The 66,904-nt window shown below is 37.3% G+C and overlaps 6 protein-coding genes and 1 long non-coding RNA gene across 10 annotated transcripts in view; 4 read left to right on the top strand and 3 right to left on the bottom strand.

Moving 5' to 3' along the window:
- LOC109054024 (protein FAM163B-like) overlaps positions 1-3,288 on the top strand; it is a 3,303-nt gene extending 15 nt beyond the window's left edge. Inside the window, exons 1-3 of the mRNA XM_042723417.1 lie at positions 1-252; positions 2,306-2,421; positions 2,513-3,288. The exon at positions 1-252 is cut by the window's left edge and continues 15 nt beyond it. Of these exons, the coding sequence (XP_042579351.1) occupies positions 2,329-2,421; positions 2,513-2,965 (546 nt within the window). The 5' untranslated portion in view covers positions 1-252; positions 2,306-2,328 and the 3' untranslated portion in view covers positions 2,966-3,288. The remainder of the gene's footprint in view (positions 253-2,305; positions 2,422-2,512) is intronic.
- A 3,577-nt stretch (positions 3,289-6,865) lies between these two features.
- On the bottom strand, positions 6,866-36,738 carry LOC109054039 (ADAMTS-like protein 2). The gene is made up of 22 exons (XM_042724726.1): positions 36,600-36,738; positions 36,263-36,410; positions 22,269-22,770; positions 20,117-20,121; positions 19,322-19,466; positions 18,959-19,101; positions 17,943-18,018; positions 17,588-17,690; positions 17,359-17,504; positions 17,144-17,267; positions 16,985-17,065; positions 16,366-16,541; positions 15,661-15,952; positions 13,901-14,243; positions 12,694-12,794; positions 12,448-12,574; positions 11,189-11,402; positions 10,526-10,681; positions 9,545-9,715; positions 9,289-9,465; positions 8,931-9,075; positions 6,866-7,777 (listed from the first exon to the last, which is right to left on the bottom strand). Exons 3-22 carry the CDS (start codon positions 22,578-22,580, stop codon positions 7,656-7,658), a joined length of 3,159 nt encoding a protein of 1,052 aa, XP_042580660.1. The 5' UTR covers positions 22,581-22,770; positions 36,263-36,410; positions 36,600-36,738; the 3' UTR covers positions 6,866-7,655.
- On the top strand, positions 26,296-30,929 carry LOC109054023 (protein myomaker-like). Of its 3 annotated transcripts, none has more exons than XR_006154884.1 (6): positions 26,296-27,201; positions 28,163-28,277; positions 28,497-28,645; positions 28,821-28,937; positions 29,058-29,282; positions 30,194-30,929. XR_006154884.1 is itself a non-coding variant. In XM_019071341.2 (6 exons), the coding sequence occupies exons 1-5, from the start codon at positions 27,067-27,069 to the stop codon at positions 29,202-29,204; spliced, it is 663 nt and encodes a 220-aa protein (XP_018926886.1). In that variant the 5' UTR covers positions 26,299-27,066; the 3' UTR covers positions 29,205-29,235; positions 30,194-30,929. The 3 variants fall into 3 exon arrangements, 2 of the variants coding, with proteins under 2 accessions (XP_018926886.1, XP_018926885.2); XM_019071341.2 differs by having other exon boundaries at positions 26,299-27,201; positions 29,058-29,235; XM_019071340.2 differs by having other exon boundaries at positions 26,301-27,201; positions 29,058-29,198.
- Positions 36,739-37,456: 718 nt separating the features above from the next.
- LOC122137372 lies at positions 37,457-38,080 on the bottom strand. Its single transcript, XR_006154803.1, has 3 exons — positions 37,850-38,080; positions 37,645-37,763; positions 37,457-37,569 (listed from the first exon to the last, which is right to left on the bottom strand). It is a non-coding gene; the product is annotated as an uncharacterized LOC122137372 (long non-coding RNA).
- A 2,308-nt stretch (positions 38,081-40,388) lies between these two features.
- LOC109062877 (solute carrier family 2, facilitated glucose transporter member 8-like) lies at positions 40,389-46,144 on the top strand. Its single transcript, XM_042724725.1, has 10 exons — positions 40,389-40,705; positions 41,025-41,187; positions 41,397-41,603; positions 42,432-42,531; positions 43,108-43,319; positions 43,523-43,672; positions 43,759-43,867; positions 44,240-44,413; positions 44,931-45,076; positions 45,163-46,144. Exons 1-10 carry the CDS (start codon positions 40,620-40,622, stop codon positions 45,307-45,309), a joined length of 1,494 nt encoding a protein of 497 aa, XP_042580659.1. The 5' UTR covers positions 40,389-40,619; the 3' UTR covers positions 45,310-46,144.
- Positions 46,145-49,565: 3,421 nt separating this feature from the next.
- The window catches only part of LOC109062915 (prostaglandin-H2 D-isomerase-like), a 21,474-nt gene continuing 4,135 nt past the window's right edge, over positions 49,566-66,904 (top strand). Inside the window, exons 1-7 of one of the 2 annotated variants that reach the window (XM_019079984.2) lie at positions 49,566-49,759; positions 50,555-50,694; positions 50,842-50,918; positions 51,366-51,476; positions 51,558-51,659; positions 52,324-52,348; positions 58,096-58,594. In XM_019079984.2, coding sequence (XP_018935529.1) covers positions 49,658-49,759; positions 50,555-50,694; positions 50,842-50,918; positions 51,366-51,476; positions 51,558-51,659; positions 52,324-52,348; positions 58,096-58,180 — 642 coding nt within the window. In that variant the 5' untranslated portion in view covers positions 49,566-49,657 and the 3' untranslated portion in view covers positions 58,181-58,594. Of the gene's footprint in view, positions 49,760-50,554; positions 50,695-50,841; positions 50,919-51,365; positions 51,477-51,557; positions 51,660-52,323; positions 52,349-58,095; positions 58,595-66,904 lie in introns of those variants that run through there. The other variant, XM_042724723.1, reaches the window with a different exon arrangement.
- The window catches only part of LOC122137475 (notch-regulated ankyrin repeat-containing protein B), a 1,949-nt gene continuing 753 nt past the window's right edge, over positions 65,709-66,904 (bottom strand). Inside the window, exon 2 of the mRNA XM_042724724.1 lies at positions 65,709-66,904. This exon is cut by the window's right edge and continues 505 nt beyond it. Coding sequence (XP_042580658.1) covers positions 66,824-66,904 — 81 coding nt within the window. The 3' untranslated portion in view covers positions 65,709-66,823.

The following is a 66,904-nucleotide window of genomic DNA, read 5'->3' as shown; positions in this document are numbered from 1 at the left end:
TACGTGTCTCCAGCGGATGCTCTTCTCCTCACAGCTCTCTCTCTCAGTGCTCATCAAGTTCAGCTCTCATCATAGCCTATCCGTTCACTGATCTTTTTGTCTGATCTATTTATTATAGGAATTTCATTCAGCTGGAGATGTGACTTCGTGAAAGTGATTTTGTGGGTAGTTTGTGGTTACGTTCGCCGGATGCGTTGGACACGTGCGCTGTGTTTGTAGATACCATAATGTGAATACAACACTTCATCTGAGGTAATGCAGTTTAATCTGTATTATTATTATTATTATTATTATTATTATTATTATTATTACAAAAACTTGGTAATTATTATATTCATTATTTTGTTATTGTGGGTCGCTTGTTTGAATATCGTCACAGAGAACTGTATTGATCAGAAAATTCCTTAGCCATTAATTTACAAGATGGTATTTAATACTTTAAAAACGTATAAATTATAAATTAAATGAACTGAATAAGAAGACTAAAATATTGTCAGTTATTTATAGCAGACCAGATTTAATCTGTTAATCTGTGTTTTTTTTTTTTTTTTTTTTTTTTTTTTTTTTTACGCAAGTCTGTAATATTGTTATTTTTATATACAATATTGTTAAAGTAGGCTACATCATACATTTTGTGTTGTTGGTATGAAGTGATGATGACCCTTAGATTTGGTTATATAAAGCTTTCCAAGTGATTTGATTTGTGCAAATGGGTGACTTATGTGGGCTTGAATGAGTCTCTGGCCTGAGGTAAGACCAAATACTGTCTTATTGTGAGGCCCTTTCTGATTCACTTGCGTCTTCATTAGCATTTCACATAGACAGAGACAGCATTATTTGTAACAGTAAACAACAATGACTACTGACACTGATTTGTGGATAATTATGACTGAATAACCTGAGCTTTATGAACTGTTACATGCTGCCATTCCTTCAGCATCGACATCCTGTTGAAATTGTGCTATTTTTGGAAAATCATTTAATGCATCATTGATCAGTTTATTATTCCGCTGCTGTGGCATATGCTTGAATACAGTTCTATAATTACTAAAAATCATGATCAAAGAGCATGAAATAGGCATCAGATGTACATATTATTTCAACAATAGATGGGATGAGTGGTACTAGACCAATATACTGCTGATATTTGACCAGAGATTTGGGAGATTATACTTTTCTTTGTTTAAATACTATTCGTGTATATACATAAATAACTATATATGCTAGACACACATACAGTTCAAAAGTTTGAAGTATGTACAGTTTCTTGTTTTTAAAATAAGTCTATTATGTTCATCAAAGATGCACATATTTGATCAAAAATACAGCAAAAACAGAAATACTGTGAAAATATCACAATTTTAAATAACTTTTTTCATGGTTCTTTAATGTAATTTATCCCTGTGATGGTATGGTTTCGATGTTGTTTTGGAATATGTTGATTTGGTGGAGGGGAAAGGAAAAAATTATATATATTTATATATATATATATATATATATATATATATATATATATATATATATTAGTGCTGTCAAACAATTAATCCCATCCAAAATAAAAGTTTTTCTTTACATAATACATGTATGTGTATTGTGTACTGTGTATATTTATTATTTATATGTAAATACATACACATTCAGTTAATATTTTTTAAATATTTACCTGTATTTACTTGTATATATTTATGTTCTTATAATTCATATTATATATAAATATACTGAACATATGAACATAACAAATTTTTCTTAAATACATACATGCATATGTTTGTATTTATACACAATAAATATACACATTATAAACACATATATTATTTAAACAAAAACATTTTTTGGATGTGTTTAATAGCGGTTAATCGTTTGACCGCACTAATATATATAATATATATATATATACAGTATATTTGTTATTAATGTTAAAGACAGCTGTGCTGCTTAATATTTTTGTTGAATATGTCACATTTTTTCAGGTTTTTTTGTTGAATAGAAAGTTCAAAAGAACAGCACTTATTTAAAATAGAAATCTTTTGTAACAATATAAATGTCTTTACCATCACCTTTGACCAATTTAATGTATCCTTGCTAAATAAAAGTATTAATTTCTTAAATAAACTCATACTGACTCCAAACTTTTGAATGGTCATGAAAAAAAGCCATATGAGTGGACCACTAATCCTGAGTCCTATATAAACATTTCACTGTATATACAGTATGTCAGTCTCTGTGATATACTAGGCAATATTTCTGCATCATAAATATTCATTTTCATGGTATCTCCATTTTTTTGTCTTTATGGCTTGCTCAGTTTGTTGATGGAGAGGATTTCGAATGACAGCCGGCACAGTGGTCATCACAGGTGGAATTCTGGCGGCCGTCATCTTGCTAACTATTGTCACAGTTCTGTGTTACTGTAGGCTGCAGGTAGATCTGCTCTTCTGCTATAGTCTCATAAGTAACTTCCTCTTCTCTGTTTACTCACATATTGAGTGTGACGTCTCACTCTGCTCATTAGTATTACTGCTGTAAAAGAGACGAGTCGGAGGAGGGGGAGGAGGAGGCTGACGTTTCCAAGGCATCTCCAAATCCACTGCGCCAACTGAGTCCACCTGAGAGTCCGTTGAGTCTCCAACATTTCCCTGAATACACGTCCTCCAATCAGCTTCTAATGACTGCAGAGCCTTTTGAGACCAACGGACCGGTCAGTTATCCTCAATACATCCCGCGGGCACCCTACAGGCCACCCCGCTCGTATACTTTCTGCCCATCCTGCTCGGGGTATCTGCCGCTCTGCATGAGCCCACAGGAGGGGCTGCGTAACGGAGGGGGCAGGATCAGCTACAGGACTCTGCAGCAGGAGGAATTAGACCTGCCAATGGAGACGCCCAGCTTCCACAAACTCAACCTCATCCGCTCTGTCACCATGCAGGAAGTGCTGACGCATCACAGCATCAGCACCGATGTGTAGCACCTCATATTCACCTTATTTATCATTGATATAGATTATTAATGTCTTTAATGCTGTTGTTTTCATTTTTATATCTCCCATTTTCATTTTAAAGTTTTAGTAATTTGTCATTCTTAGTTTTTGTCTAATTGTTTATTAAGAGAACTTTTAATAAAAGAGAAACTTTCTGTTCTCTTACTATCACTATCGCTTCTTATCCCAGCTTTTACTACTTTGAACGATGACTGAAACCTTGTGTAACAGGGACTTCTCCTATTTTTTGCCGTCTTATGGTAAATCGCTTGTTGTATTCCTCAATTGTAAGTCCCTTTGGATAAAAGTGTCTGCCAAATGAATAAATGTAAATGTATTATTTTTATTTCATTTTACTTTTATTTAAGTACGTCAAGTTAAACTAAATCAAAATGAGAACTTTTGTCTTGGCAATTAGCTGAAATTTGTTTATATACAGGTCCTTCTCAAAAAATTAGCATATTGTGAAAAAGTTCATTATTTTCCATAATGTAATGATAAAAATTAAACTTTCATATATTTTAGATTCATTGCACACCAACTGAAATATTTCAGGTCTTTTATTGTTTTAATACTGATGATTTTGGCATACAGCTCATGAAAACCCAAAATTCCTATCTCAAAAAATCATGAAAAGGTTCTCTAAACAAGCTATTAACCTAATCATCTGAATCAACTAATTAACTCTAAACACCTGCAAAAGATTCCTGAGGCTTTTAAAAAACTCCCAGCCTGGTTCATTACTCAAAACCGCAATCATGGGTAAGATTGCCGACCTGACTGCTGTCCAGAAGGCCATCATTGACACCCTCAAGCGAGAGGGTAAGACACAGAAAGAAATTTCTGAACGAATAGGCTGTTCCCAGAGTGCTTTATCAAGGCACCTCAGTGGGAAGTCTGTGGGAAGGAAAAAGTGTGGCAAAAAAACGCTGCACAACGAGAAGAGGTGACCGGACCCTGAGGAAGATTGTGGAGAAGGACCGATTCCAGACCTGGGGGACCTGCGGAAGCAGTGGACTGAGTCTGGAGTAGAAACATCCAGAGCCACCGTGCACAGGCGTGTGCTTTTGAACCAGAAACAGTGGCAGAAGCGCCTGACCTGGGCTACAGAGAAGCAGCACTGGACTGTTGCTCAGTGGTCCAAAGTACTTTTTTTCGGATTAAAGCAAATTTTGCATGTCATTCGGAAATCAAGGTGCCAGAGTCTGGAGGAAGACTGGGGGGAGAAGGAAATGCCAAAATGCCTGAAGTCCAGTGTCAAGTACCCACAGTCAGTGATGGTCTGGGGTGCCATGTCAGCTGCTGGTGTTGGTCCACTGTGTTTTATCAAGGGCAGGGTCAATGCAGCTAGCTATCAGGAGATTTTGGAGCACTTCATGCTTCCATCTGCTGAAAAGCTTTATGGAGATGAAGATTTTGTTTTTCAGCACAACCTGGCACCTGCTCACAGTGCCAAAACCACTGGTAAATGGTTTACTGACCATGGTATTACTGTGCTCAATTGGCCTGCCAACTCTCCTGACCTGAACCCCATAGAGAATCTGTGGGATATTGTGAAGAGAAAGTTGAGAGACGCAAGACCCAACACTCTGGATGAGCTTAAGGCCGCTATCGAAGCATCCTGGGCCTCCATAACACCTCAGCAGTGCCACAGGCTGATTGCCTCCATGCCACGCCGCATTGAAGCAGTCATTTCTGCAAAAGGATTCCCGACCAAGTATTGAGTGCATAACTGAACATAATTATTTGAAGGTTGACTTTTTTTGTATAAAAAACACTTTTCTTTATTGGTCGGATGAAATATGCTAATTTTTTGAGATAGGAATTTTGGGTTTTCATGAGCTGTATGCCAAAATCATCAGTATTAAAACAATAAAAGACCTGAAATATTTCAGTTGGTGTGCAATGAATCTAAGATATATGAAAGTTTAATTTTTATCATTACATTATGGAAAATAATGAACTTTTTCACAATATGCTAATTTTTTGAGAAGGACCTGTATATATATATATATCTTATATATATAACTATAAGAACGCTATCATGCACTGTATCTTTTAACCCAAAAACATTAAAAAATGCAATCTATAATTAAAAATGCAAATGAAACACCTGTCAAAAATCAATAAGGAAAATTCCTTCATATTATTTCTATTTATACAAACTTTTCTGACAGTGTGATAAAAATATTTGCTTTATTATATATATATATATATATATATATATATATATATATATATATATATATACATATATATAAAATATTTAAAAATGAAACTTTCCAGTTCTCATGCCCTTGAAAAGCTCTATTAGTTATATAAAATTTTGATATTTCACATTCTTTTGTCTATCACATATATTTACTTCTGTAGTGAAATAGACGGTGAAAAGATATATTTGGTATGATGAAATGGTGTGGATGTATATTTAATTTGTGAAATGATAATACCACCTGCAGTCATAGTTTCACATGTAGGATTGTGAAGTTGTGTGTCTGTTTGTGTAATCTATTTAACTGAACGTTTTTAGAATTCTCTGCATTCTCATCTTTTTGTGTAGTGCCACTCAGTTTGCATTGATTTTGATCAAAAATAACCCTGAAGTCACCAGAATAATCTGTTATTGTCTTTTATCTTGCTTTATTTGTTGATAAATGCAATATTTGTTAATGTGTGTGAGGATTTAATGACTGAGTTTCAAGCTCTTACAATGTGATAAATGAACATATTTAACGGCACATGCTGTTTGCTGGCCAGCAGGTGGCATCATTTCTTGTGCAGAAAAAAAGGATAATTGGTCAATTAAAAACATGAGAAAAGTGTGTCTCTGTGTTATGTATGATGGCAATTATGCAAATGAACTCCCTAAAACTGATGAAAGGGGTCATATGATGCGATTTCAAGTTTACAATGCCTGACTCACAGCCTGTAAGTATGTTTTCATATTTAAAGGATTTGCCACTGATGATTCAAACGCTAGTTTTAAGCAGTGTAGAGCAGTGCTTGTTGTTTGTCGTTTCTCCGATCACAAATGCAGACATGGTTTACATGGTGTGATGCAACGTGTAAAACAACAGTATAAGTCAATTTATCAGTAATTATGTCCCCACTGATGCAACAAATACCTTGTTTGTAATGGGTTTTATTGGTTTTGTCTCGTTGTGCTGGGACACAGCATCACATTATGGTAAGGGATATAACATTTCTGTCACATGCTTGAGGCATTCAGCCAATCACAACGCACTGAATAGCTGGCCAATCAGAAAGGCGGGGCATATAGAGGAGCAACAATAATGTACAGTATGTGGAAAATAATGTGTTTTTGAACCTTAAACTGCATAAACACATTGCATTACACAAAATAAACAAAATAATGTTCTTTTTTTAGCAACGTCATATGACCCCTTTAAATGTTTTATAATCTTAATCATATTAAATAAATGTAATTTACACTGGGGTAATTATAATTACCTAAAACATAAAAAAATCAGTAACACTTTACTAAAAGTCTTAATAATATGTAACAATAATATGTATAATGCATAATAAAGGTATTCATAATATACGTTGTAAACTATTATAACTTTTCATAAATAATTGTAACCAAAGTTAAAATTTATTAAAATTCATAATAGACTGTCTAAACATATTAATATCAACATGTAAAAATAATAATAAAATTACCAAGAACACACAACAAAATTACAAAATATTAACCTACAATTAAGGTGAAAACAGAAACTATAAATCTAAAATATCAACAAAACCGTATATCAGTAATACTAAAATAACACTGACTTACACCTTCTTAATTTAAATTATATTATATTAAAACTTGTGCTAGAAATATCCAACCAAACAACACAAATCACAGCATTTCATTGGAGTATAATATTTATTATTTATAATATACTGAGAGGTACACAAAAGTTTTTCTACAAGAACATCAAATGACTTACATTTGATTGCCTTTTGTACTTGAGGTAAGGTAGTACAATACATTAGGTTTAATGTGTCTTGGTGAAACAATACATGAATCAGATACATTTTCAACTATAGCACGTTCAAGTGTCAGGACTCGCTTAATGACAAGGATAAAATGACTCGGGTATGTCAAGCTCTGCTAAATCCATTGTCAATCAAAAATCAAATGAATAAAATACAAAAATTAATGAATCGGATGCATACAGAATGAGATAACCCAATAAAACTACTGCTGTGACCAATAAATTAACATAAGCCTAGGTCTAGCAATAGTTAAACCAGATAAAGTAAACAGTAGAGCGTAAGAGCCAGCAGTGGCTTGAGGCTTAGCCTGTGTTTGGATGTACAGTACTAAATCAGCCATCTTCAGCCAGAGGTAACATTCAGTATCGACCTCTGCCACTGCCAGATAATAAATGTCCAATAAAACCTGACGAATAATAAATACTTTTAAGACATGCAATATAATCCTCTGAGCAATAATCAAATAATTTAATATTTCCTTACTGTATCCCACAATCACAGGACATTGTCATGAAGCAAGTATCATTTTTGTAATGCTGACAGTAATTAAGTTTTATGGAGCTAGCTTAAGATATAAACGAATACTGATTCAAACTTCCCTTGCTGCAATCCTTGAACAAGCACATTGCAGATGACATGATCAGATGAAAACTTGAGCGGTGGAGACTAGCTAGGAAGCTCGAAGATTACGGCAAGAATGGCAACAGGCCTTGCTGTAATACCAGTGACTGCACAGATTCACCTTCAGAGCCAGCGAGCAGTTGGTAGTGGGACGATCCTGGCAGTTTTCATCTGGAGAAGCAATAAAGGAGTTCAAATTCATGGTTTTTATGATTTCTCTGGATGTTTGGCTACTATAATGTGTAAAATTACAGTCAGAGGGCAACGCTTTAATGTGCATGTTTCATATTTAAGGAATAGTTAACCCAAAAACGAACATTCTGCCATCATTTATCACATTCATGTTGTTCCAAGCATGTATAAAATCATAAATATAATGAATGCAAATACAAGGACTAAAAAAGGCACATTGATTACATGACAGCAATTGCGGTGTCATGTGACCAAAAAATTGAAAAGAAGTAAAGCTATAGAACAGTGGTTCTCAACCACATTCCTGGAGGACCACCGTCACTGCACATTTTGTATGTCTCCTTTGTCTGACACACCCATTTCAAGTCTGTGAGTCTCTACTAATGAGCAGGTGACATGAATCAGGTGTGTTTGATTAAGGAGACATGCAAAATGTGCAGTGATGGGGGTCCTCCAGGAATGTGGTTGAGAACCACTGCTATAGAATATCCAACACCATTCAAAAGTTTGGGATCAAAATAAATTCTCTTATCCTCTAAAGGCTGTATTTATTTGATTAAATATACAGTAAAAACAGTAATATTGTGAAATTATTACAATTTAAAAATCATAAAATATATTTTATTTCTGTAATGGCAAATCTGAATTTTCAGCAGTCATTACTCCAGTCTTCAATGTCACATGATTTTTCAGAAATTATTGTTATATACAGATTTATTATCAATGTTGGAAACAGGAGTGCTGTAATATTTTTATTTATTTATTTATTTTTGGACCTGTGATTCTTTTTTCAAGAATCTCTCAAGAATAAAAAGTTAAAAAGAACAGCATTTATTCAAAATAGCATTTTTTTTATGATACAGGTCTATGCGATCACCTTTTTTTAACTAATTTATTACATCCTTGCTAAATAACAGTATTAAAAAAGTACTGACTCCATGGTAGTTGGTAGTGAACAGTAGTGTATATTGTTACAAAAGATTTCTATTTTGAATAAATTATGTTCTTTTGAACTTTTTATTGTATATATGAGATTACATATAATTATATACTGTATATGAGAGTGGGAAAACAATGGCTTAATAATGACTGAAAATAATTGTATTTTTCAAGTGAACTCTTTAAGGCACACCTGGAGGTTCAGTGGGGCAAGGCTGGAGTGCACAGGTCTGCTTGTTAACAGGTTTGGTTAAAGGGTCGCATCCACGAACAAGCTCTCTTCCCTGATAACACTTCACATCTCTCATTCGCACACCGACACCACAAGTCTTGGTGCACTGAGAAACAGATGAGTACAAGCAAGGACAAAGAACAGTCAGGTACACTTGAACTTGGGAACCTTCACTGGACAGAGAGCCTCAAGTAGTTGTATCTTAAAACCTAGTAAACTCACTTAGCTTACTGTAAATGCCTACATGGGCTGAAGTCTGACAGACATAAATGCTGGCTATTTGTGGCATCATAAACTGAATACATGTTTAATGTTTCACCTCAGACCATGGCGTTGTGTACCACTTGAAGCAAGGCCTCTCAAAGCAGGTGTCCTCATCTACTGGTCGCTTGCTGCTGTCACATTCCTCTTCCTCGTTGATCTGGACCTTCCCACCCGTGATGCCGACACAAAGTACAGTCCTTCTCTTCACACCGCGTCCACATGTTGTGTTGCACTGGGAGGCAGAAGGCAAAGATTACTGGAGAATTACTGACACATGATTCATTTTCCAAACATATAAGTGTCATCTTCACCCTCTCCCAGTCTTGGGCCAGCCAGTGTGGAGGGCATTCGTTGTCTCCGCAGGGATGAATGGCCAGAGGTTTGTTCTCAGGTGAGCACTGAGACTCAGGTACCACACGGCCCTCTGGTGTTTTGCAGTACACATGCCGCACTGTTTTTCCATGCCCACAGATGCCTGAACACTGAGTAGAAAAGAAAGAAGAACATTTTTAAAATTTGAAACATTAAATGTCTTGCTTCTGATCTTACTATGACAGTCACTATACAAAATAATGCTTTATATCATGTCCTAACCAGCTGCAACAATACATATTAATTTGTCTGTCTACACTGAAATTTATAGCTTAATGTTATGCAATCACTCCTAATAAGAATCACATTTGATATTAACGGGTTAATTCACCCACTAATTAAAATTCTGTCATAATAATTTAGTTCCAAACATATAACTTTCTTTCCTCAGCAAAACACACACAAAAAGATATTTTGAGAGATTCCCATACAATGGAAGTCAGTGGGCTTCAATGTTATTTACATTCTTTAAGTAAACTTCTTTTGTGTTCTGCAGAAAAAGTCATTCAAAATGTTCATTTTTGGGTGGACAATGCCTTTAAGTTATGCGGAGCATGATTTTGAGCCAATGAGATTCCACTGTACTTTGTTGACCTGAGATAAAATAAACATTAACTGAAATAAAACATAAAAAACTAAATAAACTAAAACTAATAAGTAAAAGTTAAGAAATACTAAATAAACTAATAACAAATAACAAAATTGCTTAATCTGTAGCTAAAATCAAAGTGAAAAAAAAAGTATAAATAAAATCTTGTTTAAAATATTAACAAAACTATAATAGTATAGACAGTATTATTATCACTTTGAATGTATCTTGTTGCTTTATTGCATTGTGCTTGATTGAAACCCAATTTAAAGATTTTTAAACCGTCAGACATAATGTGTGCTTTCAAAACTTGACAGTGTTCCCGTCTCACCGGTCCCCACTCAGACGCTGTCCACTGGCGCTCACATGGAGGGCCGGTGCAGTTTTTGGTAGACGCTGGGCGAGTTGCCTCATCACATGCATGGGTTTCATCTGAGCATCTGACCTCTCTCGTAACCAGAGCCCTGCAACCACATTTAGCTGGACACTGCACAACAAACAAAACAAGGTTCTCCTCAGTATGTTAGTTTGTTAACATTGACATGGTCCAAAAATATCAGTTTTTTAATTAACAAATGCACAAGAAACACACTCCACTGATGCACTGATGACTCCGGAGGGAAAGCATTTTATAATAATAAATAATTAAGCATTCTGTATTAAAAACATTTTCTTAATCAGTATTTTTTGTCTTCTAGTAAAAACTTGCAAAGCAAAATTTTGTAATATATTAAGACTTGTTTTCAGACAATATGTTAATGATTTGTTAATGCTTCAATTGCCATTGCAAAAAATTGCCATTGCGGTAAGGACCTAATTCAACATATATCTCTGAAAACTATTCTTGTACCACACAGTTTTGCTACTCATATAAATTGAACATGAAAATGGATTTTTACTGGACAAGACAAAAACACTGATTAAAACTTTATTTATTTGCTTGCAGTGTATGGAGGTTATAATGAAGGCTTATCTAAACGAGCTCTTAACCTACCTCTGACCACTCAGCTACCTCCCACTGAGGGCCACAAGTGGGGCTCTTACAGGCCCGGCGCTCTGGGGGGCGCTCTAGCTGTGCCTCTATACAGAGGTCACTGTAAACAGAGCTGTCTAGGCCGGGAGCCAGCATCTTCCAGCAACGCACAAGACGAAACTGGAAACCTTCTCCACATGTCCGAGAACACTCACTCCAGCTGCTTGCCTCCCATCTACACATAAAGACCACAGTAAGAGTTTTGTGTCAAGTACCAGTTTTCATGGGACATAATAAAATGATTGGAATGACATGAGAGTGACTAAATGATGACATAATTTTCATTTTTTGTTTGGTTTGCTTTACCTTTCTTGTCTTTTCTACTAAGCCCCACACTGTGAAATTGTGGATACGTATTAGGAATTCTTTCCACATCTCAATAATTTGCTCCCTTATTTTATCCCCTATTTTAAGTTGTCCCCTGGTTTTAGTTAAATTGTGGCTATGATTTAGCTAAATTAAAATGAGGGAATAAATAAGTACAATATGGCCAAGATAAAATAAGGGAACACATTAATAAAAGGATTGATATGATGTACTCACCCTTATGTCATTCTAAAACCATAACACTTTTGGTTAATCCTCAAAGCACAAATGGAAATATTCATAATAAAACCTGAGAGGATTCTGTTCCTCTTTTAAAAGTCCAGGTTACCAAAACTTAAAAGATCCAAAAAGGCCATAAAAGCATACAAAAATAATCCATACATATACACTATGTATGAACGCATGCATGAAGTGTGTCATATATGGTAAATCACATGATAGAGCAAACCTCATTGGTTCTCACACATCACACACACACACACACACACACACACACACATTTGTGCTTCTGTGTTAATCTTATGTGATGTGCTCTATGTACAGTATGTCTGTCGATCATTGATTAGATGTAAATAAAAGCATGAACTGGATCTGTTCATCATATAAAGTGATAATATCTCTTCACTCCAATTAAACTACTCAGTTTTTATGGATTCGTTTTACAATGCCTTTATGACCTTCTAGGTTTTTCTTACCTTGACTTTCAATGGAGGGAGAGAAACTTCTCAGGTTTCATTAGAAATACCTTAATTTGTTTTCTTAAGCTTAACCAAATTCTTATGGGTTTGGAATATGACATGAGTAAATGATGACAGGGTTTTCATTTCTGAGTGCTATTCTGCGTGGCTCCACACTTTTTCTCTGCATTTCTGTGACAGTAGCAGCACACACACCTGGGTTGGCATTCTCTGCCAATGCAGAAATCATGGACTGGCTCTGGTCGAGTCAAAGCATCACAATAAACATCATCCACTTCAATGCCGTCATACCGCACACACATTGCAAGTGATTTCGACACACCTATTTGAGAAAAAAGCATTGTATACACATAAACCCCCACATAAACAAACATGGTTATGAGGAATGTTTATGTGTGGATGTTTGCAAGCACGGAGACTAAGTTCCAATGCATCGATTACCTATCGAGCAGGTCATACTGCAGGGCTCCTGTGAGGACAACTTCCAGCGGTACATGTCAGCAGCGCTCAGTTTGTTCTTCTGAAGGAGCCTTTGGTTATTCCTGCAGAAAAGAAAATAGAGCATCTTAGACTAGACCACAGTATAGCCACATGCACTGTGTTTTAGGCAGACGGTTCACGTTTGCTGATGTCGAGACACAAACTGACACTCCAGTCATAAAACCACTAACATTTTTACCATTCCTGGTCACACTCATTGCCTTAATGTCAAAGCTGGAAAACAGACAGAAACTAGACAGAAGCCAATAAAATTTGTTCCTCGTGATAAATTCCTGGGATTTATCTGATGCGACAAGCGTAGTCTGTACCCGAGTGATCTATGGGACTTTTTTTTCCACAAATAACAAAACATCTTGAATTATGTTTCTCAGACAGTCCGTCTTCCTAACATTCAGGCCTTCTCTTCTTCTCCCCACCTGGAATCTTTCTCTTCTCCTTCGGATACGACTAAGGGCATTTCATGAGATGTTCTTTATGATCTCTGGCAGAGGGGCTGGTAATGCAGTGTTTGGACGTGGTGGAGGGAACCCAGCATGAATTATAAATATGATGGAATGCAATCCCGCCAGTCTCTGCTTGGCCGTCTCCCCTCGGCGCTCTTTGAATGTCTCAGAGAACGTTAACAAAAAAACCAAGCCAGAGCTTGAGTCTGCAGCACATTCCTTTCTCCCACGAGCAGGGCTGTCCCACCCGAGCCCGTCCAGCATGACTTTGGCATGCCAGGGTGGAGGGCTAAGACCTACTCCTAGCATTCGAAACCGCCAAAAGAGTCAACTGATAAAAGACAGCCACTGGTTCATTGGCATGATCTTGAGGTTTCTAGTATCATGCTCAACCAGAGCTACTAATGAGCTGACTAAAGACTTGAAAATGTGATTTAGCTGTTGTTAGCTTTGCATAATGTAGAGTTGGAAGAGTAACTTTTAAATTATGCCATCACTTAACAAACCAGCATGCTGGCTTTTCTGACTTCAAGTTAGAATTGGACTTTTGATGACTCATCCTGCACTACACAGAATTTTATCCAATCAGATGCCCTCTATAATGAGAAGGCCCCTCCCAACAAAACACCACTGACCAGAAAGTAGCAAATCAATTTCTTACAAACTCCAAACTTTTGAACGGAAATGTACATGATCATGTTTACCTGGTGCGATTGCGTAAAATGGTTGTAACAGTTCTGTTTAGGAGCAGGAAGTCCCCCGTGTCATTTCGCTGTTGCCCGAGGGTGAACTCAAGCAGTGAGCCATTAAGACCCGCTTGCTCAAGACTGCTGTAGTCTAACTCCAGTGGGCCTTCAGGGGTCAAGCCATCTCTACGAGTAAGAAGCTGATTGGTTGAGATGTTAGCAAGAACACCGTTTGAGCCAATCCGTTCTCCCAGCAGCACTCTCCAGATGAGGTTTTCAGAGTTTACCATGTCCTCTGCAGGTCTGCTGTTTGGTACTACGCCAGGGGCTCCTACTCCACTGGGCCAGCTGCAGTTCCCCTCTTTTAAAACAAAGGTTTGACTCATTAAAGAAAAGATAGATTCACTTTTCATTAAAGATTAAATTCATTTTGCTTGAGGGCTGTACCTGTTAATGTACATCTGAAATAGATCCCAACAACTTGGTCAGTCCCAAGCAAACACGAATAGCCATAATTCTCTGACTTCCGTGGAGGGAAAATGTCAGGCCTCTCTGAATTTTTCATCATTTCTAGCTAATCTTTTCTGTGGCTGATGCATTATAAAGGACTCTATAGGGCCAGTAGAAAGAGGCCTTTTAACTCACTAATGATTGCCCAGTGAACCAAGTACTCTCTCTGTCTTGTCTGTTCCCCACTTACTTCAGATACTGCAAAAGCATATGGTGGCAAAAATATTGGGTCATTTTAAAGTAGTTTTTTTTAAATAAAAAGGTTTATTTTTTAAGAAATCAGCATATCAGAATCAGCAAATCAGCATATTAAAATGATTTCTGAAGGATCAGGTGACCCTAAAGGGTTACACTTTACTTGAAGGGGTGTGCATAAGACTGACATGACACCTTCATAATAATGACATGACATATGGTTTATGCATGTTTATGACAACTGTCATTAAGTTTCATACACTCAGTTATATAATTTTTAATGCAAAGATGACATTGTTTGAGATGTCTTTGTTATGGACTAGGGTTAGGGGTAAGGGTAGGGTTAGGGTTAGGTCAAATAATGTCATCTTTGCATTAAAAATTACATAACTGAGCGAATGACACTTAATGACAGTTGTCATAAACATGCATAAAACTTCCTTCATATTCATGAAATGTGTCATGTCATGATTATGAAGGTGTCATGTCAGTCTTATGCACACCCCTTCAAGTAATGTGTTACCCACTGAAGAATGGAGTAATGACTGTTCAAAATTTAGCTTTGCCGTCACAGGAATAAAGAAACAGTTATTTTAAATTGTTATAACTGAAACAAATTGTGATTTTTCAGTATTTATTGTTTGTACTGTATTTTTGATTAAATAAATGCAACCAATTGGTAAGGCTATAAGAGAGTTATTTTAAAAACATTAAAATCTCACAAACTTCAAATAATATAACTATGTCATAATATCATTAGGTTTTGAATCAGATGATAAAAGATAAAATGTTTAGTAAAATCTGAAACATTTTAAGATAAAAAAGAAAACATTTGTAGAAAAAATGAATACACACATACAAAATAAAAAAAACATATTCCAAGGGTCTCACTCTAACTTTTCACTTTTTTTTTTTTTTTTTTTTTTTGCCTTAAGATTCTAAATAAGTGAATGTGTCCACAAATAGACATAAAAGCATTTAACCTAAAACCTATAATGCCAATAAATGAATTAATTGAGCTACATTTTTGGTAGAAATGTATAGACAAATACAGAACAGATTAAGATATTCACCTGCATACTGGACTTGTGTGTTAGCATCCTGCTGACAGTCAATGTTAGCCGTCTCATACACTTCATTGGTTTCCTGGCCAGGCTTTTGTCCTTCCACAGCTCGTGGCCCGGTGCTTGTCTTATCATACACACTCTCATTAAGGTGTAAAACACTCCCAATCTCCACAGACACCAGACTGGATCCTCCTTGGGGGCCCGTGTAAATGGGGGGCTGGGAGACAGAAGCCATAGAGTCCCTCATCACTGTGTACTCATAGGTGATATAAGGATTTTGGCCATTTTGGTTCCAGACCTTTGAGGCAAGACAGAGACATGTCCAGCAATTAAGAGGAATTTCTGAGAAATATGTTATGATAATATCTCATTTTACACTTGCAGGAAACAAACATTCTAGACTGCTCTTTCCCAGAGTTAATATTTATGCTGCACAAAATCATGACGATACAAGGGCACTGAGGTTGAAAGATGTCCAGAATACAATATTTCCGTTTCTGAAATACTGCGTCATCGCACATTTGTCCCATAAACCCAGAGCGAAGTGAAATAATTGAGTCATTCCTCCTGGGACAATGCTTCAGAATATTACCATTTATGCAGAGTGAACCATTAGACCTTTGGCCTGCACTAAGTGAAAGCCATGGTTAGCCAGCCAGTGAGATTACCCATGAGCCCTTGGCGGCGAAGAGAGGACCACGGCTACAGTACCAGAACATTGATGGGCTGATCGATGGGCCCTTTTGCCACGATGTACTCGATCCCCGTCTCATACACATCAGTAGGCCGCCGGTATTTGAAAATGGTCCCTGCTGCATGGAAGTTCTGAGGGGTGTCCACTTTATATGCTCCATTGAAGAAAAAGTTCCCTGCTTGGTCAGTCACAGCTGGAAAATAACAAGGTGAGATATATTGATGGGAAGATTGGACAATTTTATTGACTCTTGACTCTTGAGCAAAATGAACTAATCTTTATTCAAGTCATTTCATTCATTTTAGCAGAGTTAAAATTTTAAATATTCAAATTGTCATTTTGTAATTCTATTAAGCTTTAATTTATTTTTATTTCAGTTTGGTACTTCAACCTAAAAGTTTTTTCATTTAAGTATTTTTTTAGTTCACGTTTTTAAATACTAATGTTTATATTTTATTTTATTTCAGCCTTTTAGTCAACAATAACACTGATTACTAGGGCAGTTATTGTGTGTTTCACTATACAGATTTGTCTCCCTTGTCATGGAAAAAGCTTGATATTGCAGATGAAGTATAAGTATCGTCATACTCGTCTTACACACAGCTGAACGTGCAAGCCATTCAAAGGTTTGCTCACCCAGGATATCTGCAGACTTCTTCCTCTCTATAATCTGGATGTCCCATGATCCTTCTGGGATTTGAGTTATGAAAGAATAGCCCGAAGAAAGAGTTCACTTAATTTGCACAGAACCATTGAATATGAATGCCATTCAACCAAACACTGAACTCACATTACCTAGACTAGAAGCCCCGCGGCGAAAGTTCCCAGTAATGCGACTGCAGCTGCTCCCATCTCCCTGACACACGCCACACTTATCCAGAGTGTTGGGGGAGAAGAGGACACCATCACATCCAATGGGCTGCAAAGGTACACATCAGCTTATAAGTTAAGATCACATGCCTGAGAAAAGAAATATAAGGATAAATCTTACAGCAATATGAGCCACTTACTTCACATCTCCCATTGACACACACACCCCTGTAGTTGCTGTACTTGCAAGATGTTCCATCACGTGCAGGTACCATCAACTGTCTTTGACCATCAGAGGTGGTGCAGTGCAAGTCACATGGATTACTGGAGATATGAACGTAGTCATCTACAGGAATATAAACAGTGTTCATTGTTTTAATGTAAATTATACCTTCACAGCACAGCTTCATTAAATAAAACAGTTAATACCAGGATAGAGAGGTTTCCAGTGGTAATTTTTTCCATTGTAAACCTGAGAGTTGAATGACCAGCACTGCTCTTCTCTGAAGCTCCGTCCTGTAGAAGGACATTCCTGTAATTCACAGAAAGAGAGTCAATTGAATGCAACTGAATCTTGCTTTACAGTCTATTTGGTTGCAACAGACATTAAAACTGGCTTTAAAAAAAAGCAAATTATGCATGAATTAATGGTAAGCCTCAGGTGGAAGTGGAACATGGGGCTCGCTGTCAAGTCAGGCATCTGGGATGTATTTCTCTTAGACAGACTAAATGCACTGGGAATGTGTGTGAGAGAGGAAAGGAAAGACGGATACTGTGAGCTGACCTTTGCATTGCAGAGATGATACTTCTTTGCATTGCCTGTGCAAGTCATGTTGTCTTTACCGGTTGTTGTTTTCTTTCTTTGAAAGAAATTGTTTTAGTTTAGTAGCAGTTGGATACAACAGGACATTTATTACACTCACAAGTTTTTCCCAGTGCTTAATAAAAAAAATAAAAAAATGACATGATTTAAGATTAAGGATTAGAAATGGTTCAAGGAAGAATACTAAAACCAAAAACTTATTTTTTCTTTCAGAATTTATTAGAAAAGTGGAATGAAAACATTGCATTTGAGCAGGCTAATTTATGGATGCCCCAAAAAAATCATGCTGGGATAAATCATAATTATGACATAAAAAGTTGAAATTCTGAGATAATAAGTCAAAATTGAAACAAAAAGTTGGATACAAGTAGGACATAAGTAACATTTTTGTCACAATTATTGCTTAGTATATCACAATTATGATTTACTATGTCATAAATTTGACATTTTACATCATAATTATGATTTAGTATGTCCTAATGTCTTTTTATCCTATAATTTAAACTTTTTATAATTAGGAAGTTTTATCTTATTATTATGACTTACAGTAGTATGTCAGAATTTCTACTTTTACACAGTTATCTGACTTTTTAATCACATAATTATGTTCTTGTACATTATGTCACAAAAACGACTCGTTTCATGTTCTAATAATTATGACACTTTTATCTCATAATTGATTTAGTATGTCATAAACAAGTTTTTTCTTATCATTATGACTTAGTATGTCTTATATGAAAACCTTTTTATGTTATAGTTATGATTTACTATATCATAACTTTTTTCTTATGTGGTGGAACTTGGTTGCAAGCTGACTATTTTCTATATTTTGCAGGTAGGGTGGTGTCAGGGAAACCTCGCACAAACATTCTTTGTATAGAATTTATCTTGCAGAAAATCTGACCAACATTATAAACAGTAACAGACTGTTTTTATAACAGCTTTATAAAATGATGTTTAGTGTGACAGCCGCTGACCTTTGCTGTAGACAGTGTCTTTCCTGTGACATGACGCCTCCTCCACAGGTGCGAGTGCAGGCGGTCCATTTTGTCCATTCTCCCCACCAGTATGTGATCACCTCCAGCCCGTCCTCTAGACTGTTAGAGGCAACAACCTCTTCCTTTGGTAAATACATTTTAGAGTACATTTAGAAAATTACCATAGGAGATCAACATCTATGCTAAGAGCAAGCTATAACATTTCTTATATTTTTAATCTTTGAAATGGAGTATTATAATATACACGGCAAAAAAAATTTTTTCTTGTTTTTAACATAAATCTAGTGAGACTTTGGTTTTGATTTATTACAAAAAAAAAAAACTTGTGAGAATATTACAAACCTGTCCTCTACTTGAGAGATTGCCCAGAGACAGAGCCAGCGTTACAAGACCAAGCAGCACCAGACTGCTCTCCACATACTGGGCCCTTGACCAGATCCTCATCCTGCAGGGAATGAATATTTGGAATAAAGAAACGGAATAATCTCTCGAAAGGTTTAATTAGTTTTTTTACGGATCTGAGCACAAAGGAGCTTCAGTTCAAGTCTGCTATATCTTCTAAGGATATCTTTGAATGGATGACAGTGAGTGTAGACTATTCCATAGAACACTCTTAAAAATAAAGGTTCCAAAAAGTGATGCCATAGAAGAGCCAGTTTTGGTTTTCCAAAGAACCTTTCAGTGTTTTCACAGTTCTTAAAAGAACATTTTAATAACCTAAAGAACCTTTTCCGACTGTAAAGAACCTTTTGTGGAATGAAAAGATTCCATGGATGGTAAAGCAACATTTTTGGATCTCTAAAGAACTTTTAAGTGAACAGTTCTTAAAAGAACCTTAGAACCTTTTTCTGCTAAAAAGAACCTTGTTTTTTTGCACTGAAAATACACTTGGCTTAAAAATTTTAGGGGCACTTGCACTCTCAGTTTGCATGGGCTTGATAGTTTTGTTGGCAGGAACACATGAAATACAGTGAAAGAAAGTATGAGATTCTCTAGCTTGTATTCAAGTGACCAGTGATGCAACAGCTTACACACACATAGCTGCATTCAGATATAAGGCAACACCACCATAAAAAAAAATCACCAAATCACACAAAGTTCTCCAGTTCTCCTCCATCTCATGTCTCCTCATCGGACTGCACCTTCAATTAGGTAGCCTCCTTAAAGTAAGCAAACGGATCGTCTCACTCTGTTTGCAGTCTGGCTTTTCCTGGCACTAAATATTGGTGACAGGTGTCTTAAACTACCCACTGGAGCACCTGGAGTTCATTATCCACCCCAGACACAGCTGGAGCAGCGCCAGCTCGCCAAACACTCGTCTCCCACAGACCACGCAGCAAGGCTGCGACGGCCGAGACAGACCTTCCTCTTCTGAGCTTCCCAGGCTACAAGAGAGAGTAAACACAGGCTAACCCCCTTCCCCCTCCCCTGGGGCCTCCGCTCAAGGGAAGAGGGGTGTTTTTCTTTCCCTGGCAGCAGACAGACAGCAGGGCCATTCCCCATTTGGGGGGGCAAGCCCTGTCTATGAGCTGGAAGCAGACTCATCTTTCTCTTTCTCTGGAAGAGCTTCTGGTCAAAGGGACTAGACGTAAGGATTCCTCAGTTCTCAGCAGACTTCTCATGTCTCAAAATCACTGTTGCAGCTTTCTATCAAACAGGTGAAGGGTACAAACCCACAGCAGGAGGACAGTTAAGACGGGGTCAAGCGTGCAAGTGTTGAGAGACCAGCAACAAGTCTCATGACACAGATTTATACAGATGAAACTGAAACATAGAGAGCAGCTAAAAACATCAAAATTGCATTTATCTCAAAAAGATTTCAATCTATGGATTTGATCCTTTACCTATATATCCATTTTTGTGACTCACTTTTTAATGTGTAAAAAATCATTTCCTGTGAGTGTGATAGACTTCTGATTTATTAGTTTTTACTATAGGTGAATTAGAAGAATAAGAGTAAACTGAATCCATTTTTACTCAGAAACTGAAATTGCATCAAGTGCATAATGAACTAAAATAACCAGAAGTAGCTGACACCAGAAGCCTTAGTTGCTCTCTGGATTACACGCCTGTCTGGAATACTTGATTCTGATTGGTTAATCGCAGCAATTAGAAGTCAGATATTTCCTAATATTCACATCATCCATGGCAATAGTGTATATTATTCCACTGGCTGTAGTCTCACACTACAGACTCACTCTTTATGGTTTCATACAAATGCAGATGGTTTCATCTTTTGTCTCAGTTGTCAACTCCAGTGAAAATGACTTTGAAAGACTCCAGTGTTTATATGACTGTAATATTTTTAGAGTGTTCGTCTTGTTGCTAGGCAGATTGTTTTGTACGTTATAATGAACAATCATTTTTTGAAGTTTTTGGAGACTATATGACAAATGATAAAATAATTTTGACAGTTTATGATCATGGATCTATTTATTTGCTGAACAGCCAAGTACAGTCATGATCACAAAGCAAGAAGTAGTTGAAATAGAATTTTGTCCTGGAGCTCCTTACTTTATAGTGGCTCTATCTTCCTCATCTAGTTGCTTGGCTCCTGTCTACACATAAGCTGCTCACTGATTTCTTGTGGTTCTCCTCATCAATTTATCATTCATGATGATTTATTTATGTAAGTAGCTATTTTCACAATTAATATCAGATTAATTTACCTCTTGACACATTGTCAAAACCACACATTAATTTTTTAGGGGTTTTTCAATTGGACATTTCAAAAAATGACTTAATACTAATAGAACTAAATATATTATCTTACATTGACTTCTCAATAGCAAACACCATGACCTCACTGCAAAAGCCCCATTTCCGTGTATTTATTACAGAATTTATCATTAAAAAAGCGTACCAAGAACATTGTCTACTTTGGACTTAAAGTAAGTCTCAGCTGTTCTCTGCAGCTGGACCCAAAGAGAAAAAAATACAGTGCCACAGTACTATCACATGATTTTTTATTTATTTATTTTTTTCTCTGGATGACCATTACTGTCACTTTATTTTCTCTTTCATCCAGTTCTTTGCATCAGCAGAGCAGTTAACACTGTTTGTTTGAGTTTGTGGAACAAGTGTCTAGTCTGCTTGGCTTCCCATGCTCTTTCCCAAAACATTTAGCACGATTCAGCAAAATGGACACACACACACACACACACACACACACACACACACACACACACACACACACACACACACACACACACACACACACAGTCACACAGTAAATATTTGCTCTTACCTGCAGTCCAGGGTCAGTGTTGGAGCTGAGTGCTGCTTGGACAGTGTGGGTGGTGCTGGTGGTGGTTTCTAATGGTGTGTTCTGAGGATGTGCCTTGTAAAGAGGGTAAGGTGTGCTCCTGCACCCTCCTCTCCCCCTTCCTCTCCTCCTCCCTCCTGCTTTCTTTCCTTTAGTCCAGCAGGAAGAGAGTGGCAGCGTTTGGGAACGCCTACATGAAAACACTTTCCCGGCTGGTGCCAAGCTCATGGGCTGCCGCTGCTGTGTGGTGGAGCGGAGCCACACTACCACAGACTCAGCCAAGCTGCTGTCTACTGGTCTCCGCTTGCAGACAAGGAGGACGTTGCCGTTTCCCATAGAGAAGCCCCCACCGTACCCCTCCTCATCACATCAGTCCATTCACCCTCCACACACACAGATCATCCTCTCCTGTGTTTCCCGCTTGCAGTAAGTCTGTTTTATCTTGCATGTTCCTCTGCTGTTTAGAGACCCATCGGTACCACAGGCCACAGTGTAAGAGCACTTCATGGGACTCCTGATAACAATCCTAATGACAGCAATGAGTAAAACAAAGACAGAGATTAGTGGCACTAAAAAGAAAATTAAATGTTGACCATTCAACCAATAAGAAACAAAGAAATCAACAAATTAAAAACTTACACTAGAAAAGGAGGGTGTATGTATATATGTGTGTGTATACATATATATATATATATATATATATATATATATATAGATATATATATATAAAATCGCCTCCAAAATAAACATTTTTGTTTACAAAGTATATGTTTATATACACATGCATGTTTATATTTAAGAAAAATATGTTTATATATCAAATATATTTATATATAATATATGTAAATATTTTCAAAATATATGCTGTATGTGTGTGTATTTATATATACATAATAAATATACACAGTACACACACATATATTATTAAACAAAAACTTTTATTTTGGATGTGATTAATCACAACTAATCGTTTGAAAGCACTAATTTACTGTATATTGGCATGCTGTGGTTACCTACAGCACTTGTATATTATCTTCTCAAAAAAAAACTATCTTGTTTTATGTGATTATTTTGCAAAACCAAACAGAAATACTGATTAAGAAAGTGATGTTTTGCAATGTAATAAAAGACTCACACGAGTGGGACGAAGACACCTATGGATGGAGAAAAAGGTTTGGGCAGCACAGGCAGATAGCTGTATGTGTCGTGTACATTTATAGACCACATGTTCTCTTCGTTGCCTGTCTGTCTGCTCTGTACATTAGGGACGCTTCGCTACACTTAAAGCTCAATCAAACACTCCTCTCAACCATAGATTTGTATGGTGATAGACATACTTCAGGAGATTTGCACAGTCTGGAAGTCTGGAGGAATGGTCGCTTTTTAAAAGCCTAAAATTACAAGGCACAAAACAGAGAGAAATCCTTCAGTACTTCTAAGGTGAATAGCTGTGTAGGGAAAATGCATATTGGTTGTTATAAACAGACAAGAAAAAAAAGAGTTTTTTCTTCAGTCTGAGCAAGGGAATGAAAAACACTCATTGTGGGTCAGAGGGAAAAAAAGTTGGGAATGAATAGACAAAAATCATTTATTGCTCTCTAACTAGCTGTCTAATTCACCACACATGAATGCATTCACTACACTCATAGTCCAAACAAATGTTCTTCTCACACGACAGGCATGTTATTAGAGCCTAATTCTGCAGGGTCTGTTTTGGAACAATGAATCAGCTCTGCTATGCAAACTGATTGTAAGCTAAGCAGATATGGGAAATAAACAGACTTGCATTTTAAAGCCAAACGATCACTACTTTCTAGCAGTTGGTTCTTGCTATTAAGGATAATGTTTTGGTCATGCTCCTGGTCTGTTTTTGAATTATTCACCAATGGTTATTCCAAAGAAATAATAGTAATAATTATAATCTTTAATCAAAACTAAAGAAACTTGCAAAACATGCCTTTTCTCTGAAACTGTTGTTGTCCCTTAGGCCACACAGATTATTTGGTTAATGTTAACCAAAAGTCAAATGCACTTAGCTATTTAGGCATTGTTTTCGGTCTGGCTCCATTCTGGTATGGAATTTCAAACACATTTTGCGCAAATGTTTTGTAGTTGCAAAGTATTGTTTTCAAAGAAAAAGGGCTAAATAACCTAATGTCATCCATGGCAATATCTCATTGCATCATTAAAAAGTTTGTGCTTTGTACAAAGCATTTTTTTTTTAGTTTATTCATTTTTATTTATTTATTTATTCATTCTTGTCAACTGATCATATATCATGTTGTTCCCTAACAGTTGAGCGTTGTACATATAAGCAGATGCTAATAAAGTCACTGATAAAGAAAAAAAAACTACCTCAGTTTAAATCATGTGAACCAAAATATCTATGGATGTCACTGCCTGAAATACAATTTTTGGAAGGTGAAACCTTTATTATAAATGAAGGAAAATGACACAGTACACTCTTAAAATTAAAGGTGCTTCATGATGCCATGGAAGAATTATAAAATAACTTTTAAGAACCTTCATTATCTGAAGAACCTTTCTGTTTCACAAAAGGTTCTTTGTGTCCAGAGAAAGTTTTTCAGATTATAAAATGGTAAGAAAGAGATGGTTCTTTAAAGAAACTTTGACTGAATGATTCTTTGTGGAACCAAAAATGGTTCTTCTATAGCATCGCTTGAAGAAACTTTCGAAGCACCTTTATTTTTTAGAGTGTATAACAGGTTTAAACAGAAAGTACAGATACAAAGAAATAATCTGTATTTGCTTTTTCTCATTTTCAAGGGAAAAAAAAACATGATATTTTAATTTCACATAAATAGGTAAAAGTACATTTTTCATTACATTTATGAGTTATTTTGGGACTATGTTTAAAATGGACAATGCTGCAGAAAACTGTAAACGTCTGGAAGAAACTGTTGAGAAAGTAAACTGCTGATCAGTAAAAGAAAAGCTTCCTTTATTGTTTTCCAGAAAGTGAATAATGATAATTTTCTCAGGCTCTCATTTCAGTCAGTTGATAAAGATAATATACAGATTTTTAAGTCAACAGTGAATCCATTCTAAAATTCATATGCCTTAGACCAGAGATTCTGGGATTCAGATGGCTGTATTAATATAACGATCCAGCAAATGAGTTTGTGCCAGAATGTCACTAAAAAGCCTACAACTCTGGAACCTAAAAAATGGGTTGCATACCAAAAAAAAAAAAGTTAAGAAAACATGCATTTAATAAACTTTATGACTGTGAACTAACTTGACTAAGGCCGATTTCAGTAGCTGTGCCACACAAGAATGTGGCCACAGTGAGATGGACGATTGAAAGCAGGGATGTTGCACTTTCAGCACATGACCCCAAATGTGACTCCTCATTCCTTAGCCATTCTAGGACAGTGACTGGTCAAGAAAGTGGACTCGTCTCTAAGTATCTGAGGTTTGCAATCTTTCTGTAATCTCACGTTACAGTCATTTATAGAATGTTGGGCGTGAGGAACACTCAGCACACTGCACCCTTTGTGTTCCTCTCGCAGGTGCAACAGCTGAGAGAAGAACAGCTGTGATTGACCGGCCACAAAGTCCATAGCAAGACTCTCCCTCATGCTCAAAATAACAAAATAAGGACTTTCCTAGCTGTTGTGGACTGTGTGAAGTCTTAATTAGCAAGTCGTTAAAGCCACATCAAAAAAGCCACAGGATACTGAAATAAGACAATGGACGTGTCTTTGCGTTATGTAGGTTAAATCGTCCCATTGCAATGCAAGAACACCAGCATTTACAGTTCATCTTGCTGTCATTTAAAGTGCTAAATTTCAAAAACAATAGTTTAAATTGGAGAAACACTAAGTCACATCTGTTTCCTTTTTTCATTTGGATTGGACGTGTCATTGACATCTGTTTTTATTTCTTTTCTGCCATTTACTCTGAATTAAATGGAGGCTTATGCACAAGTTTCTGTAGACTAAATACGGACATTTCAGATGCATAAAATAAGAGATTTAAAAGATATAAAATACATATTTTGACCACATGAAATATGACCAGTACAAAGTGAGAATTTGTTCTTGGGTTCCCTTCACTCGTTTAATAGGCTCCTGGTCTATCAGTACATCTGGTATGGGTCTACGCAAGACTCACTGGTCTCTAACACAACATCTCAAGCCTACACCTCACCTTAACCATTCGCATTTTTCTACCCTCAGAACCACATTCACGTCAAACACAGATTTGCAATGACGCATACAGGTGCTTTCGCGAGGCCAATGTCAATAACCCAAAAGAGACAGTTGTTTCTATAGCCACTGCTGAGGATCGATTCACCCATGAGAAACTCAGTGTCTGAGACTCAACACATCGCAGCCCAGACTGACCAGTATAAGAAAAATACATTTCAAAGAATTCTCTGTACGCCCAAGGGCACCCAAGGACTTTTTTTTTTTTTTTTTTTTTTTTTTTTGTGGAAACACTTTGACTCAGCATTAATTGACTCCATAGATTGTGAAGTTCACCATGAATGGCTTCACTTTTGTCCCGCTGCTGCTGTTCTACAATCCCAAACATGTGTGACAGAAGCGTGCCATGTGATTGCAGGCCTCTCCCAGTCCTCACGCAGACAGCTGCTGTCCTGATGACAGTGCACATACAGACCCCTCTGAGCCATTTAAACTTTAAAGATCCTCCAGAGGAGGTTGTGAGTGTATGAGAGTCGCCCCTTCAGTCTTTCTTTCGGTCGCTTCAAGACCTGGCGGTTTGAAACAAGCAGACAGTCTCTTAAGTCCTTCCAAGTTTTCCAGAAATCCTGAGGGCTTATATTTGAGTCACAATGGGAGCGTTTATCGCCAAGATGTTGCTGCCCACCATCAGCAGTTTGGTGTTCCTGCCTGCAGCCAGTGTTGCCACCAAGAGGGGTTTCCACATGGAGGCCATGGTCTATTTCTTCACAATGTTCTTTGTAGCGGTAAGAGAATAGAGGCTTTTTATAAATGTTACAGACATGTGGAGAAATATACAATACTACGCTCTTCATCTTTACAGCTTGTGTGTCTCTTATTAGTATTGATATACTTGTGTCTAAGGGGCCATTTACACAGAAAATGGTCTTGCCTTTAAAAAACAGAATATAGTAAAAATGGAACAAAGACAGGGTCTAGAGACATGTTTTTAAAAGTAGAACTTCTTTTAACCTGAAGTGCCTCTTTACAATTGTCCAACTGAGTTTACATAGGGGAAAAAAGCTACATAGACATACTAGGTGTGATATTTTAATTTTAACTGAAGTAAAATCTGGGATTGGTTAATTGATTGATTGATAATATGCAATATACTATGGTATATAATACTTTCTTGGGCCATTCACAATAAACATTATTGTGTTAAAAAAGCAGCAAGACAGCGAAATGGTCAAAAATTTGCAAATTTAAATTTAAAAAAGGCACAAAAAAAAAACAACTAAATATGATAGGTAAGATGTTTTAATTTCAATTAAAGCAAAAGTGTCTCTAAGTGTATCTATTCACTTATTTTATATATTTTTTATATAATATTTTATATTACATTTAATCCTAGATATATATGCTGCTCATGTACGAGACTCTAAAAAAGCTATGAGACGTGGCACAATTGTCAAAGATGCATAGGAACATGATAAACATTTTGTGTGAACTGGTCCTAAATTCTCAACTCATTAGAAAACAACTAATGAAAAAAAAAACGTTTACAAACTCAGGCTACTGTAATTTGTTCAGTCTGAAAGCATTACTGAAGGCAAAAAGGTCTTCTTCATAAATTTTTCCAGACAAGAACGCGGAAAGTTTCATCTAATCTATCTTAGAGCCTTTTAAATTTACATTTATGTTCTCAGCCGGAAACTTTCTATCATGGTGACTTAGCAGTCATGTGTTTTCTCCATTTGTGCTCAGATTTACCATGCATGTGATGGTCCAGGCTTGTCCATTCTCTGTTTCATGAAGTATGAGATCCTGGAGTACTTCAGCGTGTATGGCACAGCTATCTCCATGTGGGTCACGCTACTAGGTGAGCAAATACCAATAGCATCTCTGTATCCTCATGGCGAGCAAATCTCAATCATGTTCTGTGAAAGTATGACATAGATATGCACTCCCACACAGGTCAAACAGCCAAGCAAAGTGATTTAAAATAGGCTACTATTTTTCGTGAGCAGTGTGACAAGTGTTTATAACTTGCATTCCACTGTGTCATGTAAAGAATATGTGTCCATTTGCTCTTATCTAGCACTGGGAGATTTTGATGAACCCAAGAGGTCTTCGCTCACCATGTTTGGGGTGTTAACATCAGCTGTGAGAATCTACCAGGACCGCTTAGGCTACGGCATCTACTCCGGCCCCATTGGAACAGCTGTCTTTATGATAACAGTCAAATGGGTGAGTTTGAGAGACATCAGATGCTGTTTTTACGGTGCGTTTAAGAGCAGCGCTCCAAATTAACTTGACGAGGAACTGTATTTTGCTCATATTGACAACATGGAAACTCAAACTTTTATTATCTACCACAAATGCATTCACAAGGTTTTACAATATTGTTTTTGCTTTGCTCCAGTTACAAAAAATGAAGGAAAAAAAAGGCCTTTATCCAGACAAAAGTGTTTACACTCAACAAGTGGGGCCAGGGTTCTGCTTCGGTGCTCTTGCTTTGATGCTTCGCTTCTATTTCGAGGTAAAAATATAAATGTGCAGCTCTTAAACGGCTACTACAACTGGAGGAACACATTACACAGTTTGTCAGAAAAGCATGTTTGCATAACTGCGGTAATGACTTGCTCATTTACTCCTGCAGGAGTGGGACTACGCTTATGTCCACAGTTTCTACCATGTGTCACTGGCTGTGTCCTTCATTCTGCTGCTCCCCAAGAAGAACCGTTATGCCGGGACGGGACGTAACGCAGCCAAACTCAAATGCTACACCCTCTGTTGCTGTGTATGATGCATCTTTTTATCTGAGCGAAGCTGTAGAGGTGATCCTCACCCTGAAAGCCACTTTAAGATGACAAACAGTCTCATAGTGAGCATTTAAAGGGATTGTTCACCCAAAATAAGAATTGTCATTATTCTCTGTCATGTCATCCCAAACCTGTACGACTTTGTTCTTCTGTGGAACAAAAAAGGTGACTTTTTTTAGTGTGGAGCTGATTGCTCTTTTTCATGTGAATGAAGCAAGTGGGGACTGGATCTATCAAGCTTGAAAAATTATATAAAACCCCTATATAAAGCAATCCATACAACTCATAAACCTTTTGGAGAAACAGACCATAATAAGTTGTTTTTTCGCTAAAAGTCTTCATACTCATCCTAGCTCTCCTTGGCCTGTTGTCAAGAACTCATAAGAGAAGCTGCAATATCTGAATGTCAGAAAAATTATTTTGAGTCAGATCTTTTCAGTGAATCACTTGATTCAGTTCACAAGACTGAATGATTCAGCCAGGAATTGTACTTGGCTTTCAATGATTAGTTTATAGCAGTTATCAGTTCAATGGAAAGGATTCACTTATAGCAGTTATCAATTCTCCAGAACTCATCTGGTCTGTTTTAGATTATTATAGGAATTTTGTAATATTATTAATGTTATAATCTCCTTCACTTACACTTTTTCATACAACTTCAGAAGATTTGGAATATAGTGTTTGAGTCGTATGGGCCACTTTTATGGTACTTTAATAGTTTTGCAATACTTAATACTTTATAATAGACTTTTTAGTTAAGTATCAGCTTAAAAGTCTCAGTCCTCATTTATTGCAATTACACTAAGCTACCAGTACGTTTTTTCTTCAGCAGAAGAAAAGAAAGTCAAACAGGTTTGGAACAACATGAGGGTGATTAAATGATGACAGAATTGTCATTTTTGGGTGAATTATACCCTTAACTTTCCAGAGATTGTCCATCATGTTAATCACACTCCTTCTCTCAACTTCACAGCCTCAGATGAAGGAAAAAGCACGGACTATCTGGACTACTCCTCAAAAACCCTGGATGCGGACCTGTGGTCCTGGCCTGCCATTAAACAAATCCCAGCCACGCACCATGTAATGCAAGAAACTGTGTCTGTTAACAGCACTCTGAAAGTGACAACAGTTATACGACCTCCCAGCAGGCCAAAAATGCCTTGGACAACTTATTTGCAAGGATAGCATAATGCCCGATTGACGTCAAAATCACTAAAAAGGTAGTGAAACATGCATTTAAAGACACATGGCAAGATAAGGATTGTGACAGCGAAGAATCTCTGTCACAGGAGAGTTCATCTGAAAAGAAAAGAGAAATAACCAAGACTGGATTTGACTCATCAAACCCAGCTGGAAAGTTTATGAGTCACAAAAAAACAGCAGACGCATTATCTATCCAAAATGAATAAACTGTCTTTCAAAGGTTCCTCAGTAGGGACCACTTGTCTATGTCCGTTTAAGAGACGGTAAAAGAGGCCATTTAATTCTTTATATTCGTCTGTTTGTGCCAGACAGGTCAGACATCATCTGGGTACAACTAAACTCTACACTAAACCTATAAAGAAGCAAACAAACAGTTCGTTATAGCTGAGGATTGAGGGAGGATACATTTTTTAGTTTTTATGTAAATAAATATATTTATTTATTACACTGTTTAGTTTTATGTATCAGTTGTCGTTTTTCATTTTGAAATAAAATAGTTTTTCAGGATTTATTGTAGTATTTATTTTGAACACACTGTGTTTGTGTACATTCAAGGAAAATTAACTGTTATATTACGATGTTGAAGAAAGAAAAATCTTGGGGTTTTTTTCAAACTTCACTGAATTTCAGACTTCAGTCCATTTAAGTCAGTCCATCTGCACACTCCTAACACTCTCCAAAAATTACAAACACACGTGGCATGTTTTAGACCAGGGGTTCCCAAACTTTTAAACCCGCGACCCCCATGATAAATGCGCTGCTGCCCCCCCCCCACCCCCCCCCCCCCCCCCCAACAACCCCTTTTTTTGGAGCCTCCAAACACCTTTAACTTTAGCAAACAGCGGGATACGTTGTGTTGCTGCGCGTGATGTACGTACGTAACTTGATTGTGATTGACGCTGACGTAATCTCGTAATGTCTGGGACAAAATTACAAATTGAATATGCATATATGTATATATATATATATATATATATATATATATATATATATATATATATATATATATATATATATATATTATAGGCCTATTTTTTTATTTGTATCAGACTTTTCTGCAAACACCATTTAACAAGTATTGAATTTACCCTTTCACACGTAAATTTAAAATATTCTGGCTGACCCCCCAGCGTGAGTTTTTCAAGGCGATCGTTATTTAGATGTGCCACTTTATGGTTTCCATGGTGACGCGTCATTGCTTGTCACGTGACACACCGCAGAAACAACAGAGCTGAATGAATGATGATCTGCTTTTATGTCATTTTTCCTTTTTTATTCAAAATATTCACAAATGTGTTAGATATGGCATGAAATAGCTGATATTCCGATTTTCAAATATATGCAAGTGGAAGTGTTTTGTTGTTTAAACACCTTTATAACGATCGCGTTAGTTGAGCTGTATGCGCGACGGCATCTTAGTTTGTGCCGCAGACGCAGTTCAGAGAATCGGATCTGTTGGATTTACAACACGTGAATTCATCCACTTCTCCCGAAATACATAAAAGTAAGTGGATGGTGAACTGGGAGAATAATAGAGTAAACTTTAAAGTTACTTACACAATGTGTATCTGATATGCATAAAACGTGTCTAATTATAATGGAAAGGATTATTATTGCCTCTTCCTTTGACATCAGTGTGTATTTTACAAACTCATAAATGTATTGTTTTTTTTTAGTACTTATATGTCTGAAACCTAAAATAAACATTATGTGGTTGAAAACACTGAAAAGTTGTGATGACAGCTCTGAGCGCGCCTGTCTCTGGCTCAGCGCCAGCCAACGTGCGAGAGCACATTTGAATTTCACGTCATGCACTGACCGGTGTGATCGTACACTCCAGGGACCAGCCTAGACTGATCACACCGGTGTGATCGTACGTGCGAAAGGCTTAAATTAATTGCAACAAAAATATATAGCGCCTATATATTTTTTCCACTTTTTTTATAGAAATCATCTCGCGACCCCTGCGCCGGGGTCCCACGACCCCCCGGGGGGTCGCGACCCCCACTTTGGGAACCACTGTTTTAGACAAAACAGTCTCCCAGCAAACGTGAATGAAATTTTGGTCTGCAAAGACTTCTTTGACTAGAGGCCAGGCCGCCAGCTCCTGTGCCCAGAGAAAGGTGTTTTTGTCTGGGGGGGAAGCTGGCAACTCGTGACTCTCCTGGCTGTCTGTCCTAATCTGCTAAAAAGTGTAACCTTACGCTTTTATTACACCAGTGTGAAGCACTTTTGGGCGTCTTTGACCACTGTCTGTTTAAAACCACTTTGTTTGTGGTCTCCCCCCACACACACACACACACACACTGTCTGAGGAAACTCCACCAAGCCCCACCACCGTGAGGTTCATTCGAAAGCAAACGTACCTAGACTGCTGGCTGGCAGCATGAAAACCCGTCTGCCACAGCCCTCTTCCACTTCTCAGCCTCTTTTTTGTTTTTGATGTAATTTATATAAAACAAGAAGATCAACTTCCTTCTTCCTCAGACATGTTCTTTGGTGTCAAATGTCAAACTTAGTGCACTTCTTAAAAACTAGAACCTTCCTGTACTTGCCATTATGGACATATAGATGAAGTGAATAAAAAGCTAATGATAATTATATGTTAATTCCTAAATGAGCTTCATGCTAAAAATATGAATATATGCACTGAAACAAATATGATACTCTTGACAAACATAGTCTATTTTGTTCACACACACACACACACACACACACATTTATTTCCAGCAAACCCAATAATGTGACAAAGCACATACGCAAGCATGCAAACACGTCTTAGTCATCAAGACATCACAATATATGTTCATGCAATATTGATAGGTTCAAATGTTTCATTGTTTAGAGAAAGAATGAAACCTACACTACTGAAGCACAAAGGTTTCATAAAACTAACATCATGAAAATGAGTTGTATACACATCAGACCTGCCCTCTGGAGGCATGAGGCCTCGCAGTGCCCTGGAGACAAACATGAGCTCATCTGCTTTATGCATACAAATGATGACAAATAAACAAAACACCATGTGACAATCCTAAACTTGTATTGTTGCATGTAACAGCATGTAAACTTCTTCAAGAAAAAACTACCTCTGTTCTAAAACACCCGCCTGATTTTTTAAGTCAACCCAAACATCTTAAATAGCTGGTTTTAGATATGCTTGATAAGAGTTGAAAATGAATAACTGTCTTAACCACCTTCAACCTAGGTTAAGTTTGACATGAAATACTAGCATACTGTTTAATGCACAATTTATACAAAAATTTTCAAAAGCATACTGATTCAAATACTTATTGTTTTAAAAAAAAAAGCATGTGAAACGGTATGCATTATGCTATGATGTATATTTCAAAGTTGCTTGTGTAGTGCAGTCAACATCATCTAGTCTAATTTTGTGTAAAAATGTCTAAATCTAGGCAGTAAAAGGAATGGTTCACCCAAAAACAAAAATGTACTCACCATCAGGCCATGATGGATTTGTTTCTTACAAACATGCAGCTTTTTGCTTCACAAGACATTAATTTAAGGACGAGTTGTGTGAATTACTTTGGACTGTCATTCTGACGGCACCCATTCACTGCAGAGGATCCACTGCTGAGCAAGTGATGAAGAGCTTAATTTCTTTAAGTCTGTTCAGATGAAGAAACAAACTCAACTACATCTTTGTTGGCCAGAGGTCGAGTACATTTTCAGCAAATGTAAATTTTGGGGTTCTTTTAAGAAGGACAAGTTATTGTGGGTAACAACACTTCTGGTTCATGTGTCACACTGGAAATGTCAGGTCAAGTCAGACATTTCCAATGTGTTTTGGGACACAAAACGCCACACCATGTGTTCTGGTTGTACACTAAACTGAAATGTAGGCTGAAATACAGTACATGACTTTTGTACATTTATGTATTTTTTATTTTTTTCCCCTTGATTTACAGTTAAAGCTGTCAGTAGACAAAAACTCCATTAAACAGTTTTAAAAGCTGTGAGCTGGCAAAAATGAAATGGATCTAGGACTTTTATACACTGCGTGCCATTGTCAAGACTGTAAGTCTATCCCTCACAGCCTCATTTTAATCCGTGTTAAAATCAATAAGGCGTCTAAAATGATTAAGATCTAATGTGATGATAATAACTGAGTGTTACTTCAAATCGTCAACAAAGATAAGCTGTAAGTCAAGTGAAGATTATAAATCACCACACAGCTGAGCGAATGCCTTCTTCGCAGTCTACATAACCGTAGACTGGACTGAATGGTCAGTTACAGAAATTAAAGGCTTTATTTCATGTATGTTTTCTTTTTGCACAAGGACAATAAATGTCAGAAAATGACGTCTGATTGTTCCATTGTTGCAATGCCAAAAAATCTCAGGCTGTCTCCTCTAGGGGCTGAAAACATGTGTTTCACTATTAGCAAGGGAGTGTAAACGTCTGTGATAAAAGTCTGGGATCAGCTGCCAGTGGTGTTTTTATACTGTTCTCTTTTCTCGCTCACTTTCTCAGCTGTTTCCCCAGCTGCTGAGGACCTCTGAGCAGCAACAGCTGCTATGAACAAAACAACTCCCACAGCATTAAAGCAAGGAATTGACTCAATCAAATATAATGCCAAAACCATCTCTAACCTTCAAAGAAATATAATCCATAATTCATATATTCATCTCATTTCAAAACTTTATGCAAAACTCTTTTTTTTTAAATTTGAATTTTTTTTTATGTTCAGTCTCCCATGTTTGAACTCCAGTGTTCTTCAAAATGTCTTTGTTTGTTTTTCCACAGAAGAAAGAAAGCCATACAGGTTCAGAAAGTGACTAAATGATGACAAAATGTTCCTGTTTGAAATATCCCTTTAAGTCTAAAACCCAAAGTATTAAGGGAATTACAGATTAACCAGTCACCAGAATCGCTGAGACTAATTCATACCAGTGAGCCTTCAACAACTGAGCCCAAAGCCGCCACACATACGGCCATTCCCGAGTGCTAGGCTCTTCACATACGGGGTGGAGAAGGGCCAGACGGGGCCCATCATAGTGCAGGGGCTGCCTCTGCTGCAGGGCTCTTTTCACAGCTTGATTCAACTGACACCATAAACAGAAGAGATTCATGTCACAAGTTAAAAGATTTAGCCTTTCCGAGAAAACACACACATTTAACTGGGAATGAAATCATAAAAAATGAAAGAAATATAACTGGAGCAAATAATTTGTTATTTATTCCACACATTTTTACATTGGACTGAAAGTTGTTGTTTGAAAAATTAGTTTTGAATGTAATATAAACAAGGTAAGTTTATATGGAAAATATTTTTTGCCCATTTTTAAACCAAATTTGAACTTCAGTAGAGAATAATCCCGCACTTTCAAGAAGTGAAGCCATTTCAAACTGTGCTAAGTTTATTTAAAAAATTTTTTTTCTGTAGTACTAAATTAGCACTTTTAAATAATTTCTTCCGGATGAGGTAATAGCTTTTCTAAGAAGACTGGAAAAATGGGGCTTTGCCTTTACGGTTAAAGATTAAAATATACAACAGTCATTTCAAATATTAATAATTTGTATTATCAGTTTTAAACTGCTAAACACTACCTTGGGAAATAAAAACAAAAATATATTACTGATTCCAAAAATTTCAATGATCATGTCTCATGTCTTCAATGACTTTGGCGTGCATATGATATGCACGTGTTTGGCATGCATATAATATCACACACACCCCAAATAGAAAAAGAAACTCATGGTTTTTATATGCACTTTCATGAGATGGGGTTGTAATGTGGCTCTCTATCACTGTATTGGTCAGTATTTAAAACACCAATAGCAAACAATTTTATGTGTAGATCTGGCACATGTCTACCTGTTGTTTTCTCTTGACTAGCTTGCATTGCACCTCTCTTGAAGTGATGCATGGCTTCATCATCTGCTCTGAACCATCGTCAGCCTGTAACTTCTGTGAGGATGTTTGTGACTGACTCTCCTCCTTGGCAAGGGCCATCCTGCCAATCCTAGCAGAAGGAATGGAGCTCTTAAAACTTAAAATGAACTACATATAAAATCAGCTCTTAAAGCTGATTCCTAGCAATAAACCTACATTCACACAATCTAGCATAAAACCTTCTGAAGATAAGAGAACCCAGGCATCTCTTCAATCAAACTAAACCACAGTGAGTTTATTCATCCGCATGCTCACAAACCTTGACACGTTGGAGACTGCTAGTTTGAAAGCCTGAATCTTTGCTGTCAGCTGGGTTTTGACTGAGTGTGCAGTGGCACAGGACATAATATCTGTCAAGGAGCATCCTGGGAGCAGACTTGACAGCAAAGGCAACACCTAAAATGAGATTTAGGAATGATAAACTGCATTTAAAGATGGCCTTTTTTCCATCTAAAACAACTAAATAAAGTTTTATACACTTGCTATTCTTAAAGTCATTATTTTAATCATTAATCATTTTCTGATTACACTTTTTTGTAATTATAATATTTATAAATGGGTCTGTACATAACAATTTATAGCCATTTTTCCTCACATGGTGGGTTTTTGGCATCATAAACAAGTTTTAAAACCTTAATCTTGGACATTTTATCCATATTTGATTAGGAGCATTTACCATAGTTTGGAAATGTAACACAGAGAGACTTGCCTGATCATTGGTGGGCTCCAAGATAAGGACTCTGATGGCATCCATCCTGGCCTCCTCCATTTTGGCCACTTTGCTATAAGCTTTGGCTCGATTCTCATAGTAATTAACTTCACCAGGGTTGTACCTTATAGCAACAGAAAACTTGTCTGCTGCTTCCTGGTAGTTCCTGGAACAAAACACATTTCTAAAATAATATCAAGAGGCACAAGGTAAAGAAATATGTTTAAAACTTCATACTTAACCACATAGTTTAAACCTACTTTTCTTCAGATTTTCTCTGTATAATTTTGAGTGATGTGAAAAAACCAAGCCATTTAAGAATTTCGAATTCAATGAACTCTGATTATTTTTCAGAGAAATATCACCATCTTTATGCCACTTTTAGCCCAACACACATTCACCTCTTTATTTCTCAGTCCACACCTCCTCTGTTGATGAACAGCTCACTTGCGTCTCTCTGTTTCTCTATGGTCTTGTTCAGCAGCATGATGGCTTCACTGTACAGATTCCAGGAGAAGCACTGAATGGCAAAATCATTGTATGTTTGTATGGTGTTTATTTTCCCCAGTGCATCTGAAAGCTCTCCCTTCAATACCTTATCAACAGATGCCTGATGGGAATCATCCGCTGCTTCCTTCAGCCTCTTCAGCAGTGCCTGTGCCTCTGGACAGCACGGTTTCAGCCTGACCTCAAGTCAAGATAGCACAAAGTCATCTGAGGAGACACGCAGCCCTCTTACCTGTTTATTACAGTCACTTGTAAGGAAATGTTTTTCTGAAGGCTGTGAATGATGGTCTGACCTGATTGAGCTGGTGGTGAAGGCGAGCTCTTAGAGTGAAGAGGTCTGCTGACTGGCCGTCCGTCTCCAGCCAATTATTGACCAACCGAAGACAGTCAGAGTAACAGCCAAGAGCGGACAGACATGCCAAACTATGAATATACAAAAATTATGGAAAATTATGATCTCATGGTATTCACGGTAGCCCAAAACTTTTTTTGGACACTTTTTAACACTTAGGCCTACGTCACACTTAAAAATGCCTGTATTGTATTGCATTGGATCCAAAATATTAAACCAAGTGTCATGAGCAACATAACTAAATGACTAACTGCACTTTTCTAGCCAATATCTTTTAACAGTTTAAGACTGTTGAGGGTTATTTTTACCCTGTTTAGACATTTACGCAGTTTACTGCAACCTGACTTTTCAGCCTTTTTCAGATTTGTGTCATAGTTATCCACAAACATTTTAATCATGATCTGAATATATGATATTGTTAATCACCCGGCGCTAATTTGGACTATTTATAGAATGTGCTTGGGTGTCTAAATATGTTTTTTGTTAATTTTTAATAATATATATATATATATGTGTGTGTGTGTGTGTGTGTGTGTGTGTGTGTGTGTGTGTGTGTGTGTGTGTGTGTGTGTGTGTGTGTGTGTGTGTATTTCAATAATGTAGTTCTTTAATTAAATTCTTAAATTATTTTTCATGAAAAGTGTGAGTGATACTGAGCTATATTTGAAATTATATTTCTTAAAAAAATAAATGCTACTTTAAACATACACATTTTAAAATGTGGCTTGATTGTCCAAATCCATTTTGAGTTAGCTTTTATTCTGTAATAACTTCGGAGTTATGTCAATAATATGTTGCCTTAAATTCAATCCTGCACATACAATGGAAATAAAAATAAAAAAAGAGAGCAAGTAGCGCCACCCAGTGGTATTTTATGCATGATGTTAGTTTAGCTAGTGGTTCAGACACATGTAGACTTCAAATCTCTTTGAAGGGCACTTAAATATCTGGTACAGTCTGCACTGACCTTCTGATGGGATATGGCTGAAAGGAGGGTTAGAGTTCTGCAGCTTTTGTGAAAGACTCTAGAGCCTCCAGAAACTTCCCTAAATCAAAACAACACTGGCCCTATAAGGTCAGTTAGAATTTACACAAATATGTGGTCATTAACAATAAATAACAGCAGAGGACCATATGTGATAAATTCATGCACATTTTATTGCAGAGAAAATTGTGCATTTAAACTATGCAAATAAATACTAATAAAATGGCCATTAGGTAAAGATCAAAAGGGCAAAAATAAAGAAAAAACAACAACAGTCAATAATTCTAATGACATTTTGTCTGCAAACTTACTGTTTTATAAATGTATTAATGAATGGATACATTTCAAAACACAAACAGCAAAGGCGACACATAGACTGTAATTTTAAAGCTCATAATCTGATTTCTGTCATCTGTGAATAAATGAATTGTACCTGCAGGTGATAGATGAAGGCAAGTTGTTGAGGGTAGGCCTCAGTTTGGGGATCAAGGCAGGCGTGTTTGTCATCTAGTGCTGCAGATTGGAAGTCACACAGCTGAAGATATGCTTCTGCTCGCTGGACACAAAACTCAGTCTGCAGGTGGGGAGAATATAAAATCAGATTAATATTTAGAGCCAAATAATAATGGAGTACATATACAATCCATAGCCTGACCTTAAACTGACCTCCACCTGATGCGGCTGGAGTAGAATGGCCTTTGAGAAACATGACACAGCCTTGTCAAAGTGAGACTGTGACATGGCACCAGCACCTGCTTCATAACTAGACACATGTGCACATGTGTAAATATGCTTCTCAGTTAGACTCTGTAGTATTGTTTATTAAACATCTGTTCACTTACTGTTTCTCCTTCTTTTCTTTTATCATGCGCTCCCAATATCCAGTTTCTTTTTCTGGAAAATTTGAAATACAGATTTTTGTATAAATAAATTAATATATTGGAATACATATTATTTCCTAGTTCTGCTCGCTTGAATGACATGACTAGAAATGATTCTTACTCCTAGGAACACATGGACATTTTCAACTGCATGAAAATGTACTAAACTATTTCATCTAATCTCTGTATGACTCTCTCTCTCTCTCTCTCTCTCTCTCTCTCTCTCTCTCTCTCTCTCTCTCTCTCTCTCTCTCTCTCTCTCACTCACTCACACACACACACACACGTTGCACACATGTAATATACAGACCTCGGCACAGCAAACAGGTGGATTCATATTGACAACAGAGTTGCATAAGTACAAGTTTAAGTTTATAAAAACACTTAAAGAAAATTATTTCCCACAACCAAAACAAATCAACAAACAATGCAGACCCTGAAACTAAAAGCACTTTTGAAAACATTTAGTAACTTTTTAGAGCAAAGTAACAATTTTATAAAATGATTTTAAAAACACAGTGTTAGATAAAATGTTTTTTAAAAATAGGCAATACATATTTTGTGTGCATTCTTGTACGCAAGCACAAAGAAATAATAACGGACTTTTAGTTTGAAATCGCAACGATTGGTCAGCAGGTGTGTGTGTTACTGTCAGCTGACAACACCGGTTAAGTGTATGAAGCGATTTTCCTCGGGATGCTGAAAAACAAATCCTGTGATACTTCGCTGGCTGAACTTGTGTATGTTTTGTCAGTTGTAATGTATGACATAACTGCACAGTTTGTCGGTGGCGCTTATCTGTGAAGTGCTTGATAATTTGATCACCGTTTGCGAGAGGAGACACTATGGATGATTGTGAGGAGACCAGACCACTGCTGGTCAACGATGAGCACACAGACGAGGACAGATCAGAGCAGGACTCCTATCTGGAGTGAGTCTGACTTTATGCTCACTTTTATGCAACTTATAATGTATTTACATGCTCCTCCATGGTGCTTCAAAGAACATTGTGTATATCCACAAAAAAAAAAAAAAAAAACTATGGGACTAACGTTATTTGTTAGTTGTGTAATCACATATTATTGGCACTGAAAATGTTATTCACTCCGTGATTTGTTTAAAGTCAACGAAGAATGAGTTGACAATGACTTAACATACAGTACAGTGTTCCTGTACTCATGGAAACCTGTTAAACAAGAATGGTAACCATATCCATAGCTGATCTGTGTGTAACTACTTTTGCTCGACAGTAAAGTTAAGAATGGGAAGCTGTACATTGCTACATTCGCAGCAGTTCTGGGACCCCTGAGTTTTGGGTTTGTCCTGGGTTACAGCTCTCCTGCCATACCTGAACTCAGCAAAATCCAAGACCCAAGACTGCAGCTCAGCACAGAGGAAGCTTCCTGGTTTGGGGTATGTGAACGCTTTGAATCCTGTTTTTGTTTTGTTTTTTTCTTCAGGAAAATGCTTAGAATTTTTAGTTCCTCAGAACTTACAATGTCATCAGTGTCTGAGTTGGAGGATTTTTAAATACCAAAATCCAAATCTAGTTGTCTGTGTATAAAAAGTTTAGCAAAGATGCTGATGTCAAAGGAACAACATTATGATTTTCTGTCTTGTAGTCCGTGGTGACCATTGGTGCAGCTCTTGGGGGTCTCCTTGGAGGATGGATTGTCGAGAAGATTGGACGAAAATTGAGCCTTATGTTTTGTGCATTACCCTTCATCTGTGGGTTTACCATCATTATCGCTGCTCAGAACCACTGGATGTTATATGTGGGCAGAGTGCTCACTGGTCTGGCCAGTGGAGTGACTTCTCTTGTTGTACCTGTAAGTATTACCAGTGTATTGCCGGAAGTAAAAATCCCATTCTTTTTCTCTATAAGGGGAATTGATTTTTAACAATAAATTCTAAACCTTTAGACCTTCTGTGAGCAGTGAGATTGTATTTGCTTTTGTTGAAACCATCAGTCTGCATTATTTGATTTTTTTTATTTTTTTTTATTCAGCAAAATTCCTGGTAAAAACACGATTCTGCAAAGAAATCTCCAACAGTCAGAATCATGGGCTCTTTAGCATCCACCTGCTTGCATGAAGCACAGCAGATGACATAACAGTGACAGTCTCCTTATGCTCCTAAACTCCTGAAATATTTGTGTGTGTGTGTGTGTGTGTGTGTGTGTGTGTGTGTGTGTGTGTGTGTGTGTGTGTATATTGCAATAAGCTTAAAATATATTGTTTCTATATATATATTCAACACCTTTAAATGAATGAGTTTTATATTTTTCCATAATTTAATTGGGTTATGTCATACGCAGTGCTTTGCAGTAATGTAGTTTGTCATCTCATTACAGTCGTTAATTTTACAGTCTTGTATCTTTTGACCAATTTTCTAAATTTATTTTGCTTCAAATCTAATTTTGTCATTGTTATTCACTTCATAGTTGGTTGGTTTGGTTCCTTTCATGACTTATAATCTTTCTACAAAGTTTTTAAATATCCTGTGGGGGAAAAAAATGGGAAAAATGCTCTCAGAAACTATTGTTGTTATTGTAGAACTGCAGACCGCAGTTAACAATTGAAATCATATGAACCGTTTTTTATCAAATGTAATTCAATAGAACGTTATCCATTTGACTTTGTTCTCCATTTTTGCAGCTCTACATCTCTGAAACGGCTCATGAGCGTGTTAGGGGAACCATGGGCTCTTGCGTGCAACTTATGGTTGTGATAGGCATTATGGGAGCCTATATAACAGGTATTAGCCCTCATTTTAAACTTGTGACTGAATTGTGACACAAGTTATGACACTTTAGTGCCTTTGAGAATAAATAGAGCTGTTCTGCTCTCAGTTAGCTTTATAAGATGTTTGTTAATGTTTAATCAGAGGACACATTTCAACCTTTAATTACAGTGAGATCTCACACGTACTGTATACTGTCTCTTTTCCAATGCATCCCTGAATTCCAGTACTTCATTTGTTCTTTGAAATCAGCTCAGATTTGTGTGAATGTCTCCCTAATTTGTGCTGGCGAGAATCCTTATGAAAGACTTTCAGTTTTCCATTAATGGCTAGGTCAAGTTAGCTCAGGAAAGTCCCTCTTAAACATACACAGAGCGTGCATTGTGCACTGCTCTATCTGGGCTGTGTTTACATGAAGAGTATAAAAAACCTGACCCATTCTGTGTGATCAGTAGTAGTATACTCTATACCATAAAAGTACCTCCAGTAATTTATAGTAGTATTTATACAATGACATGAGGGTGAGTAAATGATAACAGAATTCATTTTGTGGCAAACTATCACTTTAAATAATGCATTTTTTTTTTTAAGGTTTGTTCCTGGACTGGCGATGGTTAGCAGTTGCATCCTCTATCCCTCCCACACTAATGCTGGTGTGTATGTGCTTCATGCCGGAGACGCCACGATTCCTGCTCTCCCAAGGGAAAAGGAGAGAGGCAGAGGAGGCCCTGCGCTTCCTCAGGGGTCCTGATGCCCCGACAGAGTGGGAGTGTGCTAGAATAGAAGAGGCCTACAAAAATGAAGTTAGACATCACAAATTTCTCATTTCACATCTCAAAGTTCAAAGGTCTCAGTTTTAATATTACATGTTGAGCTGCAGTTCAAGGTTAAAGTCAATGTGAAATCTCTAATATAACATTTTTGAGTGATCTGGATATTCAATGATGAAGCAATTCTGTGTACAACTGTATACAAGTCACTAGGGTTGACATTTGATTGATTACAGGAGCAAAGCTTCAGTCTGGCGGATCTAAAGGACCCTGGTGTCTTTAAGCCTTTAGGCATAGGCATTATGATGATGCTTCTCCAGCAATTAACCGGCATTAATGCCATTATGTTTTACGCAGAGACAATCTTCGAGCAGGCCCATTTCAAAGTGAGTTTTGTTGATGAACTTAATTTATTCATTCAGCTTTATTTATGCTAAATGCACATTGTAATGTTCTTTATTTTCCACCACAGAGCAGCGATGTGGCCACTGTTATTGTTGCAGCCACACAGGTGGTCTTCACTGCAATTGCTGCTGCCATCATGGACAAGGCTGGGCGAAAAATTCTCCTCATCTTGTCTGGTAGCAACATCATTAATAAACTGATATATTTGCATGGTAACACTTTACTTAAAGCCTTTATGTATAATGCATTATAAAAGTAGTTTTAATGCATTAATTATGCTTTGTAATGCTCCTTATAATGCATTGTACAATCTTAAGACTAATTTTAACCCCAATTAAAACATTATAACACTTATCAATTCATTGTTACACTATGCATTTTAAATTTGGTTATAATTATTTACGACAACATATAATGGATTACAACGCACATTATGAATCATTTTAACGCATTATACATAAAGGCTTTAAGTGAAGTGTTACCATTTGCACTACTGTTTTTGGTAAAAACTTAAAATGGATTGTCCTTAATTTTGTGTCCCCTCACAGGTGTCACCATGTGTGTTAGTGAAGCAGTGTTTGGAGTTTATTTCAAGTTGACTGTGAATCATAATAACTCCTCACTGGCAAGTCTACTAACAGACGCCCAGGGTTCTCTAGCAGAGCAGCCTCCTACAGACCTGGCCTGGCTGGCTGTGGGAAGCATGGGCCTTTTCATTGCAGGTTAGATGAAATGTATTTCACTGGAACTTACCATAGAACAAGAAGTATTTAGCAGTCATTATTCAACTAAATTTAGTTCAAATATAAAGAAATGCATACTGACTTAAAGATAAAGCAAAATATACAGTGATGTCTAGTTTTCACTATGTTGCTGTACTTGAGGTTTTGTCCAGTTCCTATTTTTTTGTGAAATATCAAGTTCAGTCATGAAACTTTCATGCATGACATAAGCTGATTGGCCTCTGCTGATTCTGCATCCAATGTTCAACATTTAAATAATCTGGTTCAGTGTTCATTGTAAACTATATCTTACATGTTCACAGCAGCGTGGCTTTGCATTTATTGGCAGTAACAAGCCAGTACTTGCTCTGCAGTAATAGCAGGAGCATATTTCGCAGATTTATTCCACCAAGACCAAATACATTATCATATCGATTAACATGCTAAAACTATTCCAAAATATGCATAAATGGGTCAGTAAATGGACTGCAGACTATCATACATGTGTGTTAATCAGGTTTTGCTCTTGGTTGGGGTCCTACTCCTTGGCTGGTGATGTCCGAGATTTTTCCTACCCGAGTGAGGGGATTGGGCAGTGCTCTGTGTGTGCTTACCAACTGGACCTGTGCCTTCATTGTCACCAAGACCTTCCAGAACCTCATGGTGAGCTGATGGTCATGTATTTTCCCCAGAAACTCTCTAGGTTTAACAAAAAGATTTAATATAGGATCAATAATGTTTCTTTTTAGGATGCCATATCCAGTGCAGGGACGTTCTGGATGTTCTCTGGGCTCTGTGCTCTCAATGTCATCTTCACTGCTATTTTTGTCCCTGAGACCAAAGGCAAGACTCTGGAGGAGATTCAAGCCCGTTTTAAGGGGTCTTATCAGCGCTAGACAAGTTTTTTTTTCCTTAGTGGCAATACCAACATTTTAAACAAACTACTTGCAATGGTAAAATATTGTGCAAAATAATGTAAATGTTCTCTGATCAAATATGTGTTTAATACTTTCTTAATGTGATTTGTCATTGAATTAGCACAAATAGTGGCTGATGTGACATGGTTTCAGGGAGTGTTCACAAGTTTTTAATATGACTGTTTTTTTTTTTTTTTTGTTTTGTTTTTTTTTTTTACTGTTATGGTTGATGCTAAAAATGAGACACGATGTAAAATCATTTTAACTTATTTGCAGGTCATAGGAAATCAGTTTTTTGAAAAAGGTCTGAATATAATGTGCATTAACACCTATTCCTTTGACATATTCAAAGTTTATATAAGATTCGTTAGTTTGCAGTTTCTCAGCAATTTCCTCTGCATCAAGACAGTAGCTTGGGTTACAATTTAATTAGAATCATCAAATCTCAATCTCAAAAAGATTACAATATGAAATGTTGAATTTAAAATGCATGGTTACTTAAGAACTTTATTGTTTGCTTTTTTCAGAAAGTGAGCAAAATTAAACTGAAGTCTCAAAGGTGAAGTCATACTGTATGTTGAATTATGGTACTGAGTCAGAAAAGTATTACGCATTGTTTTGTAATAATGACAGGGATGATGAATTATGTGCCAAATGAAGTGATATACCAAGTACAAGTTTATTAAAATGAATTTTGTAAAACTGTATTTCATATATGCTGATGAATAGGCTTACAGAAAAAATGAACAATTCCAACATTCTAAATGTATATCACGTGTCTATTATTTTTCATAATAAATTACTTTTGTCAAAATTTGTGCCATCTGTTACTAGATAATGGTTATAAATATAAATAAATAGCTAGCTGCTGTATTTAATTTCAAGTTCCCTTCAGTGGAAATGGAAATGAAATATAGCAGCATGCAGCAATTAAGGGGCCAAGCACAGCAGAGAATGAGGAGCAAGCATGGCAGGGAGGATAAGACCAAAGGCAACAATGAGTCTTAAGGATATTTTATGGTGATTTTACTTAAACTGGCTGAAAAATCATTAATTCAATCATTATTAATGATTTAATGGTTTATCAATTTTTACCAATAGGTGGCAGAGGAAAAACTGTTTCTAAGCTATTAGAATTTTTAATTTCGTTATTAATGGTTAATTACTTTTGGCCAATAGATGGAGTTGGTATCAAATTAATGTGATCTGAACAGTGTGAGGTGATAATGACACAAAGATTGATGTCAGTATGCCAAAGCTTTGCAGAGATGCAGTTTGGCATCATGCCATCAATATACAAAAATATTTTGTCTATCAACATGAAATCCAAAACATTTTGTCGGCACAATCTGAAGAAGAATTTGAAGCCGAATTTGGTGAAAATCAGACAAGATCTTTAAAGGGGTCATCGGATGCCCATTTTCCACAACTTGATATGATTCATTAGGTTCTTAATGAAAAGTCTATAACATACTGTAGCGTTCTCAGACAAGGACAAGGCGTTTTGATGAACGAAGGGGTGTTTATTTGGGCTGTTGTCGGCCACAACCCATGCCGTACACACCGTGACTTCTAAGAGAACTGCACTTGAACCAGCGAGGCACTCTTCAGTCCCCTCCTTCTCTCTGTTTCCCCTTACACACACACAGGGGCGGAGCCTCTTTTCACATCCAACGCAACATCCAATAACTGTTCGCAACACAAAAATGAATAAAGTGCAACATTAACATTAAGCACATTGTTATCTACAACACAACAACATTTTGAACATGCTACAATACTTTGGTTAAAATTTCTCAATGGTAGTGTAAAAAACACCCTTTTTACCTTGTCAAAAACAGCTCTTTTAGAGCAAGCTGTTTTGTTGCATTTTGCTTTAAATGCTAATGAGCTCTACTCACCCCGCCCCTCTCTTCTGGGGTGATGAGCAGACTGTAAACTTTAGTCGCCTTTAGCCGAACATAGACGAAATGAAAACGAAAGTAACGTTAATCCACTCCATCTTCAGCAGCTGTGGAAGATTTTTATTATTCAAAATATGAATTAATCAAGTATAATCAGTGTGAATATAACCATTTATGTATCAAGTTATTCTACTCGTATAGTCATGTATTTGCCTGTGTGTAGAGGCCTGCATGCTCAGATGTCAGGAGTAAATGATTGCTATGTTCATTATTAAATCAAAAAACAAAACACCTCAATCTCTTAATTGGAGACATTCTTGTCTTCCCCTGCACCGGAGTCAACACAATGGCAGACAGCTTACAGCTCACTCAGGGCGGGTCTAAGGTAAGATGGCCTTATCAATCAAGTATCATGGGAGGGGCCTGTGCAGAACTATGTCATTCTGCCAGGAATCTCAAAACAGCCTGATTTGAGAAAGGGGATTTAAAAATAGCAATAAAAAAAAAAAAAAAAAACACTGGGTGGATTTTTATCAGTATAGGGTGGATGTGTACACACACTTCCAACACACATTTATGTTCAAAAACATGTTAAAGTGAATTTTGCATTAGATTACCCCTTAAAAAAAATCAAAACGGCAGACAGGAAGTTCAGGCAACTATGGCTAAATTGGTATCTATGTTCTTGGCATGACCTAAGGAATATATTGAGACCAGTTTCTTTACGATAAGCTAATTTAATCAAAAGTTACTAGTGTTTTTTGGAAATTTCATTGTAACTTTTGACTACAAGGTGGCACTGTCCCAAAACTTTTTGAGTACCGTCAGTTCATGGTGCCGAGGAAACTTATCGAGTTTCATAACAATACACCAATGCATTCATAAAATACAACATTTGCCTGACGTCCAAAATGGCTGACATGGGAAAATTCATTAGACTCAGAATGTCACACCAAATCTAAAGAGACCAGTCTTGTGATTTTTGTCCAAACCGTTCAGAAGTTATAAGCAAAACACACAACAAATTTGGTTTGAAAATGCTAAACCATTACGGAGATATAGCCTCAAGTCCATGGTGCATTCTTCATCAAATTCGTTCACATGTTAATTGAGAACAGTTTGACTAATCAACTTGAATTCCATAATTTTTTGCCAGCCCAGTCTGAAGATAATGTGAGACAATTTTAATGAAAATCAGACAAACCATCTTGCGCAATTTTGCGTAGATGCAAAAATGCAGAGCAGGGGGGCGCAAGGAATGGGATTGGGAACCGTTGTGCTAGGGTGTTCGCAAGCATTCTCATAGCTTCATAAAATTACAGTTGAACCACTGATGTCACAAGGACCGTTTTTCCAATATTCTTACTGCATTTCTGTGCCTTGACAGTGGTAAATCCCTTGCTTTCTATGGAGGGTCAGAAAGCTCTCTCTTAATTTGTGTTCCGAAAACAAACTAAGGTCTTACAGATTTGGAACAGCTTGAGGTTGAGTAATTATTAACAGAATGTTGATTTTTGGGTGAACTATCCCTTTAATGTTGAGATTGTCCTCTATCTGTGTGATCTGTATCTGAAATGTGCAAATTTCATAACTTTTCTGCAAGTGGTTCTATGGGCTGCCATAGACTCCCAGTGTGGAATAATAAGAAGAAGAAGAACACCAACACTGGTGGCAATTGCCTAGAGGGCAGTGCCACAACAAACAGCACCATTGTTTGAAGAGCTTAGTGTATCTTTTGAAGCATGTGCATGAAGTTAGTATGCACTGCCTGAGAAAGTGGCCAATCAGAGACATATTATGAGGTCTTGCCAGAGATATTCAGTCATTATATCATCTCTGTTGAATTTAACGCTTCAAGCTTAAGTGTACACTAGAGTAATGGTGATTTTTGTAGAGAATTGTGTCGTAACGTTTGTGTTGGGCCAATTTAAGTCAAAGTCCAGGGTCACCTTACCCTCACAGTCTGTAGAGGAAAATTTCAAGCAGAGTTGTTCAAAGATTGTTTTAAAAACCATAATGTGGATAAGTATCATATGTGCAATGTCTTTAAATGTCTGTTTTTGTCTGTAATTACACAGTGTTGGAATGTCTGACAAATGCGTTATGTAATCATTTTGATTATCTGTATATTATACCTTAAAGAATATATTTCATCAATCTTCTGTATTTTCAAGTCAGATTCTCTGGCATATGAAAAAGTTACTGTTTTAAAAGTCTGTATTGCTGGTCTGTGGTTAACTGACTTCTTAACTGACAGTACACACATGGATTGTGTGTTAGGGGCTGGGCTCCTGTCCTCCACAAACATTCCCTTGTTGTTGGCAAATATAAACGCAGCAGTTTCCCCATTGCTTCTCTGATATGCCATTAGTTTCGTGTTCCTTACTTTACCATACAACATAAGAGGTGTTTGAACTTTCAGCATGACTCTGGCAATAGCGCTTTTGCTTTGTATGTTTTTGGGGATGCATGGTTTCAACACACAGCTTGTTATTGAACCTCAGCCTAACTTTGATGTGGAGAAAGTGAGTATGAGTTTTCAATTGTTTGGGCTGTGCTTTAATAGTTTTTGGGGGTATGTAGCTTAAGCATTGAATGAATGCTTTTCAAGTGAATCTGTATGTTTATATAGCATTTGTTCAAAAGTTCAAATTCAAAAGCAAACAGTGAAGAGGTGGACATGTCTCACATCACCATATTCCTCAGCTTTTATTTCTACACAAGAATGAAAATCAAAGTTTTTCAATATTAAACAGATGCAGTGATCTTAAAACTATTCATAATTCCTGCTTTAATTGGTAATATGAGTAAGTGGTTTTCACAGAAAGAACAAAATAAAGGTTGAGTTACATGTGTCAGCTTCTCGTTGTGCCACATTACATTTTGTTAGAAAATATGCAACCATTTAATTCTAGTTCTCAGTAACACAATAAGGTCCCATTAGTTAATGTTAAAGCATTAACTAACATTAACAAAGAGCATTTATTACAGAATTTATTAATCCTTGTACTCAACTGTTCATTGATAGTTCATGTTAGCTCAGGTCCATTAAATAATTTAGACAGATTTGAACAGATTTTTCAATGTTAGTCCATGGTTGACTTATGTTAGTTAACAATGTTAGTTTGACGTTAACTAATGTTAACAAATGGACTGCAGATTCTTTTTCAAACCACTATATATATATATATTATAATAAAAAAATATATATATTTTTTTTCTTTTCTTTCAATAACAGTAATTAAATAAACACCTGGTACTACAGAACCCTTGGGGGCCTTTAGTAAACTGTTATCCCTCTTTTCTACATTTTCTGTCAGTTCGCAGGTGAATGGTACCGGATTGGAGTTGCAGATGAGTCCCCATTTTTTGCGATGTTCAAAGACCATCTGAAGGTTTCTAAAGGCCTTCTAGTATCAGATGCCAATGGAAATGTGAATCTGACCATGTGGAGCATAAGGTGCAGAATTCTGGATAGGATATTGTTCCATATTTACATTATCACACTAACTCGAATAACAATGGGGAATATATTGTCATGGGAAAATACATTTAACCAAAATATTTGAGCTCTGTGCTAACAGTCTGTATATATTTGAACTAACAGACCATATGGATGCTCCATCAGTGTTTATTCATATGAGAAGACAGATGTTCTTGGAGAATTCACTTACTTCAGCAAAAGTAAGCTCTCATTTCCTCTCTCAAACATCTTTGTGATAATTTTTTATAAAATGTTGTCTTTATTCACACTAAGAACTGTGTGAAATGTGAGATTTGACGTTAGCAAATGTCAAAAACTTTCAAATACATTTAAGTCCATTGCACATTTTCATCAGACCTACAAGAAAAATAAGAGATTACTTCTCAGTTATTATATACAGAATATTAAGTAAAATGTAGTGCAAACAGAACAGAATTCACGTATGCTGAAAAAAAGTGGTAACCCGTGATTGTTACTTTAACTAATGTAGGATTTAGCCTGTATATACTTAGTTAGGTTAAGGGTTATTTACTTCAATTTTACTATAAGCACCTTTTATGACAGGTACACACACATAAACATATCAGAACAATCCCTTAACTTAAAATTAATAACATGATATGTCTGACTTTTTTTGTAATTTTAAGGGCACAAGATAACAAAAGACATCACAATAGTGGAGACCAATTACACTGATTATAGTTTGGTCCTTAAATACAAGAACATGCACAAAGAATACACTCAAGTAGCTCTTTATGGTAAGTCTACACTGATAAATTATATGACTTGTGTTTGACATATTAATTAAGCATACTAATTTGTCAGAAACATTCTCCTAGGACGGTCATCTCTACAAAGGCCAGAACTAATAGAGAAGTTCAGATCTTTTGCTTTATCTCTGGGCTTTTCTGACGAGGCCATTGTCATTCCAGCAGATGTTGGTAAGTTTGTATATGATATAATGAACAAAAACTGTTTATGTCAGACTGCAACGCTGCAAAAGAGCAGGAATAAACTGCACTAAGACTAATGTTTATATGACCTTAAATAGGGCCTGTAAAGTTTGCTGAATAAACAAAACCCCATGCACACACAGAACAAGCGCATGAATAGTTTACCCAAAAATGAAAACTTCTGATATTTACTCACCCTCAGGCCATCCAAGATGTAGATGAGTGGCTTTATTCATTGGAACAGATTTGGAGAAATTTAGCATTACATTGCTTGTTCACCAGTGGATCCTCTGGAGTGAATGGGTGCCGTTAGAATGAGATAAAAACTTTCACAATAATCCACAAGTAATCCACACGACTTAAGTCCATCAATTAACATCTTGTGAAGTGAAAAGCTGCATGTTCTGCACTCTGATGGCACCCATTCACTGCAGAGGATCCACTGGTGAGCAAGGGATGTAATGCTACATTTCTTAAAATCTGTTCCGATGAAGAAACAACCTGTCCTATATCTTTGATGACTTGGGTAAATTTTCATGAAACTATTCCTTTAACAGGGATCATTCTGAGTTGTTGATTTACATTTTTACATTATACAACTATATGTAAATGCACAGATTTTTCATGCATTTGTTCATTTTTATGTTTTTAGATCCCTGCCCAATTCTAGACCCAAGGTATGGATTTATCACTTTATCATACATATTAGAGGCTGGGGTTAGCTGTCTGTATTGCATTATTATTAAGAACATACAGGTAATTTTTATGTTCTGTTTTGATTAATTAAGTGTTGGGACACTGTACAAATTGTGAGTAAAAAAGGAATGGAATAATTTACAAATCTCATAAACTTATATTTTATTCACAATAGAATATAGATAACATATCAAATGTTGAAAGTGAGACATTTTGAAATGTCATGCCAAATATTGGCTTATTTTGGATTTCATGAGAGCTACACATTCCAAAAAAGTTGGGACAGCTAGCAATAAGAAGCCGGAAAAGTTAAATGTACATATAAAGAACAGCTGGAGGACCAATTTGCAACTTATTGGGTCAATTGGCAACATGATTGGGTATAAAAAGAGCCTCTCAAAGTGGCAGTGTCTCTCAGAGGTCAAGATGGGCAGAGGATCACCAATTCCCCAATGCTGCAGCGAAAAATAGTGGAGCAATATCAGAAAGGAGTTTCTCAGAGAAAAATTGCAAAGAGTTTGAAGTTATCATCATCTACAGTGCATAATATCATCCAAAGATTCAGAGAATCTGGAACAATCTCTGTGCGTAAGGGTCAAGGCCAGAAAACCATACTGGTTGCCCGTGATCTTCGGGGCCTTAGACGGCACTGCATCACATACAGGAATGCTACTGAAATGGAAATCACAACATGGGCTCAAGAATACTTCCAGAAAACATTGTCGGTGAACACAATCCACCGTGCCATTCGCCGTTGCTGGCTAAACTCTATAGGTCAAAAAAGAAGCCATATCTAAACATGATCCAGAAGCGCAGGCGTTTTCTCTGGGCCAAGGCTCATTTAAAATGGACTGTGGCAAAGTGGAAAATGGTTCAGTGGTCAGACGGATCAAAATTTGAAGTTCTTTTTGGAAAACTGGGACGACATGTCATCCGAAATAAAGAGGACAAGGACAACCCAAGTTGTTATCAGTGCTCAGTTCAGAAGCCTGCATCTCTGATGGTATGGGGTTGCATGAGTGCGTGTGGCATGGGCAGCTTACACATCTGGAAAGGCACCATCAATGCTGAAAGGTATATCCAAGTTCTAGAACAACATATGCTCCCATCCAGACGTCGTCTCTTTCAGGGAAGACCTTGCATTTTCCAACATGACAATGCCAGACCACATACTGCATCAATTACAACATCATGGCTGCGTAGAAGAAGGATCCGGGTACTTCGATGGCCAGCCTGCAGTCCAGATCTTTCACCAATAGAAAACATTTGGCGCATCATAAAGAGGAAGATGCGACAAAGAAGACCTAAGACAGTTGAGCAACTAGAAGCCTGTATTAGACAAGAATGGGACAACATTCCTATTCCTAAACTTGAGTGACTTGTCTCCTCAGTCCCCAAACGTTTGCAGACTGTTATAAAAAGAAGAGGGGATGCCACACAGTGGTAAACAAGGCCTTGTCCCAACTTTTTTAAGATGTGTTGATGCTATGAAATTTAAAATCAACTTATTTTTCCCTTAAAATGATACATTTTCTCAGTTTAAACATTTGATATGTCATCTATGTTGTATTCGGAATAAAATATTGAAATTTGAAACATCCACATCATTGCATTCTGTTTTTATCCACAATTTGTACAGTGTCCCAACTTTTTTGGAATCGGGTTTGTGTGGAGCATGTAAGAGGAGTAAGTAACCTGTGTATTAGTGACAGAATTTACAGTGAATCTTACGATTACATAATTTTGCCAGTAGGCAGCGACAGTCTGTATGAGTGAGTCAGTGAATCAAATGATTTGTTCAAACATACTGATTCATTCAGTAAAGAAAACCTTTTTGTCTTGCTCGGAGAGACATTGGTTGATCCTGCTGTGGTTCCCTGTCAAAAGGTAACTCTCGTTGCGTCATCGTTTTTTGACAACTTGTATGGGGTTTACTCTGTTACTGAAGCCTAATTTGTTAACGTTTGTCTAGCTGCACAAACCAATGGTGCTCAAGCCCACCAGAAGGGAATATGAAAAGGGATATTGTGAGCTCCCTCCTCTGGAGGAGGCGGTGGCTGCACACCTTCCACCAATGAGCCGCGGGCTGAAGACTGTAGTACATCCTTCTAAGCCATGCAGTATGACGTCAGCCCTTGACATGGACGAGTCTGGCCGGGATCAGGGCACCTTCAAGGAGTTGTGTACGGCAACAGATCTGGCCCTGCGCGCTACCAAGGTGACGATGCAGGCAGTAGGCAAGGCCATGGCTAGTCTTGTTGTGCTGGAGCACAACTTTAGGCTTAACTTGACGAACATCAGGGAAAATGGCCCTCCTCGATTCCCCGGTCTCCCCTAAGGGACTCTTCGGCCCTCTTCGGCTCTCGCAAAAGCCGGAGCCTGGGCTTTAACAGCACCCCTGAACGGCCAGGAAGTATCCCTTCCCGAAGTGTCAAGGCCCCCACCCTTGCGTAGTGCTGGAGCCTGGGCCTCAGCCGTCCTAATCTGTGTGCAGAGAGGAAGAGGAGAGGGCTAGTTCTTGCAGATGCCAAAACCCCTCTAAAGAGAGCTTGCATTCATTCCCCACCCCTTCGAATGCCTCTGAGTAAGGTTTTTTAACAGGGCACGTCCTGCCAGTTTAGCGTATGCCCCAAACTTCCGCTGTGATAGCGGACCCAAAAACAATAAAGAGCATTTCTCCTCTCCCTGCACTCACATATGTCAAGTTCTCCCCCTTCGGGCAGTGACATGTCATTAATAAAAAAGACTGGCTTGGAGAGCCATTCCCAGCGTGTCAGATTGGGTTCTAAAAACCACAGAATGAGGTTACTCGCTCCAGTTCGCTCGTAGGCCACCTGTATTCAGAGGTGTTGTGCAGATTTTGGTGCAGGATAATGAATCATATGTTCTTTAAGCCGTAGTGAAAACACTGCTTGCAAAGGGTGCCACTGAAACGGTCCCCTTAGCGTATAGCGTGTCAGTCTTTTACAGCCAATACTTCCTCGTCACCAAGAAAGACAGCAGGCTCAGACCAACTGACCTGTCAGTAAGCCCCGCCCCCCTTAGTTACTGTTGCTCCCTTGGATAAACAAACTTACTTACATATCCAAATAGCGCCCCCTCACAGACGGTTCTTGAGATTTGCTTTTAAGGGAGTGGCCTACCAGTACACGGTCCTTCCGTTTGGACTGTCCCTGGCCCCCGGAACTTTTATTAAGTGTGTAGACGCAGCTCTTTCCCCTTTGAGACAGATGGGAATCTGCACACTGAACTACCTCGACAACTGGCTAGTTCTAGCTGACTCAGAACAGTGATTGATCGCTCACAGGTCTTTGTTGCTTAACCACCTAGAGCGTCTTGTGTTGAAAATCAACCCGGCCAAGAGTTTTCTGATTCCCAGACAACAAGCATCCTGTCTGGGAACAGTCATAGACTCTGTTCAAATGCGAGCTTGGATTACACCGGAACGCTCCCTGACTATAGAGTGAGCGGCGGAGTCTTTTAAGCTGGGGACTTTGCATCCCCTCAAAGCATTTCAGAGGATGCTGGGGCACATGGCTGCCGCCTCCTCAGTTAGTCCCTTGAGCTTGATACACATGTGGCCCCTTCAATATTGGCTAAAAGCCTGCGTTCTGTCCCACACCTGGCGCTGGGGTTGCGCTTATGTCAAGGTAACCCAAAGCTGTGGTCCCTTGGACAACTCCTTACCTATTTCAATCAGGCGTACAGTTGGGAAGGACCTCCAGAAGGAAGGTGTTCTCAATAGATGCTTCCAGCTCAGGCTAGGGAGCTCTGTACGAGCGCAACCCGGCGTACGGCTTCTGGTCAACCCACAAGCGACGCCTGCATATCAACTGCCTTGAAATGATGGGAGTTTGTCTGACCCTGAAGACCTTCCTGCCAGCCTTTAAGTGACATCACGTCCTAGTCCAGTCGGACAACACAACGTTGATGGCCTACAACAACCACCAAGGCGGCCTCAGGTCCCGTCCCCTTCACAGAATGACTCGACGTCTCCTGCTTTGAGCACAGAAGGAACTCCTCTCACTACGAGTGGTTCATGTGCCGGGCCTACTGAACCAGGGAGTGGATATGTTGTCAAGGAACAATGTAGCTCCAGGAGATTGGAGACTCCATCCCCAGATGGTTCAGATGATTCGGTCAGTTGTTGGCAAGGCAGAGGCCGACCTCTTTGTCTCCGAAGACAATTATCACTGCCCAACCTATTTTTCAAAGCAGCAGGATGCTCTGGCCCATGACTGGCCCAGCACCCATCTATATGCCTTCCCTCCAGTCGCCCTGCTACCCCAGGTTATCAGGCGAGTCAGGGAAACAAAATGCTCTCTCCTCCTTGTCGCCCCTCTCTGGAGGAACCAAGTCTGGATTCCAGAGATGATCCAGCTGCTGTCTGCAGCACCGTGGCCGATACCACAGAGGAAAGACCTTCTCTCGAAAGGAACTGTGGAGCCTTCATGCCTGGCAGCTCGACGGGAGCCTAGCCAGCTCCCAACGTGAGTTACTAATACCATTTTAGAGGCTAGAGCTCCATCTACAAAGCACCTCTACACTCTTAAGTGGTCAGTCTTCAGTGACTGGTGTTCAGCACAAAGTCAGGATCCGATTTCATGTGACGTGTCCCACTTGCTGACTTTTCTACAGGAGCTGTTGGATAAGGGGCGCACCACTTCCACGCTCAAAGTCTATGTGCCAGCCATCACGGCGATTCATTCTCTCTAGGCTGGCCGGACTATTGGCAGAAACAACTTGGTCATTAAAGGGGTCATATGATGCAATTAAACCAAGCTCTTGGTGCATAAAGAAGATCTGTAAAGTTGCAAAGACTAAAGTTTCAAATCCAAAGAGATCAACCACACACCCCTAAAACGTCTCGTTCTAACACGCCCCCACATCTCTACGTCACTGTGTGGGAAGCTTTGCATAGGTTATATCAAGTAGACCTCGGAATGTTCTCTGGTCTCTTCATGGCTAAGGCTTATGGGTCCCTTGCTGAGTGTTTCTGGCTGGGCTCGCAGTGCAGGCTTCTGCATCTGCTTAAAGCATGCCGTTACTGGATGCGTTTCCCATATAAGTTGTCAAAACCGCAACGAGATTTACCTTTCGATTGGGAACACTCCAGTTACTCACATAACCTCAGTTCCCTGAGATAAGGGAATGAGCATTGCATAACTGGCCGTGCTATAGAAGCATGCAAATTGATGGCTGTCGCTTTAGTCATTGATTCTGATGAAATGGCGCTCTGGGCTGACTTATATAGCAGTCAGCTCAGCCACTTCTGGCGGGCTCGAGTGCCATTGGTTCGTGCAGCTACACAAACATTAACAAATCAGGCTTCAGTAACAGAGTAAACAGGAGTTTCCCCATACAAGTTGTCAAAATGTCCGTTCCCTTATCTCAGGGAACCAAGGTTACGTGAGTAACCAGAGCGCTTTGTTTGGAAGTTGGAACTATTCTCGTTGACAGAAGTACAGCAAAACTAATAGGCCTATCACACTCACAATCAATCACAGAACACCATGTTTTGAACCAACATACAAAACCACAAAAAGATAAATAATAAACGTATTTTCTATACATAAAATCACTACTGAGATATAGCCCTTGTGACAACTTGCTCCAGTCTCTACATTGCTAAAATTCATAGGTCTATGTTACATTGTTATTGTAAAACCCATAAAAGCCTTGTTTTATCAAATCTAAAGTACATACACCACTGTTCATTCACCTGCAGGAATACAGCAGAATTCAGAGAGGAGAAATCTTCACAATCTCCTAATCAATCAGTCTTTGGCACTGAGAATCTTTCCAAAGTGTGACAGGGTGTTTTTATTCTCAACTCTAACTGTATACTTTCAGCGTCTTACAGCCAGCCTTGGATTCAGACCCTATGTTACATTTATACCGTTTTGTTACACATTTGGGGAACAGTGACTGTTTTAAGGCAAACAATCATTTTAGAAATGCGACACTATAACGTCGTCAGTGTAACGCAGTTTGTACTAAGTTCGTAAAGCCAGCAGGTGGCGCAGTTGTAATAGGACACAATCAGCCAGTATCTCATAATCTAGTGTTCCACCTGACACAGTGCAATCTTACATATATTATGCTTGCCTATGTTTGCAGAACAATTGTGTCAAATCTTTGTGATAATTTTACAACGACTCTATTTTCAAAATGAGTAATGAAAGTTTGTGGTTGTTGTTTTCAATTAAACAATACATATAAGCTTATTTTTAAATGTCATGATTTCATATGTTGCAAAACAAATAAGTAAGTACAAGTATAACAAATTTGTGTTTATGTATAACTACACTACCATTCAAAGGTTTAGATTGTCTCTTATGCTCAACAAGGCTGCATTTATTTGATTAAAAAATACTACAGTAATGATGGGGAATATAATTACAATTTAAAATAAAATATTTGTGTTGAAAACAACCGTTTTCTATTTGAATAAATTTTAAAATGTAATTTATTCCAGTGATTTCAAAGCTTATTTTTTAGCATCATTACTCCAGTCACATGATCCTTCATAAATCATTCTAATATTCTGATTTGCTGCTCAAATTTATTATTATTATTATTATTATTATTATTATTATTATTATTATTATGTTAAAAACAGCTGAGAAAGTTCTAAAGAACAGCATTTATCTGAAATAGAACTCTTTTGTAACATTATAAATGTCTTTATCATCACTTTTAATCAATTTAAAGCATTAATTTCTATCATTTCTAAATAATAAAATAAGTGTGATAAAAATAAGTGTGAAAATATGTGTGATAGCCATTATTTATTTATTTATGCTAAGAAAATTCATTCATTAAGTAACATGACACATTCTAATGTACAAACAATTAAAGCTGTATTAATTAAACTTTTGTTGTTTTGATGCTTGAAAGCCCCATTTAGTTTTTGACCTAAATATGCCACCAAATTGGACAAAAATGCCCCTGCACAATTAAACAAAACCTATTATGTCTGTGGTGAATCAAAAATGAAATGAAAAGTGTCAATTGTGGCATCACATTTAGACCTGCTCACATCACATCACAGCACATAACATCACATCACATTATTTTTTTCTTTACCTGCTTTACAGCGTTGTACATTATAACCAATCCCACACGATTCTGCTGATGGTTGTGTTGGTTAACATTGTATCATATCATATTGTAAAATGAAGCCAATTAATCAGTCATTCAATTAGCAAATCAATCAGTTGTGTTTCCTGAAAAGCATTCCTCCACTATCATCACTTATCAGTGACAAATGATGGGTGGTTTAGTTTGGGCCATTGGTCTGTCACCATAAACCCCTCTTTGGGGTTCTCTGTCTCTTTCTACTCCTTCCTCCCTTTTCCATGTCCCTCCCCCACTCTTCACTTTCACCCAATTACCCCCTCCCTCCCCTTCAGACTGCTCCCCAACCCCTTTTAAGGAGTGCCATTATGCTGCGGTGGGTGAAGGGAAGAGGGGGATAACAATGAAGATAAAGAAAGCATGCGGTTAGAGGCTTGTGAAAGGTTCCATTCAGCAAAGCCAGCCAAACAGAAAAGCAGCTCTGCTCTCCCAAACCCAGAAGTTTCACTTAGTATAACTGGGTCTTTATCCTCCATAATTACTCGCTAGCATATACATATGTACATACATGCACAAGCAGGCGCAGTTACTGTAGCACACACATGCAGCAAACCATACAGTTTATCAGTAAATGGTTAATGTCGTAGTGCGACGGACGTTAATTTAATGTCATTAAAATAATATAATTTAACATTTCACACCATTTATATAGAGCAAAATACAAATAATTTACCTCTTCTGTAAACTTTTTATCACTTCCATAACACTTTAAGAGATATTTTAGTCAATTCTGTAATCTTTTTCTATCTATCATGTAATTCCAAACATAAATGAACACAAAAAGAGGTATTTCGATAAATTTAGCAGTTTCCAGAGAGGAAAAAAAATTTGGGTTTTGAATGATATGAGGGCAATAAAAGATAACAGAATTTTCTTTTTTGAGTGAACCGTTCCTTTAAAACTGAGCAATTAATCCTAGTTTGCTTTAACTTAAAATCTGAAATCTTGAGATTTTCTTTTGATGAACAGCCTATTTCTGAAAGTATTATGACCCTAAATCTGTCCCTGAAGTTCAAAATATGGCTGTCACTTTTTGCATAAACAATTTTTTAAGAGTGCATAACTTCAAAACAATCTCAAAATTGCATTTCCAGGCTGAAATGCATTTGTGCCAAAGCAGAATCTTTGACATTAATTTATATGTGATTTTACACGTGTACTTTTCTCACCAAATCACTTATAAGGAGCGTATATTTGACTAACGCTGCAAAGCACTCAGGCAGACATATTTCTGCATGGTTTAAAGTTACTTAAATGAAACATTTTTGTCTGGGGTGCTGTTCATGAAATTTATCGCTTCACTCATGGCCTCTCCGCCTGTTACCTCACAGATGTGTAACCCCATCCGAGTGTGTCTGCATTTATTAATCAAAAAAACGAAACACTCAGACAAACACACACACACTCTCTCTCTCTGGGGCTGAGCTGTGTGTCAGTATTTGGAGAAAGGAGGCTCCATATGGGCAATTTTGCATCTCTTTTCTGTGCTGGCAGCCAGGCAGATGTCACATGGTCTAACAGGTCACCGTGCACAGACATAAGACGAATAGCTGTGCAGTACAGACTGCATGGGGCCCCTCAGCCGTCTGCCAGAGTCCCCCAGTTCACCCCACTCCCCACCACACACACACAATACACATGCATATTACATGCTAGTTTTGTTATAATTTCCCACTTCATAGTTCCTATATTTGCCAATATTAATACAATATTTTATATTCTTGTTCTTATGAGGTGATCCTGTTTTTCGCTCTTATTTTATTTTGTTTTGTTTGTGAGTGCATTATAAAAAGGCAAACATGGTTTTGGAGCCAAATCATTGAAATATAATGGGCTATATCTCAATATATAATAGATACTGCATACATGGTCATAAAAAGGTATTTCAGCTACACTTTAAAATGCAGTCATTTAGTAAGAAAATGTCAAACAGTGTCATTTCATCCTTAAATATATTTATATTAATGATACTAAGAACACTTTCCAAGCAAAACATTTTACAAAACTTTCAAACTATTAAATATAAAACTTTTTTTTTTACATATTTATGGCAGTTGACATGAAATATTTTTTCAGAAGATGGCCTTTGACATGCTATATTCCATCTAAATTAATTAATATTTGCTAATAATAACACTTATGATCTCAATAATTGAGAGTCTACATGGAATGTTTGTACTTTTAACTCTATAACAAAGAATTAAAATTAACATCAACCAATAAATTATACATTTAATACTTTTATGAATTTATAATTTTTAATTGTTGCATAAATTGTACAAATAATAAAAATGTAGTGACTAGTCACAGCCCCTACACATTATTTTTTAATTTATTTTAATTTTTCACATTATCTATCTATCTATCTATCTATCTATCTATCTATCTATCTATCTATCTATCTATCTATCTATCTATCTATCTATCTATCCATCAATCCCTCTCTCTTTATACATTCATTAATTTTACCCTTATGTTTAAGAAAAAGAAAAGAGGCAAGGCATTTTATTTCTAAAGCACATTTAAAACAGCAGCTGCTGACCAAAGTGCTGTACAATCTAAAAACGTAGAAAGAGAGAAAAATGTTCATGTAATGCATCAACTACCCAATAACACTTTCTGGTTGACGTGGGATTGTAAGAATATGTTCATAGTTAATTTACTGACCTTTACCTGTGGATACTCTGCAAGGACAATTGTTTGGCTTCTTCATATATCTGCTAAAACCACGTAGAGGCTAAAGGTTATTGCAAAAAATGGTTCTGAAAAGTGAAGTTAGTTTTGAGAAAAGTCTTGCTCGGTTGCTTGAAAACACCACTTGCTTTCATTATCTAATGCAATAAATTCACCGCTTTCTATGCAATTCAAACACAGAGTTTAAAAATGCACACAACTGCATACTGAGGCAAACACGCATGCAAGTGCGTACACATTAACACTCAGCTTTCTCAGGCCTGAAGGGCTGGATCAGGGATACTTTACACACCTTTGAACATCCCTTTCCAGGGCATGGTGTGAAATGGATTTGAATGAGAAAGAGGAGGTCAGGAGAGGAGGTGTGGAGGCTAGGGGAGGGAAAGGACGAAGAGAACAGGGTGGGAAACCGACAGGAGGGAAGAAGAAAAGGAGGTAGACGTATTTTCCATTTGTAAAAAAAAAAAAAAAAAAAGGGCCACCGGTTATTGAGTTGCATGAGAAGGATCTCCCTTTCTCTTTTTGTGCTCTCCAGCCTTCTCCCTTGCTTGTCCCCTCTCTCATTACCATAGCAGCTGCAGAGCTGTGCGTATGTGTGTGTGTGTGTGTGTGTGTGTGTGTGTGTGTGTGTGTGTGTGTGTGTGTGTGTGTGTGTGTGAAGGGAGTGTGTGTGTGTGTGTGTGTGTGTGTTAGGCAGGGGCTCCCGTCAATGGTGGGCCGTCTGGGGAATGAATAGAGGCGCACAGAGTTGAACTGGACGAACAAAAGAGAAGAGGAGAGAAGAATGGGCGAGTGAATTGGGCGGCTTGTCACTGCGAGCTAGAGCACACAAAATGGAGTGAAATAGTGAAAGAAAGTTAAAAGGAGCAGAGGGCATGCAAGGATTGGCCTGGCCACCTGTCTCTCTCACTATCTGTCTTTTGCCCCTTCTGTCAATGGAGAGACTAAAAGTTGGAAGCATGAGAGTGTGATTTGGGCAGAAAAATGCACTGTAAACAGAACGTATTTTAGTGCACAAAACACACCTTTACTTTTTCATAAACAACTGTTATATGTGCAAGTTATTCTCTTGTCTCACTGAATGCAAACAGCCAAATCAAAACTAAAAATCACAAGTGGTTGCATTGTTACCCTTAAGTATCCTTAGACAACGCTGGCAAGAGTTTGTGAACTGATATGCCAAATGTAAACAAGTTTTAATTCAATGTTGTGAAGAAAACACGTGGCAATTCTAACATCTTTACGCATGATCCCCTAACCAGCAGTTAGATTACATTGACCCAGATAAATCAGCTTTAACAGTATTTTTGTATTTAGTAACTGTCCCCTGCTCTTTAGCATTAGCTGCACCGACTTCATAATGGTGGTAATTCAATCAGTTGGTTTCATACGTTAGCTTATGTTAGGCATCTGTAAAAGCTATTGAGACACAGACATGTACAAATGTGCAACTTGTTTGTGGAATTGACATTTTCAGAGTTCAAGTTCAAAATAAAGCTGAAATGGCTAGTTGATTGACTTGAAAACAAAACTCAATGGCTATCAGCAATTGTTTGCTTCCTAAAATTCTTCAAAATATCTTCTTTTGTGCTCAGCAGAAGAAAGAAACTCACACAGGTTTGGAACAACTTGAGGGCGAGTAAATGACACATTTGTCGTTCAAGACCTTGTGAAAGACACGTACACTTTAACATACATTTAAAAATATTACTTATTACATAAAAAAAAGAATTACTTTGAAAGAATATATTTCTGTTTTTGGACACTCAATTGCACGTTATTTAATTTTAAAACAAAATGAAATTTAAACATTTTAACCTTAAATGTAATAAAATAAAATCCCATTTCAAACGCAATAAAGGTGTAATGAATACTTTACATGTGCTTTAGTATGTTAGTCAGCACATCAAAATGAGTGTACTTCTTTGATACATGACAAAAGATTAAAACAGTCATTTAAAATGTACTTTAAAAGAAAAATAATTTGCATTATTTCAAAAAGTGCACTTTTTAGAAGTATATCTTTAGTGTGTTAAAAAATAGCCAAGAAAGTGTGCTCTATGTGCATACACTTAAATGGCTTTTAATTTAATTTATATTAAATTACCTATAAGTAAATATGGTATTTAAAAAATATACTCATAAGATTTGAGGTAAACTCCCAAGTGCACATTCAATACAATTAAGCACACTTATTATGTTGGTATTAAAGGTTAATTTGTTTAATTGGTTTGTTTCTTTGCAGCCAAACTGGTGTTTGCTAAGGAGCTAACTGCTCAAGGCTATGTATACACATGTGGAACATGTTCTTCTGTAAATTACGTAACGCTGTAAGACTTATATCTCTAAAGACACTTGTTTAGGCTAACTGTATCCCTATACGTGCTTTCACAGTCCGTTAGTCACAACCGCTTGTGTTTCTTGGAAATGTTGAGCAACCCTATAGCTCTACAATTACCTGAGGCACAGGAAGAGGCAAAGGCTGATTCAAGGAACAATAACATTCAGGAGAATCCTGAGTCACACGCAAGTATATGCATTACACCAGTAATTTTCTTAAAACCACAGAATTTAATATCTAAAATGCCTTTGTACAAAAAGTACAAAATACAGCAAGAAATATATTTAAGATATGACCACTTACATTATTCAAAAAACATAAACAGCTAAACAGATATAAAAACACAACAAAATAACAATTCACAAAAGACAAAAACATTATGAGAGGCCTTTTTCCAAACTTCTCTTTGATGAAAATATTTCAAAAGTTGGTCCAAAAAAAAAAAAAAAAAAAAATCACAGTCGTTTGACTTTTATCTCAATCAAAGAAGTTACTTTTACTTTTATGTCATAAATGTTATGGCATTATCAAGTAAAGACTTGTGCATTGTGCAACTTCTTGTTACACTGGTTTTAACATGTAGCATCCCCCTTAAAAAGAGGAGGATGGGACTTCAGAAAGGAAGTGCTCCAAGATTTTTCTGGACACTTTACTTGTATGTTCTCCCATTATGTCAAAAGGATGCCCAGTAAAACTGTCATATTTTACCATAGTTGTTATAGTATGTTATATAACATGTTTGACATTACTTATGGAGGGACATTCAAGCAGAGTGTGTTACATAATTACACATACAGTAATTCAGTAGGCATATAAAAGCCTTTGCAAAGAATGAGAGAAACCCACCCTGGAGCTTCCATACAATAAGAATTGTTTTTCTATTTAGAAAAATAGTATCTTTAAAAGTTGGCATGACACCAACAACTCATAAAACAGCCATCAGTGCAATATTTAAAACATTCTCAAGTATAAGTGATGCATATTTCTATACTGGCTTTGAAGCGTTTCAAACGTCACAACATATTTAAACCTTAACACATCTTGCCTGAGTTGACAAGAGGTCTAAGAGGACAAGGCCAATGTGCTTTAGGATCCAGTGCAGTCTAGACACTGATCTATAGATTTACTCAACCTCTGAATTACAAAAACGTGTGGCTTGAAATGTGTGGATCAGCAAAAAAAAAAAAAAGCTTTAGTGTCAGGAACACAGTTCACATAGGAACTCCATAACAAAGTACTGATTATTATGACATGACAGACAATGCCAAAATACAACCCTATTTGGTAGTGTCTGGGCCAGAAAGTGTTTGCGTGGATATTTTTCATTTAAGAGGTGAGAGATCATGAATGGTTAATTATGAAACTAAACTTGATGACCAACATTGCAATGTCACCATTATAATACATTACAGTTGAGGTATCAGACATCAGTCCCTGTTTTAGACAATATGCAGAGAGAATGTGTGTATAATGTAATTCTGTATAGGAATATTTATGTCACTCCAGTCAGTATGCGAATTATTTATTGAGGGGGGTCGACTTTTCGAAGAAACGTCTGTCAGCAATGTTTATATTTTGTATGCAGTTGGCTAAACCTCAATTATAGGCCTATGTAAATGTGTTTAAAACAAAACACAAAATAGGCTGCGTGAAATATTTGTGATATGAATATCTACAATAAAATAGCTAATAGTTGTGTAAATGCACTTACTGTAAGATACTTAACTTAAAAAAGTTAAAGTGTAAAAGCAGTAAAAGTGTTATCAGATCACTGCTGTGGTTACTTATTCAACTCGAATTTACCATATTCTGAGATTTTTTTGCAGTTCTTAAAAACGTTGTTTGAAATAAATGAAAAAAAAGAATAGGCCTGCATACTTTCAGGACCACTGTTGTTTTGTTCTTTTGGGGCGTTAAAGCCTTAATTAAGGAGTCAGACCCCCCATAAATCGCACCCTGAGACTAGTCATCCTGTAGGACCACCTAGCGTCATCTTTTTTACTTTGATACGACTGTTGAATGTGTCATATTCTCAAATAAATCTATAAATAACACAGCAATCATTTTCATCATGCATCCAAAGTTGGCAAACCACATCCATGACATTGTACCAACCCAACATTATCAAAAATAGCCTTTTGGATTTGAATGCTGTGCCTATCGATATCAAATCAATTTCCTAAATCCATTACATCACAAACAAGCTGTCTTTTACTTTGGCACAAAGGGGTCAAATGTATGATAGGCTTAAAGGTACAGCGTCAGATCTTCTTTGATTGCCTCAGAGCGCGCTTGATGAGTACTTCGCCCGTGTGATGAGGTAAAGAACGATGTCCTGATGTCCACCAAACGCTGCTATGTG

This window comes from Cyprinus carpio, chromosome B5 (assembly GCF_018340385.1).
Source record: "Cyprinus carpio isolate SPL01 chromosome B5, ASM1834038v1, whole genome shotgun sequence".
Taxonomy (NCBI): Eukaryota; Metazoa; Chordata; class Actinopteri; order Cypriniformes; family Cyprinidae; genus Cyprinus; species Cyprinus carpio.
The sequence above is the reverse complement of the archived record's forward strand: the minus strand, read 5'-3'. Positions and strand labels throughout refer to the sequence as shown.

Bases quoted from the DNA above. Each gene is read 5' to 3' on its own strand.
- LOC109054039 (XM_042724726.1), bottom strand. From the start codon at position 22,580: ATGGGAAACGGCAACGTCCTCCTTGTCTGCAAGCGGAGACCAGTAGAC. The intron at 17,268-17,358 runs GTAAGTGGCTCA...GTACCTTTGCAG, and splicing joins GTGTCAATGGGAGATGTGAA to CCCATTGGATGTGATGGTGT. The intron at 9,076-9,288 runs GTGAAACATTAA...TCTGTTTCTCAG, and splicing joins ACACAACGCCATGGTCTGAG to TGCACCAAGACTTGTGGTGT.
- LOC109054023 (XM_019071340.2), top strand. From the start codon at position 27,067: ATGGGAGCGTTTATCGCCAAGATGTTGCTGCCCACCATCAGCAGTTTG. The intron at 28,646-28,820 runs GTGAGTTTGAGA...GCTTTGCTCCAG, and splicing joins TTATGATAACAGTCAAATGG to TTACAAAAAATGAAGGAAAA. The intron at 28,938-29,057 runs GTAAAAATATAA...TTACTCCTGCAG, and splicing joins TGCTTCGCTTCTATTTCGAG to GAGTGGGACTACGCTTATGT.
- LOC109062877 (XM_042724725.1), top strand. From the start codon at position 40,620: ATGGATGATTGTGAGGAGACCAGACCACTGCTGGTCAACGATGAGCAC. The intron at 40,706-41,024 runs GTGAGTCTGACT...TTTGCTCGACAG, and splicing joins GAGCAGGACTCCTATCTGGA to TAAAGTTAAGAATGGGAAGC. The intron at 43,320-43,522 runs GTTAGACATCAC...GATTGATTACAG, and splicing joins AAGAGGCCTACAAAAATGAA to GAGCAAAGCTTCAGTCTGGC.